This window comes from Tenrec ecaudatus, chromosome 14, assembly GCF_050624435.1.
Source record: "Tenrec ecaudatus isolate mTenEca1 chromosome 14, mTenEca1.hap1, whole genome shotgun sequence".
Classification (NCBI taxonomy): domain Eukaryota; kingdom Metazoa; phylum Chordata; class Mammalia; order Afrosoricida; family Tenrecidae; genus Tenrec; species Tenrec ecaudatus.
In genome coordinates this window covers 85,787,556-85,849,174 of record NC_134543.1, presented here as the reverse complement: position 1 = coordinate 85,849,174, position 61,619 = coordinate 85,787,556, and the positions used below count along the sequence as shown (strand labels likewise).

The window sequence follows — 61,619 nt, the reverse complement described above, 5'->3', positions numbered from 1 at the left end:
GATCCCTGTTGAAGGATTGTTGTAATCATTGTTAAATGGTCTTCAGCAAAATTTACTTGCATGTAAAATTGACGAAATTGCTCTATAATTTTCACATTCTGTTGGGTCATCTTTTTTGGAATGGGTAGAAATACAGACCTCTTTCCATTTATTGTCCAGGTAGCTGCCTTCCAAATTTCTTGGCGTAGACAAGTGGGTGCATCTAGTGTTTCATCCACTTGTTGAAATATTTCAGTTGGTATTCTGTCAATTCCTGGCATCCTTCTTTTTGCTAAATATCTCAGAACAACCTGAACTTCTCCGTGAGTGCTATTGGTTTTTGATCATACACGACCTCTTAAAATGGCTGAATGTTAACCAGTTCTTTTTGGTACATTGACTCTGTGTATTTTTGTATACAGTTAAGATTTCAACATATATTTTGGGGGTCCACAAGTCAATCCATAATAATGACACAGTAGGCAGATTTGATAGCTGATTAATAGCTACAGAGAGGATTTTGGAGCCCTAGTGGTGCCGTGGATTAGGTGTTGGGCTGCTATCCAATGAATCACTAGTTCAAATTCACCAGCCACTCCACTGGAGCAAGATGATCCAGCCTGCTTCTGTAAAGATTCACAGCCTAGGGAGTCCTATGGAGCAGAACTATACTCTGTCCTGTAGTTTCACTATGAGCTGGAGTGGACTTAATAACAGTTGGTTTTTTGTTTTATAGTGAGAATTGGTGAACAGGATATGGGTTAGAACATACCGAAGATGCAACATACAGAGACAAAAAGAGAGTCATTATGAAGGAGAGGTTAAGAGAAATGGAGGACAGGGTATGAAGGGCTAATATATCTTAATTCCATTTCCATAAACAGAAAGAAAATTAAAAATAAAAGCAATATTTCAAGATAATAAATGAGAATTTTCCAGAAGATAAGAAGAATTAGAAGAAACAGCTGAAAGTTATTATCAATAATCAGAATGAGGAATGTATGAAGAAGCTAGAAAAATTGGAAGTCCTTAAGAATGAAATGAGATGTGTAAAGATGGATTGAGTTATAGTCCATTAATATGACCCTTGAGCTATAATTTCTTATAATTAAGGACTCTATACACCTGTGGCTATAGTCCCATATTGGAGGGTATTCTCTATTACACTAATGGACAAGTTTAGGGCAGGATTATGACCTGACCCTAAAAGAGGCTAGAGAACTCTGGTCGTGTGTTTATGCATTTGGTTGTGATCTGCAGTTCAAAGCCAGTAGTAGCTCCACCAGAGAAAGACCATTAACAGTTACAGTCTCTGAAATCCATAGGGGCAGATTTACCCTGTCCTACAGGATCACTACAGTTGAGTAGTGTGTGAACAAAGTGTGGCAGTTACATAATCTCCTGTTAATTTACAAAGGGGTGGAGTCTAGCCTGTCAATCAGTTCATAGCCAAGGAGGCCTATGGGCATAGTCTTTTCCTGAGGAGTCTGGGAACTCCTCTCTTCTTCCCTGGAAGGGGTGGGCCTCTCCTCTGCTTCGTCTTCCTGCTGACAAGACATAGGGAGCTGTGCTGATGGACTCAGAGCCCTGGAGGTGGAGGAGACAAATGCAGACCCACATCAGCGCTGAGATGCTTCCAGCACCACTGGATCCACAAGACTTTTCACCCACTGGCCTGTGGTGTTTCTGCGTTCAGCATCATTGTGTGTGTTGCGTAAATCTGAAGGGGAATTTTTAGATTGGTATCTGACATATGGGCTAATATTGGACTTATGGACTTGATGTGAACTAGGCTGGGATGTTTTGTCAATATACAGTTGCCCTTTTAAATAAAGCTCTTTCATATACACATATGAGTGTCTTCTTAGATTTGTTTCTCTAGTCTACAGGGAATAACATACAAAGCTCCACTCTTTGTTTCCTTGGGAGCATCTTTAAGACTCCCTTCCCCTCCACCTTAGTAAAGGTTGTGAACCAAACCACATCCTTTGTTTCATTGGACGGGAAGGGAACTTCAAGCCTCTACCCTGATAGAGGGTGTGAACACAGCAACACATTTTGTTTCCTCGGGCATCTTTGACTCTACCTTTGTAGAGTAAAAACAGACTGCCAGATATTTCGCCTGTGGAATGGCTGGATTCAAACCTCCCACCTTTTGGCTAGCATTTGACCACTTGACCATGGTACCATCAGTAATTCAACATGACATCTTCACTATGATGTTTTATGATATGTGGAGAAAAGTACGAATTTCCACAGGGGGATTATTTTCTCTTAATTTACACGTTTACATGGAAACCTTCCCTGGCTTTCTCTAATTGATTGAACCTAGGTCACATCACATACTTGCCACAAGAAAAGCAAATTCTCTAAAGAAAATTATACAGTTTTAAATTTCACTTAAATGTGAAACCACAAATGTAAGGATGTTTAAAAGATGTTGGATAGTCGCTGCTATGGTAAATACTTGCAAGGAAGCTATTTCCAAAGCTCATGAGCAAGCCTCTATTGTGGTCTCTTTGTACTCTGTTCCTTCAAGAGCGCAGAGATCTTGGAAGCTCTAATTCAATGGATAATTTTTAATTTGATCTCACACTGATCTATTCATCTAAACTCTAGGCACAAGAATGGCTGTGATACAATTCCCAAGAACTGCTCAATGCTCATTCCAAATTTAGCCAATCAAAACCTTCACATTTCGTCACCTCTCTCCTGTCTCAGGCAGTTTCTATTATTTCTTTGCACATGTCCTCCTGTGAAGCCTCTCTCTTTCCTCTTTATTGTCCTTCTTATCTGAGTTCCGAGGACTCTCTTTCGGTTTACCTGTATCACCCATCTCATTTCTAGTGCCACGGGCACCATAGCCAATCTTTGGTGCTCTCCAGACTGTGGTTTCTCTTCCCATGATATCATTCTGCATATCTGCACCTGAAGAATATTTTAGGTAGTTTAGCTTAGGCACTGGGGCATCCATTACGCATACTCACAGGTCCGTCCTAACGACCAAGGAGGAGTGGTACACTGTGTATGCTCAGAGGTTCAGGTTTCTGGCCAGGAAGGTGAGGTACACCTGGGTGGGCATTGCACCTAGATTAGCCTACCTAGGCCAGGTAAATTCAATTCAGCTAATGGGGTTGACCAGGGTCGTCCACCACACCTCCCCTCTGAATAATTGAAAAAGGCTGGAGGCCGGAGCCGACCACATGACTCTCCAAGCAGCTTCTAGGGAGCCTCCACCGTGTGAGGAGGCCTGCGGGTGCCGTGTAAACCTGAAACTTCTTCTAACGCTCACAAAACTCACTTGGATCCCAAACCAGGCTTCCGCATGAATTCTTTCTTGCATGGAGCCAAGGACAGAGGTGTACCTCTCCTCTGAGAGATCTAATTGTTGTGAAATCGTGTCTCTTCTGCTACTGCTTGCACAAACTACAGCCTATTCTCCTTTTCAATTAAAAAAATCTAGCCCACTAGGCAAACCTAGCAATCTAGTTCCAAAAAAACAGCCAATAGAAACCTCACGAATCACAACACTCCAATCTCATGGCGCATGGGGCGGCCCTGAGTCTACCAGGCAGCAAACTTGATTTCTCTCTTCCAAGAGGGCCTGCCTCAGCCTCAGTCAGGGTTTCCCTGTGGTCCCTTAAATGCCTCTCGCTTTCTCCTGGTCTCTGCTCGTAAATTTTCATCTCCCAGAAATCATCTCTCCCCTAAACTTGTCTGTGTTACCCACCCTTCAGCGCACAGCTCAGTTCCTTCTCTGTGATAGGTCAATCGCTCCTCTGTACAGGCCTTGGACACCTGGCACTTTTCATTGCTCTCTTTCACGAAAACTAAAGTCCTTTTGTCCCACAAGATTATGGCAGTGTCTTCAGTCAGGGCCATAGCTAGCTAGATCCCTAGTTCCCAGCGCACAGAACAAGAGTTCAGTAGGTGTCATTGGAAAGAAGCAATGAATGAAATAATAAATTCGCGAATGATTACTCTGGTGCTGAGACTCAGAACAGCGAGCAAGGTCCCTCAAAAGCAGCAGCCATGCAAGAGACCTGGTGGTACTCTGAGTGCAGGAGGACGCTGCGTGGACACCCGGTTCCAGTTGCCAGCTCAGCGATAGACTCTGCTCTCGCTGACAGGCCCCCTTTCTAGACTTTCAGGATGTTGTTGTGAAGTGTCCTCACGTCGATTCAGACTCTGGTCCCGGGCCGTCCTGACCATTACGGCTATTTTGGAGCCCACTGGTGCAGCCTCGGTGTCAATCCATCTCATTGCGGGCCTTCCTCTTTTTCGCTGCCCCTCTGCTTTACCGAGCACGATGTCCTTCCCCAGAGACTGGTCTCTCCTGACAATATGTCCAAAGCACAACATCCTTTGCCTCCACGGAACATTCTAGCTGAACCTCTTACAGAACGTTCAGATTATGACGGGAGAAAAAACCACATCGTTCTGAGTTAGAATGTGGAGTGGGGAGATTGTGTCAACCACAGCTCCCGTTACTGCCTCACATAGGGCGTCATCCTTAGGGAGACTAAAGAGCCGGCACACCGAATCCTCAATCTTAGAATATGGATCGGAAAGACATCCTAAACGCGTTTGTTTCCAATATTCCACTACACCGATTTAAATACGCAGCAACTATACAAAACTATCCTTTTCCCATAAAGAAGCAAGCGGTTACCCTGTGAGGCCCTATAGCTCAGGGGTTAGAGCACTGGTCTTGTAAACCAGGGGTCGCGAGTTCAAATCTCGCTGGGGCCTGTGGTCGTGTACTTTTATTTTATTCTTCGCTCCACGAGAAAATCCAATCAATTAAAGCTTCTCGCCACAGTTCAAACGTCCCGAATAAACAAACACCCACTGGGCAGCACCGCTTCCTCGGAGCTGTGCCCAGGTGCTGCTTGTGCTGCCTGCAAGGTGGCGGCCACCATTACGGGCGGCGGGAACGCAGCCAGCTTCCGCGCACGCCCGGGCGGCCCGACCTGCTCCCCGCCACCCGGGGCGCCCGGGCCGCGACCAGGGACTAGAGAGCCAGGCCCTCCTTCGCCTGGAGGACAAAGGCTGCCCGTCAAGATGGCATTTCCCCCAGGACACTGCCCTGTCTCGGCGGGACTTTGAAAGGTGCCCAGTGGCGTCACTAAACTTGACGCGAACTCGAGAACCGTGGCTTCCTTTTCTCCCGAGTGAATCCCACGGAAGCTTGGGGTTAAGCGCCGCTGCGCGGTCCCGTGGCTACTCTGCGGCTCGCCCTCACCCCGCGAGGCGGTGCGCTCGTGAACCGCAGCGCGTCACCGAAGGGCGCGCAGAGCCCCGGGCCGGAGGGAGGCCCCGCGGCCCGGCCCGGCCCCGCGCCCGGCGCGCAGTTCCTTCCCCACGGCCATCGGCCGGCTGCAACCCGGCCACCCGGTCGTGGCGGGTGCGCGGTCCGAACTGGCAGCCAGCGTGTTGTTAGTGCCCGGTGGCCGTCACATTCCCGGAGGGCCGGCCCGCGCGCTTCGCGCCGCCGACCGCAGCCGGGTCTGTGGAGAATCCGGAGCCTCGGCTCGCGCGGGCTCGCGGCGTCTGTAAAGAGCCTACGGGTCGCCGTGCGTCCAATTCCCTTTGCGCCCGCGCCCGCCTCTGTAAACTGATACCCTGAAAGGGGAATTCCACACAAAGGCCGCCGTGCTCCCTTCGATAGCTCAGCTGGTAGAGCGGAGGACTGTAGAGTTCGTCTGTGCGGGCATCCTTAGGTCGCTGGTTCGATTCCGGCTCGAAGGAGAAGCTCTTTTGATCTTTTGGATTCGCGGTCACAGATTGAGAAACTCACCTTCTGTGGCGGTGTATCTTATGACGTCTTTCACTACAACTGACACTTGTCCAAATATTCGACCTACTCGTCTCCCTACTGGAAAAAAAGACTGTCTTTAAAAAAAAATTTTTTTTTTAAAAGAAAGCAACTTTCCCAGTCCCCTGGGTGAGAGCGCCAATGTTCCCGTAACCAGGTTGCCCTAACCTTCCGTTAGCTCTTGCTGAGAGCCCAGGATTGTGGGTGCTGCGGCCTGAACGGCTGTGATTTGCACCCCAACTGCATTCTGGGGTGAGTCTTCCTTATGTATATATGTGTACACGCGCGCGCGCACACACAGTATTTTATGTAGTCCCACAAAAAGATTCGGTGCTGCTACGACTGAAAGGAGGAACAGGATTTGGACACTGTGTTCGGATGAGGCTGGGAGAGCCCGAGAAAAGAGTTTGGGCAAAGATGGCAAATTTGATTCGCCTTGAGCGGAAGTGCGAGGGGTCTGGTTGGGGGAGAGTTAGGCACAGGCCACGCCGGTTTATTCCCGGCCACTTCCAGCTCCTGTTGCCTCTAGGATCTTGGGGTTTGCGCTGGCAGCCGACCCAAGGCAGCTTTCCAAGCATCCCAACGAGGGACCTGATCCCTGCGAGCCGGCCACGGAGCTCGGGCGCGACCCTCACACGCCACCCCGTGCCCGCCGGGCTCCTACCAGGCTCCTGCACGCGGCTAGAACCCGGGTGAGGTTCGGGGGACTCCGTACCCCAATGGCTGCGTCTTAGAGAGGTCCGGGACGTGGATCGGGGACCACAAACGAGACCGGAGTCAGACTGGACGCAAAACGCGCCGAGGCACTAAGCGAGGCAAAGGGGAAATGTCAGAAGCAGCAAAGCTCTGGAACCACCTGCGAACCGTTGCAGACTGAAACTTGACATGGAAGTCAGAGAGAAGACGAGCGGGCGGGAGGCACCGTGGCTCGTTGGTCTAGGGGTATGATTCTCGCTTTGGGTGCGAGAGGTCCCGGGTTCAAATCCCGGACGAGCCCTGCACTTTTGAAAAGTAGGTTTGTCCCGCTCCTCTCACTCTTACTAACGACTGCACATCCGAGTTCTTTACAAAAGTTCTGCGCAGACACGCCTACGTTTTGGACTCTCCTGAAAAGCTGAACAGCGGGCAGCGCTGAATAAACTCGGGGCCGCCCCGAGCTGGGGACCTGTGTCGGGCCAGAATGGCCCGGGTGCGTGGACGTTCCTTCGAGGATGCCCCAGACGGACGACGTCCGTCTGCGGACCTGAGGCTGAATCCGTAGGTATCGACTGGATGGCAGGGGGTTTCCGAGGGCCCCGCCCGCTGCCCGCCTGCTCCAGCCCGGCCCGCGGGAAACGGGGCGCGGCCGCAACCACACTGGCTCGCAGGACGACCTCCCTCCCCTCGCGGCACCCCACCCTGCAAGCAAGCGCGCACACACACCCCACCCTGCGCGCGTGCACACACGCACACACACCCCACTGTCGCCCCCGCGGATCCACAGCAGGACTTCCCGAGCAGCTCCCCAACGTCCGACAAGGGAGGAAGAAGTAGGTGAGAAGCCAACGCGTCTCCGTTTGCGCCGCCTGCTCAGAGCCCGAGGTGGGTCCACACTCCTTCTCCCCCTGGTTGGTCCCTTGGACAGGAGCTTTGGGGCTGGGGTGTCCCGTTTTGGGTAGCAGGGCTGGGGGCTGGGCTGGAGGAGCTGAGGAATGGAGACAGAAGTTACAGCTAGCGATCCCGCCTTCCCAACCAGGAATTGGGCCCGGATGCCTGCGTGGCTGCTCTGCTGTGTAGTCTAGAGCCCAGTCCCAGAGGGAGGCCTTGGGGTCCCGGAACCGAAGGGAGAACCGGGGTGGCCCCCACGTCTGCAAAACTAAGGATTCTTCCCTTCATACCCACAAGTGTCACCAAGTTAACGAGTCATAGACATGATCTCTGAGAGTATGTAGTCTTTGCTTCACCACACTTAAGAAGCAGGCCTTGTCCAGTAGCAAGCATCATTGACCTTTAGAGACTAGTGTTTTCGTGTGTGTGTGTGTGTGTGTGTGTGTGTGTGTGTGTTTACCCTCCTCTGTCTCTTCACCCTTAACCCACCTTTAGCGGCCAGTGTCGCAAAATTCTTCCAGCCACGTTGCCAACAGCGTCTTCTCCGAGCTTTCTTTCTGGAAGTTTGGGAGCCTGAGCAGTAAACACAGCCCCAACACCAGGTTGAGGGCCAGGGAAATGCAAGACCCTTGTGTCCTGATATTCACAGAATCTCTTATACTAACTGCCATCGAGTGGATTCCGACTCATCGTGACTCAGGGCAGCACGGTCCTTACCATTTTCCCAGACTAGAACCCTTTATGGATGTTGTTGGTTCCGAACTACTGACCTTGCAGTTAGCAGCCTAACTCATAACAACTACGTCACCAGAGGTCTAGCCAGAATCTTACAAAGCCCAGAGGGCAGGGTTGAATTGCCCTTGTAAGTTTCTGGGACCATACTCTATTGGGAGTTGAAAGTCCCGCCTTTCTCCCGAATCTTACAGGCAAGTTACAAAGGTAAACGCTGGAAACCCAAGGGGCCTACCTGGCCTGCAGTACACGGCCAGAAGCAGCAACAGCTGTTCCAAGACTACAAAGCTCGCCGCTGGTTGTTAGTGCAGGAGGATAATTCTGTCTATGCACGCCACTGATTCAAGTGCGCTTTGACGGCGCAGATAAAAGGAAGAGCAAAATTTATTTTTGTTTTTGTTTGCAATTACAGAAGCACTCGGTGTAAGTTTGCTTTAAATAGCAACTTCCAAGGGCACTTTTAAAACTAGCTTTGATTTTCTAGAAAATTCCTGGTATGGAATATAGAAGCCACGTGGTGTATTAGAAAGCTTATAGCCCCAGGGACATCATTTGAGACCCTGGGCAAATCATGTTTTTTCTTTGTTTGAGGCTTTCCTGGCCTGTGAAATGAGGGGTTGGCCAAAGTGTGACTATGTGGGAGGTGTGTTGGAAACTGGCCACTGCATAAAAGAAAACAAAACAACAAATTCACTATCATTGAGTCGATTCAGACTCATAGTGACACGGTAAGGAGAGTTGGAGAACTGCCCCTAGACGTTTCCAACACTGTAACTTTCTACTGGAGTAGAAAGCCTCATTTCTTTTCCACAAGGAACCCAGAATGCCACCAAAGCTCCTTGTATAAAAGATGGTATTCCGTCTGATGTGGAGAAGGATTATAGTTCGGCAGGGCAGATGGGAAAAAGCATTCCGGGGCTAGAGAAATGGCCTTGGCTATTGCCAGAAGAACGGATGCCGGGCTACATGCAGGCAAAGGTAAGAGGGCTGCCAAGTTACTGTCAGAAGCACTTGCTGGTGCAAGTCATGCGTTAAAAGAGATGGCTAAGAAAGTGAACTGGTGGAAACCCTCCTTTGGAGTTTTCAATTAATCTACTTTTCAACACAAAGCAAACTCTGCAAATCATTATTCTCAAAAGAACACCTTGAAATCTTTGGGAGAGGGACAATAAGGGGAAAGCTCCGAGTTTGTAGAAAGGTGAATGTTTAATCCTTGTCTTTGTTTGGAAATACAGGCCTGTCAACAAGACTTTGGCCCCTGTTTGTCTGAATTAATAGTCTCCCTCCTCCGTGGAGCCTTCCGTAATCCTTCTCTTAAGTGTTTCATGCATTCAACATTACTTCTGTTAATGGATTACCTTTCATGCGTCCAAACAAACCTCACTGCCATTGAGTCTGTGCCGACTCATAGTGACTCTATGGGACAGAGTAGAAGTGCCCATGAGTTTCTGAGACTTTAACGCATTACAAGAGTAGAAAGCCCTGTCTTTCTCAGGTGTCATGCTTAGAGACACTTTTACCCTGTCCTGCAGGGTCACTGTGGGTCAGAATTGCCTCAATAGCAGTGAGTTTGGCTTTAAAAAAAAAAACACTAGATGCATTTTAGTGAAATTTTTTACAGTTGTTTTTTTTTTCAAAATCCTACTTTCTGTTTCAACATAAGCTCACTGGGCCAAGATGAGAGAGAAAAACAAACAAAAGCAGGGTGGTGGTGGGGGCGGTGGGAAAGCAACTCTATCATTCATCTAACTGGTTCTTTTGCATTGACAACTATGTGGCATTGACAACTATGTGGCATTGACAACTATGTGGCATTGACAACTGTGGGCAGATTGTGTTGCTCTTGGAGAGGAGTTGGTGGTGGTCAAGAGGCAGGAGGCTGCTTCCTGTCACAAGTGTACAATTCTAAAAGCAGGCGCCACTCTCTGGGTGAGGCCATAGACTCCATGTGTGTGGTGTGTGGTGTGGGAAAGTCGCCCATCTCTGCTGTGGGGCGAGTTGTCAGACAAGGGTTGTGTTAATCAAGTCCTTCTAGATTGTAGGAGTGACCTGCTTCTTCCACCAGGAACTACTGATGCAGTCGGGGGGATGCAATGGGCCTGGCGGCTGTCCTCCCTAACCAAACGCCTCATGAGAACTTTGTTCATCGTCTTATGATTATTATTGTGGTTAGTATATAGGTAACAGAACGCTTCAGGTTGAGAATGCTTTAGAACTCAGTCTCAACATCTGTTTAAAAAGTGAGCATGTGAGTAATTGAGAATGGGTGTACTGTTCTCAGATGAGATACTTTCCCCCAAATAAGAGAGAGGACATTTGGGCACACTCAAAGATGAAAGGGGACCCACTAAGCAAAGTGAACCTGACTTTCCCAAGCTCATTGGGTACCTCGTCCCTGTCAAGGGTTGTCAATTGAAAAAGAAACTTTGATTCTATAGGGAAGTGCTGTAGGGCGGGGAGACAGGCAAATGCCAGTCATAGGTAGACACTGACTCTTTATTGTAGTGATAAAATGTGAAATTGTTCGCTATAGTAACAATTAGTAAACAAGCACAAGCAAGTCTGGGCTTACCTTGCTTATTACTTGCTGGTCAGACTTTGCCTGTCCCTTTTCAGAGACTCCAGGAACATCGAGGCCCCAGGAACTGAGGGAAAGTCCGTTTGTGACGATTTGCTAAGTCCTCTCCTCAAGACTCCTTGAGCTGTTTTTCCTTTTAGCTCAGCATTTAGTTGGGGTGTCAGGAAGAGAAGACCAGGAAAGAAAAGTGATTAGGGAAAGGGGGACAGGCAGAGCTGGGCCCAGTAAAGCTTAAGGTAGGTGGTTTGTCGTTTTCCACATTTCCCTTACTTGTCCACTTTTCTTCATTAAAACTGCACCTACCAAAAATTGTTCTTCAGTTAAGCTCGAAAGCAGTGGTTCTGAACCTTCCTCGTGCCGTGACCCTTTAATACAGTTCATGCGGTGGTGACCCCCCAACCACAAAATTATTTTCGTTGCTAATTCATCACTGTGATTTTGCTACTGTTAGAACTGGGCAAACCCTGTGAAAGGGTCATTCAACTCCCAAAGGGGTCGTGACCCACAGGTTGAGAACCGCTGCTCTAAAGTCAATGGTCAAGGACGTGTAAACTAATGATAGCTGTTTAAAGAGTCTGCCCTCCTGGGGGAGGGGGTGAATTGGAACAGAACCCAATATCTAAAAATGAAATTATACTCTTACTGGTGGAATTTCAGAATTAACCAATAAGCTAGAAGAAGCAAAGCTTTCCTGAGAACATTGAAGGCTTCTGGTTCTACCTGGTAACCAGGCCTGCCTTGTTGTTAACTGCTTCCAAACCTATTCATGTTTGTAAACATTAAGAGAAGCCAATGAGGAATAAGAAAAAGAACTTGCGACTCATATCTGGAAAAGGAATTCTTCCCGGTCACAAGCAATTGATGGTCAATTCCCGGGTGTCAATCACTGTTTCACATGGTAAGAAAAAGACCATGCCTCTTTTCTCCGAGAGCTCCATCAAAAGGATCGCAGCGAGTACAAGACGGAGATCAATTCGCCATCAGAGAAGGATTGTGAAGAGCCCATATTTCCCTGGTTACACCAACCTGATGTAAAACCAGACCCATCTCACCGATGGGAAACTGTAGGTCAGCCCATGTCCTTCTCTGAGCACTTGGGGAGTTTCCAGAAGACTGCCGACGGGCTGGTGGAGTAGCCCGTCTAGCCTCTGCTAGAAGGGTGCCTTTCCCCCCGTTTCCTGCGCCAGCCCCTGAATGAGGGCCGTCATCGTCACAGAAAGGGACAGCACGGCAGAGAGTAGCTGAAGATGTCAACCAGTGCGCCTTTTCTTCTGTAGAGCGTACCGTGACATAGCCCGATGCTCCAGCTAATGTCTCCAGACTACACTCAAATTTGTCCCCAAAGGATCCTCAAATGTGGGGGAAGATATTTTGACTGCCAACCTTGTAGTGTTCTTCTAGACACTGGATTGTAAAAAAGTTCATGAGGCAACCTTGATATATCATTTTTATTGCTGTGTCCTCCTCTATCTAGGGCCCAGGGGGCTGGATGAGAAGGGAATTTGCACCTACTCTATACCCCTCCATGACACTGCTCCATGCCCTCTATCTGTTTCTCCTGCCCCCGCAATATTTATTCTCTTAGGATGAGACTCAAAAGCTACAAAAATAGACTTCTCTGGGGCGGACTTACCAGCCCTTCAGACACACGCAGACACATCTAAAAGTTGAGTGCTCGTGCAACTTAAGCCATCCTCTGGGGACCCCTGAGGGCTCCAGGCTTGCCTTAGTAGAGGGGTGTGCTGAGCACGATGGACCCACAAAGAAAGCAGCGGAACCGATAGAGAAAGTTGCTGGAGCCTAGCCTGGAAAGATGCGGGGCTTGCAGTCTGATGACTATTTATTGCCTGTCTGATCTTGGAACTTCCTCATTAAACAAACAAACAAAACCTAGACAAACATTACTCACCGCACCAGCCCGGGTGTGAATGGAATGAAACCACGTAGTTGTGAGCTTCATAAAATGAAAGGTGTTCATTGACACTGATTATTATAATTCTTATGCCTTAGCTACTGTGACTCAAACGCACTGCCATGCAGTCGCTGCTGACTCATCGCAACCCTGTAGGATAGGATAGAACTGCCCTGTGGGTTTCCCAGAGGGTAACTCTTTTCTAGCCTTCTCTTTCTCCCCTTAGCTGCCTGGTGCTGCAGTCCCAGAAGTCCCACAAGGGGGTAGCTTTAGCAAACAGAACTTTGTTTTTTACTCGCAGTTCAGGAAGCTAGGAGGCTGAATGCAGAGGGCTTGTTCTAGGGGAAGGCTGTCTTTCTCTGTTGGCTCTAGAGCAGTGGGTCTCAACCTTCCTCATGTCGTGACCCTTTAATACAGTTCCTCATGTTGTGGAGACCGCCCCCAACCACAAAATTATATTTGTCGCTACTTCATAACTGTCATTTTTCTACTGCTATGAATCATTATGTAAATATCTGATATGCAGGAAGTATTTTCATTGTTACAAATTAAACATAGAGCATAGTGATTAATCACAAAACAATATGTAATTATATATTGTACTATATAATTGTATTATAAAAATAATTATATATTTATGTGTTTTCCAATGGTCTTAAGTGACCCCTGTGAAAGGGTCATTTGACCTCCACAGGGGTCGCGACCCACAGATTGAGAACCACCACCCTAGAGGATGGTCTCCTTAGTTTCTGCTTTCCTTGGAGAGCTCCATGTGTCTTGGCATCTATCTTAACCCACCTCTCCTCTCTTGCCTGCTTATTTAATCTCTTTTATATCTAAAAAGAGAGACTCAAGGCATCCATCCTCCATTCCTGCTTCATTAATCTATCAAAGACAAGCCACTCCCAAATGGGATTATGACTATCAGCCTAGATATTCGGATTGACAGGACATATTTTGGGGGGACATAATTTAATCCATAACATCCCACCCTATAGTCCCCCTGACTTCATGTCCTTGCTATTCGCAAAACTCATTCACCCCAGCACATCATCCAAGTCTTAGATCAGTTTGAAACCTCAGCTTCTGAATCATCTAAACCAAATATGAGTGAAACTTTAGGCCAATCTTGGGTCAAAATTCGTCTTCATCTGTGAACCTGTGAAATCTAGAATACAAGTAATCTGTTTCCAAACCACAATGGTAGAAAGGGACCGTGGCAAACATTTCCATTACAAATGGGGAAACTCGGAGGGAGAGACGGGAATGCGGCACCAGGAGAGTCCAAAACCCAGCCGAACTACTCGCATCAGCTCTCAGGGCATGAACGTCATCTCCGCTTTTCCGAGACTCTGGGTGTTGGCCACACCTTCTGAATTCTGGGTTAAAACCCCTCACCCTAGGCTTCAGCTCTGCCTTCCAGACCTACCAGGATGGCAGTTCTGCCCCTTCACCTTTAGGCGACCCTGTTCTTCTAGCCTACCCACTCGGTCTTTGCAGGCCCCGTTCTTTTGCCTCTTGAGCATGGGAGTCCCCCATGCTCACCTTTGAGCGGTGGCCCCTGCTGTACCTTAATAGCAGCCTCACACTACAAACCTAACTGGTGAAGATCTGAGGCTTTGGAACCCGAGATCCAGGAAACCACGAATCCGCCCATGAAACCCAAGAAGACCTTGCTTCCCAGGCTCCTTCCAATAGTTCTGCAGCTCCAGGATGATAATCTTCTCGGACAACAACAGATGTAGCCCTTGTGTGTTAGTTTGGGTTGACTAGAGAAACAAATTCATAGACACTCACATGGATGTAAGAAAGAGTTTTATATAAAAGAGGAATTGTACATTGAGAAAACCCTCCAACCCTGTCCAGATCAAGTTCATAAGTCCGATATTAGCCCATACATGTGATACCAGTTTATAAATTCCTCTTCAGACTCATACAGCGCATGCAATGACACCGAATGCGTGAAGATCCCAGGCCAGTGGTGGAAAGTCTTGTGGATCCAGTGGTGGTGGAAGCATCTCAGCGCTGGCATGGGACTCCACATGGCTCCTTCAGCTCCAGGGCTCTAGTTCCATCAGCATAGCTCCATGTGTCTTGTCAGCAGGAAGACTAAGCAGAGAATCTGGGTCTGGCCTCCAGTGAGCTATTTATCTCCTTGGCACCTCCAAATGAGGTCATCAAGCTGCAACCTGATTGACAGGCTAGACTCCACCCCTTCACTTTTAATAGTCTGAAGTTGACACCAGATTATGTAATTCCCACCCCTTGTTTCTTGCCCGTAGAATCCCAAGACACAGCCAGTGCTCTTTCCTTTGGTTCTTTCTCTGTCACCGCCAGATGGTTGGAGCCATCAGTTACAGGCTGAATCTTTTTTTAAAATCATTTTATTGGGGCTCATACAACTCTTATCACAATCCACACATACATCAATTGTGTAAAGCACACTTATACATTCGTTGCTCTCATCAGTCTCAAAACTCTCTTTCTGCTTGGATTCCTAGAATCAGCTCCTCGTTTTCCTTTTTTCCCTCCTCCTCCCTCCCCGCACCCCCTACCCTCATGAACCCTTGATAATTTATAAATTATTATTTTATCTTATCTTACAAGGTTGAATCTTTTTTAACAATATGTGTGTCATCATGCCCTTGGTGAACATTTTAGGACACATGCCCTGTTTATGAATCAAATTTTTTCAAATCTTTACATTCTGTTTCATTGTGCATAGGAAGATGGCACAGATATTTCTGGAGATTAGTGACCGGGACATTGAGATGAGAGGCAGAAGACTAAGCTAACACACACTTTCTTAGAAATGCTTTCCTGGCTCTGAGTAACCAGCTTAGCGTCCTTTATTGCAACCTATGTATGTGGACACATAGCAAACGCAGCAGAAAGCAGCCTGCTGGGAGATCAAATCTTATTTCCAGGCTTCTTTGGTTCTTGGAGTTGGCAGTGAGGTAGCAGAGATGATAGCTTGTTGCGTGTCTGGATGAAGCCATGGTGGTGCCGTCATGGGCAAGGGTAAGAACCACAGGCACCACAAGAAGGCAGATTCTGGACAGAACACCGTGTTTATCGAACTTTGCCTTTCAAAACACATCTCTAACCCACTTCAGAGGGTTAATATTTGACCCAATCATAAGGTGAATGACTGCCCTTGATGATCACAGAGCAGCGCCCTTGATTTCCATGTCTCTGCCAGAGATTGGGGATTGTCGATTCTATTCTCCCCACCCCGTTCATCTGAACACTTTATAATCTGCATAGGAGGGGCCTCCAGGACCACACATCTGGAATCCAGGATCAAAGAAGTGGAGCCCAGCTTCAGTTAGAGGGAAGCAGCCAGCATTTTGTAAGTTTCTTCTCCTGGGTAATCTATTGTTATATTTGTTTGTAGAGATATTATTTCAAGCCTCCATCAATTTTAGTGAAGTCAATTCTCCCCTTCAGAGCTTCTGGGTCCAAGTTTATGAGGCAAGAAAAAAGCAAATCAGAGTCTAAAGTTTAATATGCAAAGAACTTTCTTTGGGGGTGGTCTATATCAGGACAATGGGAAATTAGTGAGAAGGTGAATAAATGGAGGTTTAGGAGTGATTCCGACATTGTGATAAGTCCCCAAAAGACGCAGCTGGAGCCCTGGGCACCAGCGATGTGTCACATAGCCAGGGGAGCAGCAGAAAGTGTCCTTTCTTAACACTGCTTCCATCTCACTCCTCCGGGTAATTCCTGTCCTTAAAAAAGATTTGGATGCTCTTTGAAGATAAAGTAGACTACATCTCAGAAACACAAGAAAGAGTACACTGGCAGGGGAAAGGAAGACAGAAGGAATGGAAGTAAGGGTTATATGCTACGTTTTCACTTCTAGGGACATAGCTCTCAAATATATAAGATGTGAATTTACATCTATGCAAATGATAACTGTAAGCAGTCATTTAACTCCCTGATGGTGGCTTTCTTAAGCACAAACAATTGTTTGAGAAGAAGAGAATATTAATTCTCATGAAGACTAGGGAATAGTTAGTCTGAAAAACAAGTGGGACAAATTCAACTGATGAAAAACTAGCCGACACTTAGGTGCTTAGGAGAGAGAGAGAGAGAGAGAGAGAATCATCGAGATGTAAAGGTAAATTCTTGCATTGGCCTAGGGAGATTAATTTCTTCCCTATAAATAATGTTGGGGCTGTTGTTGTGTGTTTGTTTTTCAATTCCTTTTTTGAGGAAATTTAGAATAGAACATTGCATGAGGCAGTTGTGAGTGAGAGAACAGAGATTGGCCACAGTGAATGCATTCTGAAAGTGGGGGTCTAGATGTCTTAGGGAATCAATATTACAATAAACCTAAGGCAGTTGTTATGAGATGAATGTGCAAATGATAAATCAGAACGAAAAATACACTTCGCCTCTCCAGAGGGGGATGGAAGGAACTTCAACCTCCAAAGAGCCAGTGGCCTTCTAAGGAGGCAAAACCATATGGAATGTCCCTCCAGTGCCTTCATGAGTGGTGAGGTACGGGCTCAGGTTTCATGCTGAGTACTAAGGGATGGTGTGTCTCAGAGAGATCGGACTGCATGGCGCCTTGTCATCCATATCGCCTAGCTGGTGCTTCGCACCAACTAAACTTAAACACATCTCTGATCATTCATTGTCACTGGCCAACTGATGAGACTAGGAAATGATTTCTTATCTTTGAGGAGAACCATTGACTGTCAGACTTTAAGAGCTAGCAACTCTCTTATTTGGCAGACTGATAGAGTTAAGCTTGGAGAGGAACATGGAGTCAGCCATTAAAAAAATTAATTATTGAGCTGCTCCCTGCAAGAAAGATGTGGCAATGTGCTTCTGTAAAGATCACAGGCTCGGTCATCCCAGTCCTGTAGGGTTCTCATGAGTTGGCCAACAACAGGGCAGGCATTGTGATTCAAGGGTGAATAACACGGACTCTGCCCCCCTGTAGATTACACCCCAGAAAGTAACATTGACAAGTAAATAGGTGACTATTTGTCCAAGATCATGAGGATAATGGCATCCTTGGAAAGGACACCCATGAACCTGATCACCGGGGAGATCTTTCTTTTGCAATGTCCTGAGCTTTGCTGCTTTTGCTTGCACATTTTATGGCTAGCAAGGAATCTTTGGTTTTAATCTCTAAATCACAGGGAGTTGAGATAAAGACTCAGGACAAGCTTGCCAACTTGGATTCCCTTCTGTGAATGCTGGCACCTTCTATGAGGTTAGACTAACTCTTGGACAGCCGGAAACACACCAGCCACATTCTTACCACTGCCGCCCAATGACTCTTTGGGGGTGCTATCAGTGCTTACTCTACTTCCTGATTTTTTAACTCTGGGATTCTGGTTCCAGGCAGAGGGCTGTTGGCTATGTGACCTCTAAGGTCCCTTCCAATCCTGAGAGCCTTTGATTCAACAATTGCCTTTGATGTTAAAGAAACCAATGTTTGCTTTTACAGAGCCACAGACTTAATTGATTATAAATCAATACAACTTTGATAAGGTTTTACAAAACACTAGGAAGTGTACAACACACCCACGAGAAAGGAAAACACAAAGTCAATGTGAAGAGCTTAGTACATAGGTAGCTCAGAAGGAAGCCCAGCAGCTAGTTGGAACAGCGACAGTGTATGAGTACAGATTCATTTAGCTGTGGCTCTCCCCTCTACAGTCACATGTATTGCTTCCTTTCTAAGCTTCCATGGATACCATTGGACTTGATTTGATTACAAATCATAATCTGTGTTTCGATGTAAAATTTTCCAGCTGCTATTTTAATTTCATTATTGTGAGTAACCAAAACATTCCTTAGTTCATCACTTAGTATTCTTCAGTAGTGCACCGAATTCTTCTATGGTTATTATCAACAAACAGACAGACAAGGTAGAACCACACTAGCTGCCGACTGGAGAGGATACTCACTATGGCACGTGCCTTCCCTTGTAACCAAGGACCTCTGTGTCCTTCTAGACTTACGAGAGCACTCCACGTGCTGCTAGAGCCTACGGGCCTTTATTTTATAAAAAGGTTTATCAGCATATGCCTCACATACCATACAACGTTATTTTTCAAGCGTTTCGATAAGATCTTTGCAATCGTCACCACAAGTTCAGAACATTTTCTTCTTCCACTCCTTCTTGTTAGCTCCCCGTGTCCCCCAACCTCCCCTGCCCTGGCCCTAGGCAATCATCAATCCAGCCACTGTCTCTATCATATAAAACCCAAACAGGAAGCAATCGCAGAGCAAAACAAAAAGGACTAGACAAAACATTGAAAAACCTCAATAGAAAAAAACCCAGAAAATATTTTAAAAAGTGAAACAACTTTAAAATGGGTCAAAAGGGAGATCAAATGATAAGGCGTTCCTTTATAACCTAACTCCATCTGCTGTAATTGACTTTACAGGAGTAGAAAATCCCATCTTTCTCTCAAAGAGTGGCTGGGGAGGGTTGAACTGCTGACCACTACACCACCAAGGCTCCCTGCCTCATAATTGACTTTATAATGCTCTCTGTCATTAAGGTTATTCATGTCCCTGGACTGTGGCCAGAGGGGATACATGGATGGCTTAATCCATTGAATGGACCCTGAAAATGAATTTTGGGTTTTCACTCTCATCCATGGCCTCCTGTGGTCAGGTTCACAATCTGAGCTCTGATACCATTCCCTCCTTTGGATTTAGATTTTATTATTCACAATCCTTGGATCACACAGGTCAGTGTGCTTCTTCCATGTGGACTTAGGTGACACCTCACTAGGTGGTTGCTCGTTTTAAGACAAGCCTTTCAAAAAAGTACCAATTCTGACATTAAAGACCAATAAAAACAACCCCTAAAAAAAAGGGGGGACAAGCCTTTAAGACTCCAGATGCTAGTCTTTCTGATAGCTGGGCACCATCCATCTAGTTTCTTCACCACACTTTGCTATAGCACTCATATCTTTACTGATCTCTTCATGAGGGTCCCATGGCATTTTTTAAGGGCTGCCAAAATATTTATGAAATGTAAAATAGTGTTCATTGCACAGAGACAATGTGCATATTAACATAAAATTAAACATATATGAAAAGCTTACATTTATTTTTCAATTAAGAGTTCATCACACTTTAAGAAGAATATCAAGGTCAGGTTTTTCTTAGTAGGTGTGATGATCACTGGCAGATTATAGACAATCATAAAGTAAACTACTTACTCATAAACCATTTTAAAGTCAAAATGATTTAAAAGTTGCAGCATAAAATCATCTTTATTGTTAGATGTGGGAGCTGTCTCGTGTGTTTGGCATAATGTAGAGAAGACCTAATTAAGATGATTTTTAAAGGCGCTATACATTCTTTAAAATCGTTCCTAGGGGGAAGGAGGGGTAAAAAACGGAGCTGATACTAAGGGCTCAACTAGAAAGAAAATGTTTTGGAAATGTTGATGGCAACATATATACACGTGTGCGTAATACAATTGAGTGATGGATTGTTATAAGATTTGTAAGAGGCCCCCCTCCTCCAATACAATGACTAATAAAAGATAAAAAACACGATTCCTGCCATACTCCTGAGGGTAGAGAACAGTGAACATATCCTCTCTGGAGGGACCGAGGGCATGGCTTGAAACTACCAGTGCCAAGTGCCAAATACCCTTCCGTTCCCACATCATCCTATCTCATAACGAACAGTATATTGAAAGTTGCTTTCTGTTTCATTATAGCCCATATTTGCTTATGTTTTAAATCGTCCACCAGTGAGCTAAAATGATGCTCCAGGGGAGAAGCCATATGTTGACCCTGCATTTGCATGTCTCGGACATGCCACCCCCCACCCAGGATGCGTGCATTCTGCCATTGGATGGGTCTTGGGTGATTGTGCCAGGAATCCATGTCTTCATCTTCTTTAGAGAGACGTGAATGAAGCATCACTGCAAAGTGGAAGGCCTTGATTTAATGACCAGGTCTATGGAGTTGCTTTTCTTTTACTCTTTGGTAACTCCTTAGCCTGCTCAGCGACACTTTCTGTACATAATGAGAAGGAAGAAACCGTGGACCATATTTTCTGAGAATTAGCCACATTGTGAAAGAACTCTCATGATAACAGAAGATGCCTGACTTCCTCCTCCAATCCTGTGCTGAGAATTGACTCCAGACCCACTTCTAAGCTTTGCCTTGCTTCTTCCAAGGCCTCCTTCCTTCCTTTCCACAGAGTACACAAGACTGTTATTCTCAGGCCAGAGCCTCCTACTTCGGAGGGCAGTAAAAGCTAGAGGGAAACTGCTCTTTTCGCAGATGGCTTAACTGACCCACCCTGGAGCTTGACCACCAGCCAGTCTGTGTCTTTTTCTCTGGCCTCCCAATCTTCCCAGAGCTCACCTTCTAGGGAACCGCTTTAGCTCAGTAAACTGGAACTCTCCTTCCTCAAAGATATCACAGGCTCCGTTGGGGAGGAGTTATTCACTGTGTCTTGATGGCCTTGTATTCCCAAGACCTAGCACAGTGTTTGGTACTCAGGAAAGCTGGGGTCATATTTGTTCTTCAATTAATAAATAAGTGGATTTAGAGGACGTGAATGGGCTTGGCAGTACCAAGGCTGATAGGACAGTAACTACTCAGTGATCCTCGTGGAAAAGAAGGAATGGTTGGGGCCGGAAGGTGTGCCCAAGAATCTAGAAGGCAGACTTGTCAAAGAGACAGCTCGACCAGAGACGTGACGTTGAAGAAAGGGAAGGAAAAATGATTAGGTGCCTGCAGATCCCTGATTGGTGACGCACTCTGTCAGAGCAACAGTCCCTATGCTTTCAGCCTAATTTTGCAATGCTGTTTTATGCCCTACTAGACCTCCTTTTGCCCTTGGCAGGGGCCTCTGTTGGAAGAGATGATGATGGGTCTGGGACTCCTGTTCTTGGTCTTCTTGCTGGCGCTGGGTCTGACCCAACCACCCCCGACTCAAGATAACGCCAGGTACAAACACTTCCTGAACCAGCACTATGATGGCAACCCGCGGGGCCGGAATGACAGATACTGTGAGAGCATGATGATGATCCGAGGCTTGACCACACCCTGCAAAGAGATCAACACCTTCATTCACTACAAGAAGGCCAGCATCAAGGCCATCTGTGGGACCAAGAATGGAATCCCTCATGGAGAAAACTTAAGGAGAAGCAAGTCTCCTTTCCAGATCACCACTTGCAGACATCTAGGAGGGTCCCCCCGGCCACCTTGCCGGTACAGAGCCACCCAGGGGTTCAGAGACATCGTGGTCGCCTGCGAAAATGGCTTACCTGTCCATTTTGATGAATCTCTCTTCCTTCACCAACCAGCAGACCACTAACCCCGAGCTGAGATTGGCACCCTTTCCCCGTCGTTTGCCTTCCACACCCCAGAATGGTGGGGGCAGCGTTCAGTGCCACGGGCCCAGCAAATGAACTGCCTGGACCTTTTGTTTTCTGTTTTACAACGTGGTTAATAAAATCTTTTGAAATGTGTCTGAAATCAGTAAGAATCAAAGTCTTCTCCCTGATTCCTGGTATATTGCGCTTTCTCCATGTTCTCTATTCGGCTGTTCCAAAAAGGACAGGATGACCTAGAAAGGCCTTTTCCCCATCAGTCAGTTCTAGGGACAATAGGGAGGTGGGCTTTACCTTCCATGCAGGTAATGATCATCAATTGATGGTACAGGGAGAGCTAGGGAAATTCCACAGCCCATACCCCCTGAGAAGAATTTTCAGGTAAAGCAAATGCTTTTATTTTCCTTTTTAAAATGATTTTATTGGGGGCTTGTACAACTCTTCTCACAATCCACACATACATCTATTGTGTCAAGTACATTTGTACATTTGTTGCCATCATCATTCTCAAAACATTTGCTTTCTACTCAAGCCCTTGGTATCAGCTCCTCATTTTCCCCTCCCTCCTGGCCCACCTTTCTCACAAACCCTTGATAATTTATCATTTTTTTCATGTCTTACACTGACCGATGTCTCCCTTCACCCACTTTTCTATTGTCTATCCCCCAGGAAGGGGGTTATATGTAGATCCCTGTGATTGGTTCCCCCTTTCCATCCCCCCTTCTCCTTCCCCTCCTGGTATCGCTACTCTAATTATTAACCCTGTGGTGGTTAATCTGTCCTGATTCCCTGTGTTTCCAATTCTTATCTGTACCTAAACAACCCCATGGATCACACATCTTCTGGTACCATGTTAAACAATATCTTGCTGTGATCCATGGGGTTATTTTGTTAGCTAATTTTCAGAAGTAAATCATCTGACCTGCTGTAATCTGAAGGCTTCCTTAAACCTGTTCATCATGGCTGACCCTCTTGGTATTTAAAATACCAACAGCATAACTTCCAGCGTCCTAACACCATGCAAGCCACCCCAATGCAAAGAACTGACAAATGGGTGGCGGTATTTAGAAAGTAATTGCTAAAAAAAAAAGAAATACAATTGAGGTCACTAGCTTAACTGTCTTGTGAATTTATGACTATCATAGTCACAATATTGGCTGTCCTGCTCTCTGCATCGACCCGAAATGGGTCAAATAGGTAGCCCTACGTCCAGGTACCCGGGCTATGTTCTGAGAGAAACTAGTCATACTAAAAATATTCCAGCTAATGGAAGAAAAGGATGGAGAAGTAAGTTGCGAATGCAGCCTTACCACAGGAATTCCTCCATCAGTATTTACTGTTTCAAGATTGAAAGCAGTGTCATTTCCTACGAAAATAGGGGGAAAGTCTTCTAAACCCCTTATTAAAAACTTTGACCTATTACACAATCTCAAAAACCCCTGAGAAGGTGAGAAAGCCCAATTTTTGATAGAAAACATGACCTCTTTTCTCAAGTTTTTTAACCAGGACTATCTTCCTGAGGACAGACAGCATGACCTCGTGTAGGCCAGGGCTCCTCTCAAAGTATTGACGGTGGGAAAGTCAAAGGCAGGAACTGTTGCTATGGACTGAATTGGGTCTGCCCTGTACCCTCACCCCCGACTGCACCCCACCCCCAAATTATGTGTGGTGAATCCGAACTCCTAGGCCCTTGGATATAATCCTGTTCTGTAATAGGGCTTTCTTGGTTATGTTAATGAAGTCAAAGCGGGATGTATGGTAAGCTAATCATTTCTGAGATCAGAGCAGATTAGGCACAGAAGCAAGCAAGGACAAACAGGGGAAGCCAGATGCACCTGGACCTCTTCAAGACTATCAGGAAGAATAGTAAAGCACGGACATCGAGTCATTCCGACGCATAGCAACCTGGAGGACAGTGTCTTTCTGGTGCTGTCGGTGTGTCAGGGCGCAGAGTGCTCCACCTGTCTCCCGCGGTGTGGTTGGCGGGTTTGAGATGCTGACATTGTGGTCAGCAGCTCAACTCCTAACTCTTTACACTTCCCAAGGCTCCCCCCACCCCGGCCCACCTTGATCCAGTGCCCTGGATTTGGGATTCTAGCCCCCTAACTTGTGAGAAAATTAATTTCTGTTCATTAAGTTCACCCATTTGTGGTATTTGCTATAGCAACCCTAAGAAACAGGGGCAACCATTATTGCATTGATCGTATCATAGCCTGTGAAAGCTCACATCTTCAAACATCCACTGAGGGCATCATTGTAACCTACCTTGCTCTGGGGTTCGGGGAAGTTACTGCTTCACAGGAAATCCCATGACCATGGGATCGGGTTGTTTCCTGGCCTGCTGGGGGGAGCTCGTCCTTAGCTAATCCTGGCATGTTTCACTCTGAATCTCTTGTTCTCTCGCAACCCAAAGCTATCTGGAATGAAAAACGCTGGCCCGCACAAGTTATTTGTCTCAAGTAAATGCTTTAAAGAATCGAAGCCTGTGTCACTTGTGCTCTGTTGACCTCATAAGGAAAAGAGACAAAAACTACAAAACGTCAAGTGATGTGAAGAATGGTGAGAACTGAGGAAGAGAATTCTGTGCAGTTTAGAGAAGAAAAATTTCTCCGGACACCCAACATAAATCCCCGAAGCTGCGATCTCACAGCTTACGAGTTGTTGTGAATCATCTCTCTGAGGGCTTCCTCTTTCCCACTCATCCTCTACGTGACCGAGCAGGGCATTCTTTCCAGGACTGGTGCCCATGGGAACGTGTGCAAAACAATGAGAGACAGTATGTTGCCATCCTTGATGCCAAGGACCTTTTGACTGTCTTTCCGCCAACATAGATTTGTCTGTTCTTCCGGCAGTCACGGTACATCCAATATTCTTTGCCGACACTGTAATTTAAACGCATGAATTCTTCTTCAGTTTTGCCCAGCTTGCATGTTCGTGTGAGCAGATTGAAAATGCAGGGCTTTGGTCAGGCACTCCGTGGCCAGTCACGTGACATCTACGCTTTTTAGCACTTCAAAGAGAGCTTGTGCAGCCCTGGGGCCATAGGGCTTACAAATTGGGCAGCTGACTGCTAGTTCAGCAGTTCCAAACCATCAGCTGCTTCTCGGGAGAAAGATGGGGCTTTCTCCGCCCGTAAACAGTTACAGTCTTGGAAACTCACAGGGGGTCGTTCTATCCTGGCCTGTAGGGTCGCTGTGAGTCAGCATCAACTTGAGGACATTAGGTTCGATTTGGGTTTTGGTGTAGATTTGTCTAGTGCCGTACACCCTTCAGTTTCTTGACTATTCCATCCATGGACATTGATTGTGGATCCAAGTGAAAGAAAATCCTTCTCAACTTCCCATCTCATCTCTGTTTATCATGCTTATTGGTCCACTTGTGGGAGTTCTTGTTTCCTTAAGGTTGCGGTGTAATCATACTGAAGGCTCAAGTCCATTTCACTTTCACAGGTCTTCCTCCAACTCGGGTGCTGTGCTCCCCTCCCTCATCCCCCGATAGTCCGCCTTCTTGGATTATTTGCTCAGCATACAGATGGACTGGGTATGGTGAAAGGCTACCACTCTGACACGCACCTTTCTTGAGCGGAATCATGGACTCTCGCTCTGTTTTTGTGAGAACAATTGGCACTTGATGTTTGCACAGCTTCCTCATGGGCACAATGAAGTGTCCTGGAACTCCCCTACCTTGCATGGGATCCATAAGTGTGATGATCCACAGTTGAAGCCTTGGCCGCGTCAATAAAGCACAGGTAAACAGCTTTCTGCTCTTCACTTTCGCACAAGCTCCATCTGACATCTCTTAAGTCCTCTACTAAATCCAACGTGACATTCTGGCAATTCCCTGTCCATGTCCTACTGCAACCGTTTTAAAATTATCTTCACAACATTTTACTGGCACGTGATATTAATGATTTTGCTAGATAATTTCTGCATTCCGTTGTGTCACCTTTCTGTTGTGGCACGCATTCTGCTGTGTCACCTGTTGTGTCTTATTTGAATGGGGTACAAATAGGAATCTCTTTCAATCCATTGGCCAGGCAGCTGTCATTCAAATTTCTTTGCCTAGACATGTGAGTGCTTGCTGAAATGTTCCAATTGATATCCATTAGTTCCTGGAGCCGTGCGTTTTGCTAAAGCCTCGGTGCAATTTCAACTTCTTCCTTCAGTATTTTTAGTTCTTGATTATATGCTGCCTCGTGAAATGGTTGAATGTCAAGTAATTCTTTTTGGTTTGGTGATTCGGTGTATTCCACTCACCCTCTTTTGATACTTCCCGTGTCATTTTATTTTGCCCACACCAACCTAATCAACTTATTGTCATCAAGTTCATCTCAACTCATACCAAAACCCAAGACTGTAAATCTTTATGGGAGCAGACAGCCTCATCTTTCTTTTGAGGAGTAGGTTTGAACCAGTGAGCCTGCAGTTAGCAGTCCAATGCTTACCTAGTAGTGTCACCAGGGCTCCTATTTGGCTGTAGAATCCTTCAGTATTGTAACTCAAGGCTTGTATTTTTCCTTCAGTTCTTTCAGCTAGACAAATGAATGTTCTTCCTTTTTGGTTTTCTAACTTCAAGTCTTCGCACATTTCCTTTTAACACCTCATGGAATCTTCTGTTTGGCTCCTTTTACTCCTTTATTTCTTACAGTAGCTTTAGCTATCCTACATTCAAGAACAAGTTTCAGAGTCTCTTCTGACATCATTTTTGTCTTTTTCTTTTTTCCTTTTCTGTCTTTTTAATGACCTTTTGCTTTCTTCGTGTGTGATGTCCTTGATGTTACCTCACAGCTCCTCTAGTTTTCTGTCTTTTGTGCTCAATGTGTCAAATCTGTTTCGATATGGTCTCTAAATCTGAGTGGGTTATACTCAAGGTCATTTTTTGGCTCTCTTGAACTTGTTTTAATGTCTTTAGCCTCAACTTGAACTTGCTTATGAGCAATTGGTAGTCTGTTCTACAGTTAGTCCCTGGTCTTGCTCTGTCTCTCTGTTGATATTGAGTTTCTTAATTGTCTTTCCCACAGATGTAGTCAGTTTGATTCCACATTCCCTGTGGTAAGGTCCACATTTTAGTCACCATTTATATTGCTGAAAACATATATTTCTAAAAAGAAAAAGAAAAATATGTATTTCCAATGAGTAAGTTACTGCCCTTGCAAAATTCTTCCATGTGCTCTCTGACATAAGTTCTATTACCAGGGTCATATTTGCCAACGATCTTAATTCTAACATTTGCTTTCCAATATCACCCATGATTATCAATGCATATTTTTGGTCAATTTCATACTGCTGAGGTTGCAATGTTTTTTTCAATGTCTTCATCTTTGACATTATAATTAAGAGATGTTTGCAGCTGCTTCAGTCTCATTTTGAATTGTGCCCTATAAGCAAACAAAGCACTCAAACGCTTCGCCCCGCCCATATCACCAAGGCTGAGCCTGCTGTAAGGAAGCAGCTCTTCCCCAGTCATATCTCGAGTGCCTTCCAACCTGATACTCCTGCACAATACCAATGTTTTTTGCCATCTAGAAGGTTTTCATCGACCAATTCTTAAAGAAATGGACCATCTCTTCCTTGTTCCTAGTCTTTCATAGTCTGTTGAACCTATCCGCCCGGATGATCCCACTGGTATTTGAAATCTTGGTGGCATATTTCCAGCATCACAGAAAAACACAAGCCACCACAGCATGATAAATTGACAGATGTCATGGAGTTTCCGAGTAGCACTCTTACATCTTGGGAATACAAATAACCCACAAAATAAAGAGGAGATCAACGCAGTCCATTATTTTCTTCAAAGGGGAAGAAACCAAGATAAATTCACATATTATTGCCAACATTTCCAGAGCACTTACCACACACTCGGTATTACGATAAGCACTTTTAATTGGTTTTCTCATTTAGTCTTTATCCCCTCACAGGAGAGAGGTACTATTCTTATGCTCACTTTACCTCTGAATAAATATCCTGAGAGAAGTTGAATAATTTCCTCAATGGCACACAGCTGGCGTGGCAGAGTTAGAGCATTGGGATAACAGCGTCAAAGGAGGTTCTTATTGTGAGTCAGGGTAGTTCAGTGGAGAAGACCTTGGTGTAGGCCCTGACCAGAAAAGCTGTGTCAGAAGACAGTTCTGGGATAATTCCTTTTCTTTCCTACTTGGAGACTTGAGAGGCGCCCGTTGCTCTGTACATTGGGCTTCTGTTCTCAGGTCTTTTTCGATGACTTGTTCATTTGGATGGTTAGTGTAGCTGAGGTTGGGGGGAGGAGGGTGTACACTCCCACGAATGGTTTATGTCTTTGCTGCAATCAATTCTGTCCCCAGACTGTGCTCTCAGGAAGGCACGGTGAGAGAACGTAGTTAGGATCATGCAAGATTAGAGATGATGCTGGGGAAACAGCCCCAAATGTACTGCTCTGCCGTAACTGTTAGCCAAGCAATGAAGATTTCTTCAGAAGTTTAATCACTGGTCGGGGTGAGGAATAAGTCAATCACCATCCAAGCCCACCAACCTTCCTCCTACAACCCCGTCTAGCCTAACATCATATGAACGGATGCAGACACAAGAATATGGCATCGAGTTTTGTGGGTTTTTTCATGCAAAGACAAAAAAGAAAAAATGCTATGAATTTAGGAATTGTCATTCAAAAGAACAATATATCTATTTGGCTGTGATTATCACTGCTTATCAAAGGATACGCTTTAAGCAAAACAAATTGCAGGTTTATTTCAGTTCTGCCCACTCGATGCACGCTGCCATCATGAAATGGCATTTTTGAACACCGAGGACAGCAGTGATCATATATATTAACCCTGGTGTCAGGGGTCAGATTCTTGAACAGCCACGAAGAGATGATGAGTTTGTCCTTACAGCGTTGGGCCTCTCATTTTCATTGCTCAAGTGAGGCAGCCTCCTCACTGACAAGTGGACTCAGTGTTGTCAATCCCCAGAGTGACCATTAGATGGCAGCATCTGTCTATTCAAGGTTGTCAAGGGATCTCTACTTCCCCACCCTCCCCCAACCCTTGGCTGGTTACATAGAGCTAAAGAGGTACGAGCTCTAGGCAGGTTGTTGTTGTTTCTACATGTGGAGGAGTTGGGTTATGAGTGTGTGTGCACCAACTCAACCGGGTCCTGCACCGTCCTCACAATCCTTACTGTGTTTGAGTCCGTGTTTCCGCCACTGTGTCCATCTAGCTCATTGAAGGTCTTCCTCTCTCCTCTTTCTGACCTCCACCAAGCTCCATGGCTGTCTCCAGGGACTGGACCCCCTGATACCATGGCCAAAGTACATCAGATGGAGCGTCCCATCCTGCCTTCTAAGCAGCATCCTCCCTGTATTTCTTCCAAGTGAGATTTGTTTGTTGTTCTGGCAATCCATGGAATATTCATTGCCAACATAACAAATACGTCATCATCTCCCCCCCCCCCCGCCCCCCCACCCCGTTTCCTTATTCATTGGTAAGCTTTCACGTGGTGTGAGGTACTTGAAAATGTTATGGCCCGTGGTGCCCACCCCTTGGTGGCATTTTTGCTTTTTAGCACTTTTGAAGATCATTGGCCTGGTGCAATACGTTGCCTAATTTCTTGACTGCTTTTCCACGGGCACTGTGACTCCAAGTCAAATGAAATCTTTGAACAACTTCAATCTTTTCATTTGCTAATGAATCCAGTATGAGGCCTTTTGCTGTCTTTATATTGGGGTATAATCCACGCTGAAGACTGTAGCCTTTGACCTTCATCCCTGAGTGCCACAAGTCCCCTTCCTATTGAACAAGCAAGCTTGTGTAATTTGCATACTGAAGGTTGTTCCGAAGTCTTCCCTACTCCAGATGCTATCTCCTTCTTCTTCTTGCGGTCCAGCTTCTCAGGCGGGTTGCTCAGACTACAGATGGAATAAGGATGGTGGAGGGTACCATCCAGATGGATGCAGGCCTTTTCTGATGTTAAACCATGGGATGGTCCCTTGCTCTGCTGGAACAACTGCCTTTAGATCTATGGATGGGTTTCTCAGGAGCACAACCCGGGTTTCTCAGACTACAGATGGAATAAGGATGGCGGAGGGTACCCTCTGGATGGATGCACACCTTTTCTGATGTTAAACCATGGAGTGGCCCCTTGTTCTGTTGGAACAACTGACTTTGGATCTATGGACGGGTTTCTCAGGAGTACAACAAAGTGTCCTGGAATCACCATTAGAATTTTATCCATAATATGTTATGATCCACGAAGCTGAGTGCCATTACACAGCCAAGAAAACGTAGGTAAACATCTTCCGGGCATTTTCTGTTTTCAGTCAAGAACATAACTGAGCATAAATGTGTTCAATATCCTGACTATTTGGGAGTGGAACAAGAGGGGTAGTAAAACATAATGGAAAAGCATACATAACCTTTGGAGTGTTTCAGGGTGCAAACAAGACCCCAAAACTCAAATATGGTTTCAAGCGAATATTTATTAAGAAACAAAGACACATCATCGGGATGAGGTCAACCATTAGCAGGAGGCCTAAATGGAGTTCGTGGATCTACAATCACAAAGCTAGTTAAATAAAGTACAGAAAAAAGGAAAGTTGCGAACTCATGATGGTGGCAAATCAATCCATCATAGTTACAGATGGGGCTACGGAAGTGGGGACAGGGCCACGATTAGGGTATGTGCAAGATGTTAATAGGAGACCCTGGGCCAGGGCCTTCAGACCAAGGCATGACTCAGGACTTTGCAACCCCACCCCCACCCCCACCCCCCTCCTGTCTATTAAGGACACACCCAGGCAAGCCCCTAGGGGAGACTGCTCTTCCCAGAGCCAGTTGGAGAAGAAGCAGAGGTCATCCACGTTCTAATGCACTCTGCCTGAGGGCAAGCCCATCCCTAGCTTTGATTAATGATCAGAAGGAATTCAAAGGAGGCTTAATCTATGTGAGCAATCTGCAAATGGATTTTGGGTTTTCCATGTCACCCATAACCTTCTGCCAATGGGGTGCTCAGAATTTAATCTCTAACCAGGAGTCCAGCTTGGCCTGGATGCCTTTCTTCCTTCAGTGAAGAAAAGCAATGACCAATAGCTCAAATAGAAACTAAATGTTTATAAAATGATGATGGCAGTGTATGTACAAATATGGAATGTTATAAGAGCTGTAAGAGTCCCCAATAAAATGACCTTTTAATTAAAAATAAAATGAAATTTAAAAAGAAAAGCAATTAGTGTTCTGAAAACACATAACAGTGCTTTTTTTGTTGTGACTCTGAAAGAATTGTTCTCAAGCCTATGTTAATTTCATGCTCATTCTTTGCTGCCCAGAGTTGGCGTCACAATGAGCTAACACAGCGGTTCTCAACCTGTGGGTCACGACCCCATTGGAGGTCAAGTGAAAGGGGTCACCTGATTCATAACAGTAACAAAATTACAGTGATGAAGAAGTGACAAAAATTATTTTATGATTGGGGGTGACCACGACATGAGGAACTATACTAAAGGGTCGCGGCATTAGGAAGGTGGAGAACCCTGGTAGATTCTAACAAGCAGGGAAGACGACGGATGACTACCAACACATAATCTCACTTGTGATGCAATTTCCCGTCTATTCCTGCCCCTGGTCCTCTGTCCACACTCTGCTGACTTTTCCTACTCTCCTGCGCCTTGCTGGCTCTTGTCAAAGACAAAATGTTGCACCGGCTAATATTAAAACAGGCAAAGGCCACATTACCCAACAGAATTATTATGAGAGATGGGGGATGGAATGAGAAAAAGAGGGAAACAGCTCTTCAGGGTGGCATTGGGGAGAAGCAAGCCCCTCACTAAGCTGAAACAAGACTGTGAGGGGTTAAAAGGAACGTTAAGGGGTGTTGACTGCCAGGTGGGATGAATGATTTACTAAGGTCTCCATTAGGGCCATGTTGCTTGTAATGTTTTCGCTCCCGGTGACAAGGTCACAGGGGCGCTAGAAGACAGGGGAAGAGGGGAGCCTTAGATACTCCTAGGGCACAGGTCTTAAGGTTGAAGGAGAGAGGAAGGTTGGGAAGAAAAGAAAGCCTAGTCTAAAGTTTCATTGAACACAAAGGAGACCATACGTCCACTGTTTGGAAAAAGCCACTTTAGTCTGGAACAAACAGGTGGGAGGATTTCTTGGTTGTTGTCCTCTAAGACCTCAGGAAACCAGTAAAATTTCTTTTTGTCATTCTCCAGGCATCTCGACGGTCAAGATGACTCCACAGAGGATCCATTCATTGATTCTGCTCTTGCTGCTGACCCTGCTGGGGCTGGGGCTGGTGCAGCCCTCCTCTGGCCAGGATTTCATGTACCAGCGGTTCCTGCGGCAACACGTGGATCCGGAGGGCACTGGGGGCAGTAATGCCTACTGCAACATTATGATGCAAAGACGCAAGATGACTTCGTACCAGTGCAAGCGCGTCAACACCTTCATCCACGAAGACATCTGGAACATTCGTAGTATCTGCAGCACCCCTAGTATCCAGTGCAAGAATGGTCTGATGAATTGCCATGAGGGTGTAGTGAAGGTCACAGACTGCAGGGAGACAGGAGGTTCCAGGGCGCCTAACTGCAGATATCGGGCCACGGCCAGCATAAGGCGCATTGTCGTTGCCTGTGAGGGTCACCCCGAGGTGCCTGTGCACTTTGATAAATAGATGCCACCCTGCAGTCGTTACAACACAGCATTTGACCTTCAAGTGACTCCTTGAATGGTAATGAGTCATGCATCTGTGTTGTCCCAGGCTCTGACCTCTGGGCTTGATTCTTACTTTGTTCTCTGTATAACCTAGTCTACTAAATGCATTCCATGGAAGAGAGATGCAGCCATAAAGCTGCACGGGCCTGCGCTTTTCTATAGCAAGCTCTTAGGCTGCCACGCATAACGCTCTGAGAGCCTATACTCTGGAAGCTGGTCATTATACATATTTATATAGAAGTTTAAACTTTTCTAAGTGCTTTCATCTCTATCATCTCCTTTTAATACCACAGCACCACTATGGTGCTGGTGATGCCGTTCTAGCTAGAAGTCAGAAGTGAAGAGATTTGATGAACTCCATAAAGTCAGGACATCATGAATTGGAACCGACTTGATAGCGCCTAACAACAACAATAAAACATTCATGAGAGAGCTGAGACAAAAGCCCACTTGGACTGGCTACTCATCCGGGACTTTTCCCATCCATTCCCAAGGAGTGTTTGGTTTTTTTTTAAGACATCTGCCTTTTGTCATCCCCCAAATAGTCAGCTATTGAGTGCAGCTTTCAAAAAAAATTGCAAACATATAGTGGCCATGTGCGAGGGGCCCGTGAAACTCGGCAGCGTTCTGACGTTTGGCTCTGATAAGACACAAACACAGTACAAGGGATTTTCTTCTTCACTCAAGCTTTTGAATCACGCTGGCAAGTCAGTGGATCGAAAGCACACCGGGTCCCTGCGCTGACGGAAAGGCTGTGCATGTGTTTCCCGTAATAAAGGACTTACCCTGCCGGGGTCTGAGAAGACCACTGTGCCTCTTGAGTGTGGAATGATTTCTTCCCTTTTAGCTCTTGCATTTCCAAACACACCCATGTCACACCACCCTCGCCAACTCTGGTCAAGAAACAATGCTTATCGGATCCAGGACCACATACAGAATAACAACAAAAACTTACTGCCATCAAGTTGATTTTGACTTATGGCTCAAAGACATTTGCTGCGACATCAACTGCACAAGGCAACCTGAGTCCTCCTCTTGCTCTGCTTCTAGCAGCAGCGAAGAGGGACCAGATTAGACATTTGCATATCTGAAACTTCTAAGGATCAGACAGGAAAAGCGCAACCTTCACATTCACACACCCCCACCCACCCACTGGTGTAATTATACACACAGGGCCATGCTTCACATTCTGCCTCGTTGCTGGTGCTTCTATAACAACAACCACTATGACAACAACACTAATACCAGAGAAGGCGACTGTTAAGAACACAGCATGACAAAAAACGTAAAGAACATGATAGGACACAGTAACACCTCTCTTCCCCAAACAGGGTCAAATTCACAAGTGCGGGAGGTAGGATTTCCATGTTATTTTCTCAGGAATGCAATTCAATAGCCATCGGATATTTTCTCACGGTCACCTTTCAAGCCACCCAGACCCAGGAGCTCAGGAGTCCTCCAGTTTTCCTCTCCACTGAGCAGAGAGTAGGAGAATTTGCAGGGTGGTCTGAGACACCCCCTTTTCCTATTACTTAAAAGGCAAGGCCTGACAGGAGTGGAGATTTCAAATGCAGCAGAGTTTCTGTAAATGCCAACGTGTCTTTGATCTAACTACAGTGCCTTCTACCCAAGCCAAAGAGAAGATCAGAAGTCTGCCAAAGAGGCTGGCATTGCTGACATGCTGTGAAGCGAAATTCTGGATATCCGTAGAACTTTCTGGAGGGCAAGTGGCCCAGTGCAAACCCTAACCAGAGCAGCTTAACTAGGAGCCGCCCTTGCAAGTGTTGGTAGAAACAAGTTCCAGTAGCTCATTTATCCTTAAATTATACCTTACCGTTGACTAGATACTCGTTCCTCCCTCAGAGTCCCACGGTTCACAACTCCAATTGTTAGCCATCTAGAACTTTCCCCCAGAATTTTGTCAGGAAGTGAGATTTAGCAACCCAATTCTCTCCTAATAAGTAAAGACAAATCCTCCCCAGGGTCTCCGCACTCCTTTGTGGCCAGAAGCCAATCTTTGATGTCTAACATCTTTGCTTCAGGCTATTATCAGAGAGAACAAGTGTTCTACCTGAGAAGACAGCGGGCTGGGTTCACCAAGCAAGACTGTTTTTTCCACTCCCCACACCCGCACGCACACCAATCAGCTAGAACTCTGTGCTTCCACGGGAATGCCTTTCTCCGCCACGTCAGACATCTTGGGCTCAAAGGAGAAGCAGCAAACTCATTCACTACCCTTCACACCGATGTACTAGCTCTGCGACCATCAGGGACTCAAACATCAAATCTGAAGAGGGTAAGTTAGAGAAGCTGATGCAAAAGATGGGTGAAGGAAAAGACTTAGGGATATTGGAAGAACCCAGAGTCTTGGCTAGAACTTTTTAGAAGGGAAAATGATGTAGTTGGTAGGAAGCAAAGGCCTGGATTCCACCCAGCATTAATCTCACGGAAGCAGCTTGCATTCTGTTCTTATGGCTGGGGCCAGGCTTCCACCAGTCACAGTGTCTAGGCCTGGTTTGGGTTCTGATGTAGTACTGGAGGCCCCAGAAGTGTTCTCATATCTGTGTATCTCATTATATTTGTCCCGGGGCCCCGAGGGAGCTATGAGGAGGCCTATTTGAGGACCCTGGAGCTCAGAGAGTTGAGCCTCAGGTCCTTAGAGCCAGTCCATTCGGTACAGTAGAGGAGCACTGAGAAGCTTAATCAAGAGGGACGCTTTAAAAATATAGTTTTATTGAGATATAATCTATATAGCATACACTTCCATAGTTCAATCAGAGTAGGTAGAAATGCATAAACATCACTATAATCAGTTCAAAATATTTCCTTCCTTCGTGTGCTAATTATTTGCTCCCCATTTCCCTCCCCACCTCTCTCCTTTCCCTCCCCACCCTATCCTCATCCTCAGCAAACCTTCACAAAAGGAACTGTCTCTATATTCGCCTATCCTGGAAAACATACCCCAAACAAAACAAAACACCATCATAGCTATATCTATAGATGAAAGAAAAGACCAACAATATTAAAATAAGCCAGGGGGGGGGAACTTAATTGAGAAAAAAATTTTGAGAAAAAAGCAAGAAATAATAAAAACTAGAACAAATTTAATATGAGTCAAAAGGAGATCAAATGATCAAGGGGATTGCCACGTTTACCAGCCTGTTTGATGGCAAGGCTGTTCACAACCCTTAACGTGCTCAGAGGGGATTCTGCAGAGGCTTTACTCCAGGCAGGGGCCCTGCACCTAGGTTTTGGGTTCCCCTGTCACCCATAGCCGTCTACAAATTGGGAATTTGCCATTTAAGCTCTGGTACAAGGGGGAGACTTTAAAAAAAAACAAATCTGTCACTAAAACGGACTCCAGTCGCTCCTGTGGGGACAGTCTCGGGGCCGGTGCTTGATGGGTGGCAGGGATGTTGCAGATGGTGGATGATGGCATTCCCAGCGGATAGCTCAGACAGATCAAGACCATTTGCTGTGAAGATAATTAGAGAAATGGGCCCTGAGAAGGGATGTGAGGCCTTAGAAGAGCTGCTGCTGCCTACCCCACCCACCCCCTTACCACCTCCCTCACCCTGTGCTTTGAGGAAGTGCTGAGGGGGAGGAAGCTGGAGCTGGGTGAGCACAATCGGGGCCACTGAAAGTTGGAACATGATTTCAGGGAATCTACTTCTGCCCAGAAAATGTGTGCCAAGGTAGGAGAGACTGAACATGGTTGAAATTCTCGAAACAAATTGCATCTATTGTCGGGCTGGGAATCAAAGGGTCAAACTGAACCCAATTCTGCCTTGGTAGAGAAAGGGACTTCAAGATGGAGCGGGCTCGTGGAGCCATGTCTGCCTCATACTTTCCTCTCTCTCCCCTGTGGGCCCACAGGTGATCCTGGTGACCGGGATGACATCTCTAAAGGTCGTGGGTCCCCTCTTGGTCCTGCTGTTCCCCCTACGGGAGCAACTCGTGAAGGGCCAGAACCTGTCCCGGAAAGAGTTCATGATACAGCACTACCTGAAGACAACGCTGGAATTCAGCCAGTACAACTGCGATGTCCTCATGAAGGAAAGAGAGCCTCTGAGAGGGAAGGCCTCTCATGTCTTCCTCTATGCCCCATGGCACCAAATTGAGTATATTTGCCTCAAGACTTGGACAATAAGGTACAGGAATATGTATGTGTGGGGCCATCAACCTTTCAGGATACTCGAGTGTAAACGGCAGTCTTTGCAATGGAGCTACAAAGAGAGGAGGAGCTACAGCCATGTTGAGTTCCACTGTAGCACCAAGGGCTATGTGGACAGCATAGAGGACGTTCGGGTGTTACAGTTTATCGACATCTAGAGAGTTGGCCCTGTGTCTAGGCTTTAGGGAATTGATCCATGCTCAAGTGGGGGGCCCTGCCCCTACCAATAGTCCTCACCCCTCTCCGCTTCATACGCCAGCGTTTGCAAACGACTTAGATTTATGCACCTCACTGTTTCCTGGTACTGCAGCTTGAGCTAAACTGGGTCTCTGCCTGAAATGCAGCCTGTCCTAATGGCCTGATTTGTTCCTACATTCGACGTAGCTGCCTCTCTTCCGGACTCACCCGGGACTCTTCCTAATAGGGAATCTTCTCAGGCCACCCACGTTGCACCATCTTTCCTTCCCCAAATAAACGACATCATTACAACATTTGTGGAACTTATATGTGCTGTGTCATTCTTAATGGGTGGTGCCAGTGTGTGTGTGCAATGTAGATTGTGTTTAGGTATGATCTGTGCTACGTGTAGGTTTAAGGCGTATTATGTGTGCGGCTAATGTATGTGATGTGCTTTAGGTTTAAGATGGGCATGTGAATGTTTATGTGCTCAGCTGGGCACAAATAGTTACCAGGCATTTTGCTGGGCAACTGACATGATTATATTCTGAATTTCACTCAGATTGGGGGTGCAGGTGGGCAGAGCCAACTGAACAAAAAAATACATAGTAGATGGTTAGTCAAAATTGGTTTCCTTTTTATCAGTCTTTGGCTGTTTTCATTTCTAACTTCAATAAAACAAACATGACAAGTATCCCTCAATCATCTTCCCTCTCTGGCTTAAGAGGGGAAAGATTTCTACTACATAAAAACAAAACACAAAACAGTGGGCTGTAAGCTGTTATCTGTGAAGAAGTTATAAACTTCCAGAGTCAGGAAGAACCCTTCTGCCTCTACTCAAGTGCTCCCTCAACGCAAAGACACTTTGTTCTAAGAACCTGGCATTCCATGATGCTCACCTTCCCGACACGATTGCTGACGACAAAATGGGCCCATAAGCAAATATGGTGATAAAACTGATGGTGCCCGGCTATAGAAAGATATAGCATTTAGAGGTCTGAAAGACTTGAAGAGAAATAAGCAGCCATCCAACAGAGAAGCAACAAAGACCACATAGAAGAAGCACCCCAGCCGGAGTGAACATGAGGTGTCAATGGGATCAGGTATCAGGCATCAAAGACCCAGAACAAAAAGTCATATCAATGTGAATGAGGGGAAGGCAGAGTGGAGACCCAAAACCCATCTGTAGACAATTGGACATCCCCTTACAGAAGGGTCACAAGGAAAAGATGAGCTGGTCAGGGTACAGTCTAACACCGATAAAACATACAATTTTCCTCTAGTTCTTTAATGACACCCCTCCCCAAGTACATGATCCCAGTTCTACCTTACAAATCCAGCTAGACTAGAACATGTACCTAGGTACAGATAAGAGCCGGAAACAAGGGGAATCCAGGACAGATAAACCCCTCAGGACCAATATTGACAGTAACCATACCAGGAGGGTAAGGGGAGGGTGGGGGGAGAGAGGGGGAACCTACCATAATGATCTACCTATAACCCCCTCCCAGGGGGATAGACAACAGAAAAGTGGGTAAAGGGAGACATCGGTCAGTGTAAGACATGAAAAAAATAATAATTTATGAATTATCAAGGGTTCATGAGGGAAGGAGGGTGGGGGTGGGAAAATGAGGAGCTGATACCAAGGGCTCAAGTGGAAAGAACATGTTTTTTAAATGATGATGGCAACATATGAATAAATGTGCTTGGCACAATGGATGGATGGATAGATTGTGATAAGAGTTGTGCGAGCCCCCAATAAAACTATTTTTCAAAAAAAAAGAAGAGACCTCCATGTCCCCCACCCCCCACCCCCAGCAGCCACAGACTGGCAGCACTTTTTACAGCAGTGTTTCATTCAAACACCTCTCAGGATGCAGGTGCATTTTAAAGGGATGAAGGCATTACGCCTCCTGGGGACAAAAACGTTAAGTAAAAGGTAGCTGCGCAATTAAATTCAAGGGATCGTATCCTTTTCACTGGGAGAGAAATCATGTAGGGTGGGGTGTTTTAAAATGAAATAGTCCCCCCAGGACCGTTGGTCCCATTGCTTTCTCCCCAAGCTTGCTTCCCATGCCTGTAGGCTTACCAACAATGGCATGGACCAAACAGATAGAGGACAGACAACTGAGAAAAAAGAGAGAGGGGGAAGAAAGAAGAGGAAAACAAACCAAAAAAAAAATCCCCCACAAAACATGTATGCTTCCAGGTCTGTCCGCTGACCTTTTTGACTTCCTCCCTACTGGTCCTGGGGGGGTTCTGGGAGCTGCCCCTCCTAGCCTGAAGTCTATTTTGGGGGCTCTTCAGGGGCTTTGTGGCTTTGCCCGTTGTTCCCTTCTTGGTGTGCCTGCCGCGGGGTGGGGCCGGGGTGGGGGTTCAGACTGCACTTCCTCCCTGCTGTGTCCCCAGTATTGCCCTCTGTCACAGTCTGCTCCAGTAAGGCGACAACATGTCATGAGCTGTTGTCAGCCCTACAGTCCTCAGCAGTTCCATGAAGGGCCGTCGTCCTCCGGGTTTGGTGTGCCGATATGGGGTCTACGGACTATTTCTTTCTCTTTTTTCCTGCTTGGTTTGCTTCCGTGTGGCCATGGTATGCCGGCCCTCACCCCAACCTGTAGGTTTAGGGTTGTTCTCTGTGGCACATACTTGCAGGGAGGGGATCGGTTTGGCTCTGGTTGGGGCCGACCCTGTAGCCCACTTTTTTCATGCCTCCCTCCTCGTGGTGAAGTTGCATGTTCACTTGGGGGAGAGACAATGTAGGGAGGGAGTGCTTTAAAATGAAACACTCCCCCCAAATAGGGCTTAAAATTGTTACTAATATTGGAGGAAGAGAAAGGAAATCAGAGAAAGAAATGCTGAGTGAATAGTTTCCTTTGGTTTTTTTAAAAATAATTTTAAAAAACCATTTCACTGGGGGCTCTTACAGCTGTCAAGCACTTTTGTACATATGTTGCCATCATCTTTTTCAAAACATTTTCTTTCTACTTGAGATTCCTCATTTTCTCCCTCCTCACCCCACCCTCCCATCCTCCTTTGTTATAGGTTTACCTAATAAAATACTACTCTCTGTGTGCGTGTGTGTGTGCGTGTGTGTGTAGGGAAGGTGTAGCCGAGGGGTTTGAAACCAACTGAATGTTACTTTCTAGAAAGTTCTGGAGGCCTGAAATCAGTGTCTGCAGGGACACATTCTGGGGGCTCTAAGGGAAGTATTCTTTTTTTGCCTCATTTAGCCGCAGGCATTCCTTGAATGTTGGCTCCTGTCTGTGCAGGGCTGTGTTCCCTGTGTGCTTGCTGTGTGTCGCTTCTCCTGTTTGTGTGAGGACACCAGTCTCCGTGGATTGAAACCCATCTTACTCTCCTATGATCTCATGCTAACTGATGGAATCTGCAAGGGCTATCTCCATATAAGGGTTGCACTCACAGGCACCAGGGGCTAAAGCTGGAGTATATCTTTTAGAGGACAACCCAAAGCAATGGGGGAGGGAGAGATTTAGAGAGCGGCGATCTAGGAGAATAATTTGCTTCTTACAGTTTTGCTTAGGGCAGGTTGAGGAGGGAGCGTGCTGAACATGAACGTTTATGTGTCCCCTAGCCACCCGCAACAGTGAACGCCTCCAGGCTTGACATAATTAAGGGGATCAAAGTCCGAACACGTTCAATCAGTCGATAGCACACCTTTGCACTCTGGCCGGTGAAGTCAGGGGTGCCATCAGTTTCCAGGGACAGTTCCTCTGCTTTGAAATGTCTTGGTGCCCCTCCGGATGAGCAGCCACCTGGGAAGTCATCCCGCCCACCAAACTCACGAGGGATTGATGTCAATCCAGTGCTTTTGTCACCAACGATCAATTTACATGCAGAGAAAACGGATTGTTTTCTTACTTGGAAGACTGCTTCAAAATGCAGGTTTGCCCAAACACCTCATTTGGAAAACATTTAGCAAGTTGTTTTTTATTAAAGGGTTAGCAAACGGTGTTTCGCAACAGTATCCCAGGCAGAGAACATTCCATATAATAGTCATCTTGAGTGTGACCTTGACTTTCCCAGCACCCACTTCCCTTTATTCAGAGACCAGCACATGGGAAGCCATCTTTCCTCTGTGCGTCGGAAGGACGGCCATCAAGGTTCCCAGTTTCCTCTGAACCAAGCAAGGTTGTGAGGCCGCAGATTGGGTAACGGAACTCTCTTTTGGGAATCTGACTGTCAAGAAAGGATAACATATAAAATAAATTCGACACAACAATAACAATTCAAGCAGATTCATGTCCCTGAAGTCCTGCTCTCCAGCTCACCCAATGTTCTTGATTCCCAACTATTTCCATAGACAGATCAACTATGTAGTTTTTCCATACTGCCATCTCTCTCCCACAACTTAAGACTTTCCCCCTTCAATTAGCTCATATGAGCTCGTGTCAGGAACCCTGGTGGCAGACTGGGTTATGCATTGGACCGCTAACCTCAAGGTCCTCTCTACTCTCATAAAAAGTTAGTGTCAGATACCCAAAGAAGCTGTTCGACACTGCTCTATAGGGCCACTGTGCGTTGGAATTGACTCAGTAACTGAGTTTGAAGTTTTTGAGAGCTTGTATTGCTTGAAATCCAAAATAGCCTAAGGGACACAGTTTATCTACAACATCCGTGACCTTCACATGCCAGTGGGGTCAGGTTAAAGAAAGACACCATCCACATTTTGAGATTTTCTTCACAATAGGTGCCTCCCCTCCGTGAAACAAACTTCAAACTTCTTGAACCTAATGACCCTGCCTTGTGGCCTTTGGGCATACTGGAGCAAAGACTTCCTGGTCCTGTGCCATCCCCATGGTCAGTTACTCTTTGGACAGCTGTGGTCCATGAGCTTTTAACTGGCCAGTTTTCAGAAGTAGATCACCAGGACTTTCCTCTTACTCCATTTTGGTCTGGAAGCTCCTCCGAGTCTATTCAGCATCATATTCAGCCATAAAGAGACATGAAGTCCTGATATATGGATGAACCTTGAAAACATTTGGCTGAGAGAAGTAAGTCATTCACAAAGGCATAAATGTTGCCTGGTCCCAGTTACATGGAATACCTAAAATGGGTACGAGCAAAGAGGCTGAAGTTCATTAGCGGTAACCAAGGGCAGGCAGGAAGAAAGAGGAGAGGGCTCTCATGCACATGGGTGATGGAAAAATAAGAAACAGAATGGTGATGGTTGAACAACATGGCAAGCATGATTAATGTCACTGAAATGTACACATAAATAGTGTTGAAATGAAACACGTTTTACTGCATACCTATTTACCCATAATTTTTTTAAAAGGATGCATACCTCTACAGAGCCTGTTTACCTACAGTGCATATGTTAGACAACTTCAATGAAAGGACATCTGAAGATTGCTTTTGCTCATTTCCAAATCTTGGACAATTACTCTCTACGGAAGATGGAAAAGATATGATTTATGTGGGAAGCTGTGTTGTTTTTCAAGATTATTGTAGAAAGGAGGAAGGACGGTGTGGCGAGGGCTAGCCTGACATACCGATGGGACATAAAAATGATGTCATATACGAAAATTGACATGTAGGTTGGTGGATGGGGATGGGGTGGGGAGGAGGGGCTTTTGAGTGTCAAGTCTTCAGCTCTGTACAAACACTACAACTAAACCTGACAAAGAACCTTATATCCCATCACTTAGTGCCGGACTCTGACTCACTCCTGTCTACTCACTGGACGTAGAAGAACCTCAGCAGTCATGGCAGAAGGCACATTCTAAGAGGCATTTAACAAGCATTCAACAAAGTCTTGGGAAAATAATAGACAGAAAAATTGGACTTAGACTCTGTCCCTTACCAAGAGTTTGGAGTAGAAGGAGATATGCTTGAGGAGAGACCCTTTAAGAGACACCCACTACATGCCCTAAGTCTGCCTCAGCATGTCAGTCCTTGAACAAGGGTCAGCTCCATTCCCTAGTCAAGGAGATTCTAGGAGCTGAGATAATTTCAGAGAAATTTGAGGCAGACTCCCCTGTCCATGCCCTCCCCACCTGCCTTGCTCCTAACTCCCGGTATCAAGAGAGGAATCTACCTACTCGAATGGACATAGTGGGGATTTTATCTCAGGAATCAAGGAGAAGCCCAGTCTTGAAAACTAGGGCATCTGGTGCATCAGTGTCAACCAAGAACAGGTGATTCTGAACTGCAGAATCATCTGTGGGTCTTATTAAACAGAGATGTGCAAAGAACTCACTCCCTAAGATTCTAGTTCTATAGATGTGGGAGGAATCTTGACATTTTAAAAAGTCCCATACGCAGTCGCTGATGTGAGACCTGGGTTAAGGGCATCTACCTAGGGCCTGGCAAATTTGATCATGTTTTCCTTTGGGAGCAGACTTGAGGTACTATCAAGTCATGGAACGGCTAACAGCTCTCAATTTTATCCCACTGGCAATTGGAGCCATTAAAGACATTTGTAAGAGTTCTACACTATTATTATATCAATGAAGAACAATATGGAAGTAATGTGTAAAATGGATTGGAAGCAAAAGACGGAGAGCCCACCTAAGAGGCTTTCTTGCGAGCCCTCATGAGATCTTGCTCACTACCACTGAGTTGATTTTGACTCCTGATGACCCGCCTAGGGCAGAGTAGAACTGCCCCTGTGGGTTTCTGAGACTGTAAGTCTTTAAGGAGGTGAAAAGCCTCATCTTTCTCCTGTGGAGCCGCTGGTGGTTTCAAATTGCTGACCTGGTGGCTATTAGCCCAATGTGTAACCCACTGAGGTTCCATTGTTCACAAACACAAGGATTAGCTGCAGTAATGGAAAACAACAGATTAAAAAGTCACAATCCCTAAATTTGTCCATGTCTCTGGGACTCTCCACACCGAGTCCTCTTTGGGGCGGGGTGGGGGGTGGGGGGAGGGATGCATTTACCACCTTCTTCATCTAGGTACGAGTTTCTAGTGCTTCCTCACAGCTCAGATCCAGTGTCGCGCTCTCCAATAGACCTTTCCCTTCACTAAGCCCCCAACTTTGATAGCCTTTCACAGTGGTATGGTCTCTGTATTTATGAATATGTTAATACATATTGCAGTGGTCTAGTTGCCTGTCCCTTTCATTGTATTTTGATCTCTTGAATCCAAGCAGGGTAGTTCCTGACCCGAGACACATAGGTATAAATCAAGAACTCGTTCAAGGCTGGTGTTGAGCTCATAATATTGCCAAGTAGGACACAGCTATTATGCAAGGTTTATAAGGTATGTTTTCTCCTGAGGAATTGAAATCAGAGCTTCAAAAAAAAAAGGAAGTGTCAACCCATACCAGAAAGTCACCAGTTCCTCAAACTTGTGAGTTTAGATCACGTGGTTTCTTGAACTGCGCCTAACCTTCTGATGCACACTGATATTGCTACCACTTAAGAAGTGCTTTAAATGCCTAAAATTCTCTCTCCTTCATGCTCTGCAGAAGAAGTTGCTCTGCCAAGTTTCGAGTCTGTTTCTTAAGACTCAGTACCCTTCTTCCCCTTCCTCTGACAGGTACCGGAGAAGAGACAGCAGACAAAGACCTCGAGCCTGAGACTAACAACGACCTCCATCCTCAGCAGGCACCACAACCCCGAGACCTGGTAAGAGCGGAAGCCTCTGGTGTGGGAGACGGAGGCAGTGAAGGGGCCATCCTGGTCACTTGAGGAGTAAAGGGGGAAGGGGTCACGGAACGTGTGGCTACAGGACCAAGAGGGGAGAGTCTGTCCAGCAGAGGAAAGATTTGTTTACCCCCCTTTCCTCCTCACTGAGCTTCGGTCTGTTTTTAGAATAATGAGACTTAAGTGAGAAGAAAAATTGCCTTATTTAAAAAAAGCTTGAAATGTTTAAAGATACATGAACATCGAAATGGTTGCAATGAATGTTTTGCACTGATTGCTTCAGCAACTAATGTTTTCTTTCCTCTTTCTACATAGAAGAGATGGTGCTAGATCTTCTGGGACGCTCTCTTCTCCTCTTGCTGCTGCTGGGACTGTGGGGGCCCGTGCACCTATTTGGGGCTTTTCCTAAGAATCTCACCAGGGCGCAGTGGTTTGAGATTCAACATATCCAGACAAGTCTTCTCCCATGCGATAGGGCAATGATTAATGTCAACCGTTACACGCAGCACTGTAAGCCTGAAAACTCCTTTCTGCACGACTCCTTCGAGCACGTGGCCGCTGTCTGTGACTTTGCCAACATCACCTGCAAGAATGGCAGAAACAACTGTCACAAGAGCCGAAAGGCTATCACTATGACTCAATGCAACCTCATTACAGGAAAGTATCCTAACTGCCGCTACAAAGAGGCTGCCCTGTACAAGTTCTTTATCATTGCCTGTGACCCTCCGCAGAAGGGAGACCCTCCCTATCAGTTGGTTCCCGTGCACTTAGATAAGATTGTGTAATTATTTTTTATTTTCATCATTGTTTAATTTTTCTTATCACTTTACCTCTCACTTGGTGCAGGATCAGTGACTGTCACTTTTGCTTTTGCTTTCCTTCTACTGATTTCTCTGGTTTCGACAGAAGGAAGAGGCAGATGTTGGGCCACTTAGAGTAGCTCGAATACCAGATCTGAGTTGAGACAAAGCGTAATCCTTTTTCTCTCCTCTTGGATCTCTGCAAGTTTTGAAAGAAAGTGCTAGCAGAGAGGGTGAAGAAGGATCCAGCCACCAGATTTTTAATCTCGCGTCTCTAACAAGAAAGCTTTGTTGCACTGTGTTGACAGCAATAAAACCACCTTCTGCTATAATCTAATGAGTGAGATTGTGTTTTAAATCTTTTCACATCAGTGCCATCCTGGGCCGATCTAGGCTTGCATTCACTAGGATTCAAAGAGCTATTTGGTTCCAGGTCCTTAGGTGAATCTGTGAGTTTATTGAGCTCCCTGGAGTCTCTGTCCCTTCTTCACACCTGACACTTCTGGGACTTGGAAGCAAGAAAGTCTTCCACTTCTTCCTTTCTACTCACAGATGTACATGTTTCCCTGAAAACCATTGTCTTCGTGACAACAATACTTCATAGAGAATCTTAACTTCTCACACACAGATTTGAACACTGGCAGCTAAAGGGATCGCGGATGTTTTCTATTTGCATCAATATTTGATCTGGAAATGTTTTAAGGAAAAGGAATACTGGTGGCACAGGGGTTAAGTATTTGGGACCAACTTAAAGGTTGGTAGTTCAAACCCACCCAGTGTCTCTAAGGGAGGCCTGGTAAATTACTCCTATAAAGACTATAGTCTAGTTAATCCTCTGGGGCAAGTCTACTCTGTCACATGAGGTTGCTGTGAGCCAAAAATCGACTTGATGACATCTAACAACAATTAGTAATATTAGGGATAATCATCCACTGTAGACTCAGAATCATTCCCTATTATTTATTAGCATAAATAAAAGCATATACAATAACAAAACTACTGGATTTCTAAAAACACTCCAGCCTACCAAAATACTGTAATATCAGAAATACTGGGGTTTGGGAACCATATCAGGAGGTATCATATGATCAAGAATCATTGACACGTGTGATGTGGTAGATCAGTCATGTATGGCCTTTCTAGCTATTGATTTGTAATTCTCACTAAATGACTGGGAGAGTCTATGCAAATAAGGTGCTGTGTTCTACCAAGGGGATTTGTCAGCTTGCTAATAATACAAATAAGTGGCAAGGCGTGTGTGTGTGTGTGTGTGTGTGTGTGTTGGGAAGGGCCAGGGGCGGGGGTGGGGGGTAGGGAGACCATGCACAAAGGTATAGAAAAGTCTAACAAAGGAATTGGTCAGTTTAATAATCCCACTACACTTAAAATAAAGCATCCCAGAGTTGGAAAGGGGAGAAACTCATTACCAGGAAGAAGGAAGAAGCAGAGCCCTTTGGGCTCAGGGTCCTTGTATTGAGAACTTTCTAGGCCCAGGATACAGAGAGAGGACAGTTGTGTCACCAGAGATGATGTAAGGGGATGAGATGCCGTGACAGAGCAACAGTGACAGCAGAACCAAGAGACTGGTACCAGACAGGTCAGAGGCTTCAAGACCCACGAAGCAAGATGGTAATAGTAAGGTGCCTCTGAACCCTTGACAGAGGACTCATGGAGTGAGAGAGCTGGGTCCTTTATGGGCAGGGGTCTTGCTGGCAAGTAGAGCTGAAGAGTGTTGTAACACTTGCCAGAGTATGGCAGAGTCCAGGCTGCCCTAAGAAACCCATGAGGCTCATGGGGTTGGGGCAGCAAAGGTCAGCGAGAGACCTGTCAGTGAGCAAAGCCAAGAAGAGTTACTGACACTTCATGTACAAGATTCAATCAAAAAATTATCAGAGGTCCCCTCAAGCTGAATGAAAATGATTACAGTATTTCAAAACCCACGACATTCTATGCTGTGACATTAGCTCTGTTAACACCATTACATTACCATGTATTCAAGTCTTATCAAACCAAAAAACCAAACTCACTACCATTAAGTCGATGCTGACTCATAGAGAGCCCCCCACCCCATATTGGTTTCTGAGATGAGAAATGTTTATGGGAGTAGAAAGCCTTTTTTTCTCCTGAGGAGCAGCTGGGGGTTTCGAATTCCTGACCATGAAGATTACAACCCAACTCGTAACCACTATGCCACCAGGGCTCCTAGAGTCTTTAATATAAATATAAAAATATTTTCTTTGCTAAAAAGGAGAAGCCAGGAATCCCCAAAATAGACTTTGGGGGCATTGCTTGGCACCTCATCTGACTCATTTGGAAAATATTCATAAGGATCAGCAGGTAAACATGGAACTATTCATATGTTTTAAAAAATGTATGTTTATCTATATAAGATAGTCAGGGAAAACATCCTGAGGAGAAAACAACAGGACTGATGGTTCTGGGGTGACATGGGAGTGGGAGAGGTGGGGAAAAGGAAGTGGGGAACCAACAAACCCAGGGACAAGGGAACAACAAGTGATCTAAAATTGATGGCGACGAGGGCGTAGGATGCCTGGTGGGGCTTGATCAGTGCAATGTAGCTGAGAGGAGTTACTGAGAGCCCAATGAAGGCTGCATACAATAGGGGGACAGAAGAAAAGCAAAAGGAAATGGAGGAAAACTAGTTTAGAGGTCTACCTACAGGCACGTACAGATGTAACTATATTTATATACAACGCTAAGGACATAGGTCTATGTACATATATTTATATGTTAATAATTAAGGTAGCAGACAGACATTGGCCTCTACTCAAGTACCCCCTCAACGCAAAAACACTTTGTTCTAATAACCTGGCATTCTGTGATGCTCACCTTCCAAGCACTATCACTGAAGACAAAATGGGTGCATAAGCAAATGTGGCAAAGAAAACTGGTGGTGCTTGGCTATTAAAAGATACAGCATCCGGGAGTCTTAAAGACTTGAAGATAAATAAGCAGCCATCTAGCTGGGAAGCAACAATACCTACATGGAAGAAGCACACCAGCCTGTGTGATCATGAGGTGTTGATAGGATCAGGTATCAGGCATCAAAAGACCCAAACCAATCATATTGATGTGAATGAGGGGGGCCAGAATGGAGACCCAAAGTCCATCTGTAGATAATTGGACATCCCCTTTCAGAAGGGTCACAAGGAAGGGACCATCATTCTTGGAAAAATACAGGGTCATGAAAAAGGAGGAAGACCTGAAATGAGCTGGACTGATACAATGGTGGCAACAATAGGCCGAAGCATAACAACAATTGTAAGGAAAGTGCACGACTAGACAGTGTTTAGTTCTGTTTTTCATAGGGTCATGATGAGTGGGAACTAACTTAATGACACCTAACAACAACATATGCAGATGACACCACCTTGATTGCTGAAAGTCAGGAGGACTTGAATCACTTCCTGATGAAGATAAAAGAGTTGCCTTTGGTATAGCAACTCAGTATAAAGAGCACAGAAATCCTCACAACTGGAATAATAGACAACATCATGAAAAAGGAGAAGATGTTGAAATTGTTGTGTTAGGCAGGGTTCTCTAGAGAAATAAAAGCAGGACACTTATGATTAAATACATATGAGGCTAGGTTTACACAGTGAGAAGGGATATAACAGCTAATTAGTTGTGGCAGTTATATAATTTCCCGTCAACTTGAAAAGGGGTGGAGTCTAGTCTGTCAATCAAGTCACAGCTTGATGACCTCATTTGGAGGTGAGAGGAGATAAATAGCTCACTGAAGGTCAGACACACTCTCTGCCTTGCATTCCTGCTGACAAGCCACATGAAGCTATGCTGATGGAGCCAGAGCCCTGAAGCTGGAGGAGCCACGTGGAGACCTACACCAGCCCTGAGATGCTTCCACCGCCACTGGATCCACAAGACTTTCCACCCTCTGGCCCGTAATCTTCCTGCATTCGACATCATTACATGTGTTGTGTGAGTCGAAAGAGGAATTTATAGACTGATATTGGACAATATGGGCTAATATCGAACTTGTGGACTTGGTCTGGACTTGGTTGGGATGTTTTCTTAATATATAATTACTCTTTGATATAAAGCTCGTTCTTATATATGAGTGTCTCTGAGTTTGTTTCTCTAGTCAACCTGGACTAGCACAGACAGTTTTGAGGAGTACTGGTCATGTCTTTTGTAGGATGACTTCTTTAGCTGCAGTGAAGTGAATTACTTGATATGGCCCTGCTAGCCACAGCCTTTGTAACTCACACCAAATGCCTAGGTAGGATTGTGCAAATGTCAGTTACTTGTGTGCCAAAAGGGGGTTTGGATACCTGGCAAATAATGTAAATAAGGAGTACATGACGCCCTTGTGAGGTGGGAGCATGTAAATAGGTATTTAGAACAACGGAATTGGTCAGTTTGCCATTCCACTCGGCTTTGTTCTAGTGGGGGAGAAGATCCTCAAATTCAAACATATTTTATAAAAACCCTTTTATCTCACTTTGGGACAAAAAGAAGACAAAGACAACCATCTACTTAAGGGAAGCCATCAGCATGATATCAAAATAGTCTAATGAATTCACAGTCGTGAGCTAATTATAAATAAAGAAATCACTACAAAATTAGTGACAGGTCAATTCATCACTCACAGGCAGGACTACAGAAGTGGGGAAAGGACCAGCATTAGGATATAGCCATAATTACAGACTAAAAAGGCTTACAAGATTGGTTTTGGGGGGTTGATCACCTGGCCGTGTGGCAATCAGAATATGTTCCACCACCATGAGGCCTCCAGAATCCCAGTTTTTAGATAAAGGTCAGCTCTTTCTATACCTTAGCAAGGACATTCCCAGGCATGCACCCTCACTCTGCGAAAGCTTGAGGGTGAACTGCCTTTCTCTGGGGCCACTGGGAGTTGTCATCTACTTTCAAATACACTCTGTCTGTACTTTGAACAGGGTAACAGCAGAGACCAACTCGTTCCTGGAAAAGGACACGATGCTTGAGAAAGTGGAGAGTCAGAAAAAAGAAAAAGCTGAAGTCTCTCAACGAAGTGAGTTGGCGCAGTGTCTGAAGCAATGGGCTCAACCATAGACGTGCTGAGCATGGCGCAGAATCAGGCGCTGTTCTCTGTGGTACATAAGGTTGCTGTGAGTCAGAGCCAACTCGCTGCACTTAACTTGTGTTTACCTGAATGTACTATGGACATTGAATGTTTCTCTAATCTGGTGTTATAAAATCTCAATTCAGGATAATAAAAATGAATACTGGGTATAATAGATCACATAATGCTTATAAATCTGACATCAGACAATCCTTTAATACACTTGCTAAAAGGGGAACTGGGGTTTGTTTGGAAGAAACAAGCTGTTGATTTGAAGACAGAATCTATGTGTAGAGTATTGGCGTAAGCCAAATACCTCTTTAAAGAGCCTTTTTATTGGAACTGAAGATGCAGGGACAAGTTAAATTGTTGGTTAATCTTGGAGGAAAACCCAACATGCGTTTCAGGAACTGATGGAGACAAGCTTTGGGTGGAAAACACGTTCCAACAGCTTGTGTTCATGGTAGTTGCAGAGACAATGGGACAAGTGACATGGAGTTTCCTGAGGACCTAGAAACGCACTGCTACTCGGGGAAAGGGTTCTGAATGACAGACAAATCAAACAGCAGAGCTGAGGGCGGCCCACAGAGTAAACGAACAAGCAAAAGTCAAAATATGGATAAGCTCACCACTGAACCTGATAGAAAATATATCATCACACGCATGATAGGATTAAATGAATTGACAGTTGGAAACAAAATTAATAGAACATAGCTGGAAAAGATGTTATCAACAGAAGTGATTTTGAGAAGATTGTTCAAGCTTCCTGAGTCATGGAGATTAAGTGGAAATGGGCTCTCAGCCATTGTGGCATCAAAGGCAATGAAGAAGGGGTAGATTGGTCACATGAGGATTTGATTCTATTATTATAAGTCTTCATTACACGTTGATAGCTTATCTTTTAGAGTTATATCTGCTGGTACCAACTTCCAAAGTTTTCTTCCCTTTTTCTTATGGATATTTCCTTATAAAACTGTCTTCTCCGTTTTGTTTCTACCATGGATATTAACAATCTCTTAGTAGATTCATAAAAATAGATTCTCCCCATCCCCTAAATAAATAAATAGCCCATACACTGGCTAGCTCCCAACTTCCAGTCTTTTACCCTGGAACAGTACCTGTCTACGCAGTCTTTCAGTGGATGCCTATAGGGTAGTTGACAGCTCAGTTGTTGATTTATGCCCTTCAAGGCAGCAGAGAGAAGTTGGTGCTCTGGATGCTGACTGGCAGCCTGTGTACTTGTGCGACAACTATTCTCTACTCCCTCTTGAAGGGCATAAATATCAACAAGTGAAGGGCATAAATCAACAGTTGAATGAGAACTCCATGGATTCTGCATGGCAGGCATGGGCCACAGTGTAGGGCTGAGGAGGATCGAGCTGAGGAGTCATTTGGAAAGAGGGACGAGAAGAAGCTCAGCGGTGATTGCCTAGCTTGTAGTTGGAGGCTGAGTTTGATCTACTATGCCTTTGACCAAATTGCTTTGGTAACTGACTAAAATCAGCTAGCATGAAATTGATTCGGGTTCATGGTGACCCCATGGGTCAAAGAGCAAAACTACTATATGGGGTTTTCTTGGCTGCCATCTTAATAGAAGCAAATTGTGAGGCTCTTCTTCCTCACAGGGTGCAATTGAATGGATCAGTAGTGCCAACTCTTATGTTAATAGTGAGTACAAATGGTTTGCTCCACCTAGGGAACCCTTCTGTGGTGACGCAGAGTTTCTAATAACTTCCTCCTATATAAGGTCTTCCTCTTTAAAAAAATCATTTTACTGGAGGCTCGTACAACTCTTATCACCATCCACCCATCCATTGTGTCAAGCACATTTATACATTTGTTGCCATCATCATTTTCAAAACATTTTCTTTCTACTTGAGCCCTTGGTATCAGCTCATCATTTTTCCCTTTCCTCCCCCATCTTCCCTCCCTCATGAACGCTTGATAATTCATAAATTATTTTTTTCATGTCTCCCTTCAGCCAGTTTTATGTTGTTCATCCCCATAGGAGGGGGTTATAGGCAGATCATTATGATCAGTTTCCCCTTTCTGCCCCACCTTCCCCTTCCCCTCCTGGTATGGCTACTCTCAATATTGGTCCTGAGGGGTTTATCTGTCCTGGATTCCCTGTGTTCCCAGCTCTTATCTGGACATGTGTATATGCTCTGGTCTAGACATATTTGTAAGGTAGAATTGGGTTCATGATATTGGGGGTAGGGAGCATTCAAGAACTAGAGAAAAGTTTTAAGTTTCATTGGTGTTATACTGCATCCTGTAAGGTCTTCCTCTTAACTAGAAAGAAGTTTGTCGTATTTGCTTATGATCAATTCTAGCTTTGATGACTCTATTTTTCATGATTCACCTGTTTCTTTCTCTTCAGCAACATCTACAGATGAGGCAAACTGTTTCCTCAGTCTTGTTTACAGTTTCTGAGACCCCATCCACTCAACCACTCTGCCAAGATGTCCGAAGAAATACACATTTGTCCACTCCCTCAAAAACTCACTGTCATGGTGACACTGTAGGACTGGTTAGAACCGCATCTGTGAGTTTCTGAGACTAACTGTTTGCGGGAATAGAAAGCCCCGTCTTTCTCCAAAGGAAGGAACCCTGGTGTTGTAGTGGTTGTGTGTTGGTTGGGCTATGATCTGCATGGTCAGCAGTTTGAAACCACCAGTAGCTCTATGGAAATAGGTGGTCTTGGATACCCCCAGCGGGACACTATAAGTCAGCAATGACTAGATGGCAGTGAGTTTGGGTTTTGGTTCTCCCAAGAAGTGGCTGGTGGGTTTGAACTACTGACCTTGTGCATCATAGCCCTATACTATCAGGGCTCCTCAGATGGCCACTCAGAGTCTCTTTTTCATTTCAGAATTCCCCAGTTTCTACTGCTATGGCATCCAATCTAAACCAGTCTTCTGTTGAGATACATCAAATTATAGTTAGACTCAGAATTCCGTCAAAATATGCTCATTAGCCTCAATGTTAACCCTTGAAACCAAGATTTTAACTAGGCTCTCCCCAAAGGCAATGAGCAGCTGCTAATTCATAACTATGGACCAGCGTCTAAAAGACCAGAGAGGTAAAATCACATCTGGAACTTACTGCTACCTATTCTTCTGCTAATTCATTGCAGTAGATAACTTTCCCCTTTTAGCTGTATTTCAGATGCCTGTAGCCACACTCAGAAATTCAAAACAAACCCTATTTTGGGGCCCCCAATACATATGCAGAGACTTTCAACCAATGGAACCAATTTTACCCTACCTCTCTTTATGAGTATGTACAATTTGCCTGTCCATTTCCCTACAAGTCTGAGAAACCCTAAATATGTGGGGAGTCAGATCAAAGGATGGCTCCCTGTTCAGATTTTGCAATAAATCTACTTTCTCTTTCTCAAAGTTCAGAGAATGGATTTCTGCGCTCACTGGGCAGGGATTCCGCCCCCCCGCAACAGTTTTATTTTCATGTACTTCACATATCACACAATTCAATAGTTTAATCACATCAAGAATTATTGTACAATCATCACTACAATCCATTTTAGAGCATCTTCTTCATCCTTATACTAATCATCATTAGCTCCCCAATTCCCCCCAACTTTCCCTGCCATTATTCCAAGGAGCCATTAATCCAGTTATTGTCCCTATAGATTTACCTATCCTGGACTTCATATACAGAAAGGCATAAAACAAAAATTAACAATACCAAAGTAAAAGATAATAACCTTAATGGAAAAGAAAGCAGAAAATATTGAAAAATAGAATGTTAGGCAGGGTTCTCTAGAGAAACAAAACCAGGACACTATGACCATAGATAGATAGATAGATAGATAGATAGATAGATAGATAGATAGATAGATAGATAGATAGATAGATACAGATAGGATAGATAGATTTATACACCACGAATGAATAAACAGCTAATTAGTCCACACAGCAGTACAGAGGGTTCAGTTCAACTCACTTCCGTGGAACAGTTAATATACTGGAAGTCCTTCAACTCATGAGAGCTGCTAGGTCCAAGGTCAAGGAAGCAGAAAGCAGAGTCCTCCCACAGGCAGCAAACGGCAGGGCAGGTTACCAACAGTCAGCAACTCAGGAGCTTAGAGAAGCAGGCCTGCATGAAATATCAACCTCAAGCAATGAACGAAGACAGGATCCACTTGAAGGAACCTCAAGCTTTAGCGACATGATCCACATGTTGAGGCTGTGAACTAGCTAAAGCAGTTGCACACTGGTGCAATCACCAGAGAGCAAGAGAGTGAGGGGCAGACTTTACTGAGCCGTTTATCTCCTTGCCCTCCAATCAAATTGTGACCTGATTAATCCCACATGTTCCTTTTGGCCAGGTTGACGCAATAAAACTACCTATCACATAGAACAAATTTAAATAGATCGTAAGGGAGATCAAATGATAGGGTGCTAGAGTTTAACCTAACTGAATCTGCAACAATCCACTTTCCAATGTGTTCTGCATGATAGCAAAGCTGTTCACATCCCCGATACATGGTCAGAGGGGACTCACTGGGGTTTATAATCCACATGTATCTCCAAGTCAGTTTAAAAAACAACAACAACTGAAACAGCTATAAAATGGGTCAAAGGGGAGGTCAAATGCTAAGATGTTACATTTTAATCTAACGATGTCTGCCATAATTGACTTTACTACGCTCTCTGCCTGAAAACAGGGCCAGTCATGTCGCTCAACTGTGATCAGGAGGAGCTCACCGGAGGCTTAATCCATGTGTGAACCTTGCAAATGGATTTCGGGTTTCCACTCTCCTCCATAACCTGTGACCCGGGTGTTCATGAGCTAAACGCTGATACCATTCCTTCCTTTAGCTTTGGATTGCATTATTTACAATCCTTGGATCACACAGGCTGGTGTGCTTCCTCTATGTGGACTTAGTTGAAGCCTCCCTTACATGGCTGCTGGCTAGGAGACAGACCTCAGAAGCTATTCTTTTTGATAACCAGGCACCCTCTAGTTGGCTTATCATACTTTGCTGACCGATGTCTTCAATGATCTCTTCATGAGGGTGAGTATCAAGCAGGGTCATGTCATAAGAACTAATTGTTCTTAGATTGGGGCTGGAATTAAATGTAAACCTAAAATCCATTGCGTTAAAGTTTATTGTGCCAGCCTGGCCGATAAACACGTGGGGTTAATTGAAGGGTGAAGAGATAAATGGCTCAATGAGCCTCATCTTTCTAATTCTCGGGTCTCTTGTTTTCTGATGATCGGACCAGGGTACAGCTGCCTTAGCCAGTTCGCTGCTTCAGCTGGCAAGGCTCACTTCCTGCAAGACATCCCCAAGGAAAAATCACATGGACTTACGCCGATGCCGCCCTGGGTGCTGAAACAGCCGTGTGGAGACCCCTGCCAGAGCTGAGATGCGTACACACTCACTGATTCAGCTTTACTCCTGCAGTTGGCATCATTGCGTCTGTTTTGTGAGATGGAGGAGGACTTTGTGGACTGGTGTCGGACATATGGGCTAATGTTGGACTTGTGGGCTTGGACTGCACTGGCTTGGGATGTTTTCTTGATATGCACTTACCCTTTATATAAAACTCTCTCTTATGCATATGAGTTTTGTGAATTTATATATCAATAGTTTATATGTCACTGGTTTTACCTTAGAAACATCTTTGTCATTTTATGTTAAAGAATGCCAAGCAGCCCCTGTGGGCATCACTTCCATTACCATCAAGTCAATGCTGACTCATAGAAACCCTATAAAGAAGAGTAGAATTTCCCCTGAGAGTCTCAGAGCCTGCAAGTCTTCACTGGAGTAGAAAGCCTCATCTTTCCCTCCTGGAGCTGGCTAGTGGTCTCAACTACTGGCCTCTCAGCCAAATGTACAACCACTATGCACTGATAGTGTCATTAGTTTAGCCAGTGGTATAGAATTTAAAACACGATTGAGAAAAAGACATCATGAGGTTATAGGCTAGCTATGAACCGCAGTACCTGAATTATTGACTTGTGAAGATTAAACTTTTAATTGACTGTACTGTATTTATACAAACAGTGGGCACTGATGATAGGGCAAATCTTCCAATAATATTCACTCACAACAGCAGAACCATGCCTACCAGATTAATTCATATACTAAGTACGTGGTAGTTCCAGGTCATTGCTCATTGGGCTCCCCCAAGGCAAAGAATCCACCAAAGCCCAACACCCACTAGTTCTATGCCCCTAGGCTCTCAGTCATCTGCTTCGCACACTAGGGAGTTTCAGTCTTCAGTGGCTACAGGTGAGTTTGAGGTAAAGCCCACTTCACTCAGTGGGGTTTCCACATCAAGTCCTCCTGGTGTGGCCTACCAGGATGTTGTGTGCCTCAAAAGAACAGAGTCTAAAGTCCCAGTAGTCTACAGCACACAGACTGGGTCACCAAGGGCTGAATAGAAACTAGATCATAAGTGTCTAGTTAGGAACCTACTACCTGATATAGTCTCCACATAAGTATTGTTAAGTGCTTTTTCTCAAAGGGAGGTTGCTCCTCCCCTTTTCCTACCAACAGAGATGGAATTGCTTTCCCAGAGACATAAAACCTCCACCCTTCCCCATATTGACGTGAATTTTCAGTAAGGTTTCCTTATCACAATGGTGTGGTGTCTGTTGGATGGGTGTGACTTTAGCACAATTTTGTAAGGCACCAACTGAATAATTTTCTCTCTATTCTTGAAAAGTGGGTCCTAACTGAGGTGAGGTCTCCTCTGTCTAAGTGGTTTTAAAGATGTGCATTCACAGGTTAGAGCTCTAGACACATGGGATGCAGGACAGATAAGCCCTTCAGGGACAGTAGTGGGAGTAGCGATATCATGAGGGTAGGAGAATGGTCGGGAGGGAGAAGGGGGAGGAAGGAGGCACCCATCACAAGGTTGGATATATAGCCCACCCCCCACCCCGAAGGAGACGAGTAACAGAAATGTGGGTGAAGGGGGACAGCGGACAGTGTAAGATAAGAAATAATAAAAACAATATATAATTAATCAAGGATTCACGAGGGTGGGAGGGCGGGGGATGAAGGGGAAAAAAGAGGAACTTATACCAAGGACTCAAGTAGAAAGATTCTTGGAAACAATGATAGCAACATATGTACAAATATGCTTGATACAATTGATGTATGGAATGTTGTAAGAGCCCCGATAAAAATGATTTTTTTAAATGAAGATGTACATTCAGAGTGGGTGAAATATGGTTCACTTATGGTAGGCAGGCTCTCTACCTTGTTGGGGGTTGGGTTTTCTTAGTGTGTTCTCAGAACTTTTTAGGGTGCAAACAAACCAAAACCCCCAAACTCATTACCAAAGAGTGGATTCTGACCTATAGGGACTCTATAGGCAGAGTGGACTGCTCCTGTGGGTTTCCAGGACTGTAAGTAGGAAGCCTCCTCATTCTCCCAAGGGGCAACTGGTGGTTTCAAACTGCTGACCTAGGGGTTAGCAGCCCAAAGCGTAACATTAGGCCACGAGGGCTCACTGCCTTCTGCAAGTCCAACACTCAGATCGGAAGTTCTAATACAAGGGTAAGAACTGTAGCTCTGTGATCCGTTGTTACTGTGTGCCGTCAAGTTGGCCCTGGCTCATAGAGACCTTATCCGACGGAAGAGGACTGCCCCCAAGGGTTTGCAAGGCTGTAATCCATGGAGTAGCTGTTACCGCTCTGCCATCAGGGCCCATCTCTGCCACTAAAGGAGAAGCCATTTCCCCTATTCTTTCTGTTCTCCCCTCCACTGTATACTCCTAACCCAAGGCTGGGCGTGTCTGGCCCCAGGACCAAGAAATCATCAAAACCAGCTAACATCCCCCACCTCACCAAAGAGAAGCGGTTCCATCCATCACATTAGGGGTGAGTTAATGAAATATTTGACCAGTATGACCCATAAATGATGTTATAAGATGGCCACATGGCTCTTGGCAGAAAAAAAGTTCCCCACGTAGCAACCCAACATCATCCTCAATGCAATTAGAAACTCTGTCCTCTCCTCAAGATGTCCCTACAATGTGGCCAGAGAGTCCCCAAAACAAGCTTACCCTCTTTCACAGCAACATTTTTGTCAGTCTGAATATAGCTATTAACACTGGGTATGTGAAGCACCCCATCACCTTCAGTGAATCTAGGACTAAAGTTTTTCTTTCATTTGATTTGGTTTCTTGACTTATGATTTTATTTTGTTCTGTTAGAAGTCTCTCTCTCTCTCTCTCTCTCTCTCTCTCTCTCTCTCTCTCTCTCTCTCTCTCTGTCTCTCTCAAGCTGGTTACAGTGTACTTTATTAATGGTATATGACAAGATCAGACTCTCTAAGCCCCTCCCCTTCTTCAGAACATCTGGATGAAAAATGGAGATGATAGGATATTCTCGGTGTGTTGGGGATCAAGTTTGGGTAAAGGCTTCCCAGCATCTGAGGGCCTCTCTCTTCCTCTAGTGCTGTTGCTGGGACTGGTGTTCCAAGGGGGCTCTTATTCCTTGGAGGTCATGTAAACCATAAGGCCCACCACTCTGTTGACCAGGAAATGAACTTGACAAAATGGTTGTTGAGGGCAATACCAGCCCCAGCATCAAAGGTGGAAGGGTAGGTGTCATTGTTGAAGTCACCTGATGACTTCATTGTTGGAGACAACTTGGTCCTTATTTTAGCCCAGGATGCCCTTCAGGGGACCATCCGACACCTGCTTAACTACCTTCATGATGTCATCGTACTTGGCAGCTTTCTCCAGATGGCAGGTGAGATCCATGACTGACACATAGGGGGTGGGGACACTAGAGGCCATGCCAGTGAGTTTCTCATTCAGCTCCAGGATAACCTTGCCCACAACCTTGGCAGCACCAGTTAAATGTGGGGATGATGTTCCGGGCAGCCCCGTGGCCATTGCACCAGTTTTCCAGAGGGGCGGGCCATCCACAGTCTTCTGGGTGGCAGTGATGGCAGGAATGTGGTCATGAATCCCTTCAATGATGCCAAAGTTGTCATGGACAACCTTGGCCAGGGCGACCAAGCAATTGATGGTCAGGAGGCACTGCGGGACAATCTTGATGGAGTTGTCATACATTTCGCGGTTCACACCCATCACAAACATGGGGCTATAAGCAGAAGGGGATGAGATGATCACCCTTTGGGTACCGCCCTTCAAGTGAGCCCCAGACTTCTCTATGGTTGTGAAGACACCAGTGGACTCTATGACCTACTCAGCTCCAGCTGCACCCCCACTTGATTTTTGCGGGATCTTTCTCTTGGAAGTTGGAGATAGACTTCCCATTGATAATAAGCTTCCTTTTCTCAGCCTTATGGTACCAGTGAACTTGCCATGGGTGGAATCATACTGGAATATGTAGACTATGTGGTTCAGACCAATGAAAGGTCACTGGTGGCAACAATGTCCACTTTGCCAGAGTTGAAAGCAGCCCTGGTGACCAGGCGCCCAATGCGGCCAAATCCATTTACTCTGACCTTCCCCATCGTCTCTGGGATGAGGCTGAGACTGCACGGGAACAGGGCGATGTGGCTGCCTGTTGCATGAGGAGGAGCAGAGAGTCTCGATCTGTTTCTAACTTCATAAAAGTCCTGGAGGAAATGAGACAGAATTAGAGAGCAGGATAGGTGATTTTATTAATTCGTTGGTTTGGGTCTTATTCCATTATACCCATCCTACCACTAGGAGCATCTCCATCTGACATTAGCAACGATCGCCCTTGTTCCCCATCCTCTTTTGAGTCTGCCCTGAACCTCTGACAGTTCCCTGTCAATGTACTGCTGAACCTATTGCTGGATGATCTTCAGCAAAATTTTACTGGCATGTGATATCAGTGATAGTGTTCTATGGTATGAGCATTCTGTTGGGTCACCTTTCTTTGGAATGGGTACAAATATATGTCTCTTCCAGTCAGTTGGCCAAGTGGCTGTCTTCCAAATTCCCTGGCATAGATGCATAAATGCTTCCAGTGCTTCACCAGTTGGTTGGAACATTGTAATTGGTACCCCATCAATTCCTAGGCATCTTTACTGATGTCAGATGGATCTTAGTTTGTCCGGAGCCATGAGGCCCGGCCATTACTTGGAATTCTTTAGCCTGAGCTCTGGGTAGTCTTCTGCCCCAGCCTACAGCACTGCAGCTGTAAAGCTTGAGCAAACAAGGGGTGATGCTCTTTAGATAAGCACCTGTGTCCTGCATCCCCTTGATTTTTACCGGTAAAAGATTGTCCTCGCCTGTGCTTGATTTGCATAAACATGCCACTCCATGGCCTACCTAATTGAAGACTGTAAGCCCTTACTGACTCAGGGTAGGGTGCGCTCCCCTGAACTCCCTGATTGGCCTGTTGCCAAAGTAGCCTAATTTGCATGTGTGGCGGATGCTTTCCCCCCTTGCTGGCCGATATAAGCTGTAACTCTTTGTTCATTAAAACAGGACTTGATCAGGATACTGTCTTGTCTTCATTCTCCGTGTCTCTTGTCCCCACCCCCCCACCCCCCGCCCCAATTCCCACTCTCTCCTCCAGGATCTACGTTGAATGTCCTGCGGGACGGGACATTAGTTGAAAGTGGAGAATACCAGAAAGATGATCACTTGTATTTTACTGACTGTGCAAAGGCATCAGACTGTGGAGATCATAACAAACTTTGGGTAACCTTGAGAAGAATGGAAAGTCCAGAACACATCATTGTACTCATGTGGAACTTGACAGGGATCAAGAGGCAGTTGTGGGAACAGAACAAGGGAATACTACATATTTTTAAATCGATAAAGGTGTGTGCCAGGGTTGTATCCTCTCACCATCCTTATTCAATCTGTATGCTGAGCAAATCATCAGAGAAGCTGGATTATATGAAGAATGTGGCATCAGGATTGGAGAAGGCTTATTAAAAACCTGTGATATGCAGATGAAACAATCTTGCTTGCTGGAAGTGAGGAGGACTTGACGCACATGCAAAAAATTTGCAAGGATTTCAGCCTTCACTATGGATTGGAACTCAATGTAAAGAAGATCAAAATCCTCTCAACTGGACCAGTATATAACATCATGACAAGTGGAGAAAAGGTTAAAGTTGGCAGGGGATTTTGTTTTGCTTGGATCCACAATAAATGCTTCTTGAAGCAGCAGGCAAGAGATCAAAAGACATGTTGCATTGGG

General features: G+C 45.4%; 4 protein-coding genes, 3 non-coding genes and 1 pseudogene across 9 annotated transcripts; 7 read left to right on the top strand and 1 right to left on the bottom strand.

Annotated features, from left to right (window-relative positions):
- The first annotated feature begins 4,658 nt into the window (after positions 1 to 4,658).
- Positions 4,659 to 4,731, top strand: TRNAT-UGU (transfer RNA threonine (anticodon UGU)). Its single transcript has one exon. It is a non-coding gene; the product is annotated as a tRNA-Thr (tRNA).
- A 909-nt stretch (positions 4,732 to 5,640) lies between these two features.
- On the top strand, positions 5,641 to 5,730 carry TRNAY-GUA (transfer RNA tyrosine (anticodon GUA)). The gene is given in 2 exon segments: positions 5,641 to 5,677; positions 5,695 to 5,730. It is a non-coding gene; the product is annotated as a tRNA-Tyr (tRNA).
- A 992-nt stretch (positions 5,731 to 6,722) lies between these two features.
- On the top strand, positions 6,723 to 6,794 carry TRNAP-UGG (transfer RNA proline (anticodon UGG)). Its single transcript has one exon. It is a non-coding gene; the product is annotated as a tRNA-Pro (tRNA).
- A 450-nt stretch (positions 6,795 to 7,244) lies between these two features.
- On the top strand, positions 7,245 to 33,435 carry RNASE4 (ribonuclease A family member 4). 2 transcript variants are annotated; one of them, XM_075530670.1, is made up of 3 exons: positions 7,332 to 7,378; positions 15,874 to 15,958; positions 32,126 to 33,435. In XM_075530670.1, exon 3 carries the CDS (start codon positions 32,143 to 32,145, stop codon positions 32,584 to 32,586), a length of 444 nt encoding a protein of 147 aa, XP_075386785.1. In that variant the 5' UTR covers positions 7,332 to 7,378; positions 15,874 to 15,958; positions 32,126 to 32,142; the 3' UTR covers positions 32,587 to 33,435. The 2 variants fall into 2 exon arrangements, with proteins under 2 accessions (XP_075386786.1, XP_075386785.1); XM_075530671.1 differs by lacking the exon at positions 15,874 to 15,958 and having other exon boundaries at positions 7,245 to 7,378.
- ANG (angiogenin) lies at positions 7,324 to 22,086 on the top strand. Of its 2 annotated transcripts, none has more exons than XM_075530667.1 (3): positions 7,324 to 7,378; positions 15,874 to 15,958; positions 21,454 to 22,086. In XM_075530667.1, the coding sequence occupies exon 3, from the start codon at positions 21,472 to 21,474 to the stop codon at positions 21,925 to 21,927; it is 456 nt and encodes a 151-aa protein (XP_075386782.1). In that variant the 5' UTR covers positions 7,324 to 7,378; positions 15,874 to 15,958; positions 21,454 to 21,471; the 3' UTR covers positions 21,928 to 22,086. The 2 variants fall into 2 exon arrangements, with proteins under 2 accessions (XP_075386782.1, XP_075386783.1); XM_075530668.1 differs by having other exon boundaries at positions 21,433 to 22,086.
- A 3,086-nt stretch (positions 33,436 to 36,521) lies between the features above and the next one.
- On the top strand, positions 36,522 to 36,959 carry EDDM3B (epididymal protein 3B). The gene has a single exon (XM_075532235.1). It carries the CDS (start codon positions 36,522 to 36,524, stop codon positions 36,957 to 36,959), a length of 438 nt encoding a protein of 145 aa, XP_075388350.1.
- A 7,419-nt stretch (positions 36,960 to 44,378) lies between these two features.
- On the top strand, positions 44,379 to 45,723 carry RNASE6 (ribonuclease A family member 6). The gene is made up of 2 exons (XM_075530729.1): positions 44,379 to 44,573; positions 44,907 to 45,723. The coding sequence occupies exon 2, from the start codon at positions 44,912 to 44,914 to the stop codon at positions 45,374 to 45,376; it is 465 nt and encodes a 154-aa protein (XP_075386844.1). The 5' UTR covers positions 44,379 to 44,573; positions 44,907 to 44,911; the 3' UTR covers positions 45,377 to 45,723.
- Positions 45,724 to 58,965: 13,242 nt separating this feature from the next.
- LOC142426651 (glyceraldehyde-3-phosphate dehydrogenase-like) lies at positions 58,966 to 59,949 on the bottom strand (annotated as a pseudogene).
- Between the last annotated feature and the right edge of the window lie 1,670 nt (positions 59,950 to 61,619).

What these genes read in the sequence shown, in the direction of transcription:
- ANG (XM_075530667.1), top strand. Translation starts at nt 21,472, where the DNA reads ATGATGATGGGTCTGGGACTCCTGTTCTTGGTCTTCTTGCTGGCGCTG.
- RNASE4 (XM_075530671.1), top strand. Translation starts at nt 32,143, where the DNA reads ATGACTCCACAGAGGATCCATTCATTGATTCTGCTCTTGCTGCTGACC.
- EDDM3B (XM_075532235.1), top strand. Translation starts at nt 36,522, where the DNA reads ATGACATCTCTAAAGGTCGTGGGTCCCCTCTTGGTCCTGCTGTTCCCC.
- RNASE6 (XM_075530729.1), top strand. Translation starts at nt 44,912, where the DNA reads ATGGTGCTAGATCTTCTGGGACGCTCTCTTCTCCTCTTGCTGCTGCTG.